The sequence below is a fragment of the Athene cunicularia genome (assembly GCF_003259725.1).
Source record: "Athene cunicularia isolate RWA chromosome 1 unlocalized genomic scaffold, athCun1 chr1_part2, whole genome shotgun sequence".
Lineage (NCBI taxonomy): Eukaryota > Metazoa > Chordata > Aves > Strigiformes > Strigidae > Athene > Athene cunicularia.
Genome location: NW_020799092.1, coordinates 9,420,517 through 9,483,139, shown reverse-complemented (window position 1 = coordinate 9,483,139; position 62,623 = coordinate 9,420,517). Strand labels below are relative to the sequence as shown.

The 62,623-nt window shown below is 37.9% G+C and overlaps 1 long non-coding RNA gene across 1 annotated transcript; it reads right to left on the bottom strand.

Annotated features, from left to right (window-relative positions):
* Positions 1 to 3,614: 3,614 nt before the first annotated feature.
* Positions 3,615 to 33,283, bottom strand: LOC113491409. The gene is made up of 3 exons (XR_003400396.1): positions 33,163 to 33,283; positions 7,241 to 7,246; positions 3,615 to 3,628 (listed from the first exon to the last, which is right to left on the bottom strand). It is a non-coding gene; the product is annotated as an uncharacterized LOC113491409 (long non-coding RNA).
* Between the last annotated feature and the right edge of the window lie 29,340 nt (positions 33,284 to 62,623).

Genomic DNA, 62,623 nt, shown 5'->3' with positions numbered 1-62,623 from the left:
GGGGGGGGGGGGGGGGGGGGGGGGGGGGGGGGGGGAAAGTATTTTCTTTGTTTGAAAACTGTAGCAGATGTCTGTGGCAATAAAAAGGCAATTATACTCGTATTATCATGAGAATTTCCAGCAGGAAATCTTGACAAACTCAAAGTTTACTTAACTGAGATAAATACACTAGATAAATAGCAAACTGAATTTAGTTTACTCTTGTACACAGGTGTACTACACATTTCCTCAAGCCATGATTCACAGCCATAACCTTTCCTAATCACAGGCACAGCAAGATATGTCAGGAGTAGGAATGGGCTCATATTATAAATACAGCTATAGATCCAAACTTTCTCCAAAGTCTTGGTGTGTTTGGATCTGATAAATAAGCTTGGTCTTATTTCTGTATCTCTAAAGGGGAGGAACCAAAGGGCCTAATTCGTTTTTCACCCTAGACATTTTATGCTGCTCTGAGGATGCAAGTTTTTGATTGAAAATATCTATAGGGTGTCCTCCACTGGCACAGAGCCCATGGCACAGCTAAGAATTGATTTCTTCCCCATCTAACAGCAACCTGGGAAGCAGCTACTCTCCAAGGCTGGTCTGATTTATACTGGGAGCAAGGTAGACCCTGGAAGCACTTAAAATCTGGAAGGCCCATAGATAGCATGAGTGCAGTAATATAAATAAGGGGTGATACTCTAGGAATTTGAAGAGTTCTCCTCTTGGAGTAAGGATGTCATGCAGTACTTCAAGAAAAATTCTCTGTTCAATATTTTTTTCCAGGCAGGCAAGCAAAACAATATGTAAAAGTCATCTATACTCTATTTTAGTAGTCACTTCAGCTAGAAATTCACTAGATATCTGATAACATACCAAATTCTTATTACAATTTTAAGTTTGTTGAATTAGTACTTTTCACCTCAGTGAGACAGTGATTAGTAGATCAAGGGTAGCCTTAGCTTGCAAAATCAAATTTGAAGGAGGTTATTTAGACTTTCCATTTTCTTTCTTATTGAACAGCAGCTCAGAAATGTGTATGTTGTTTACTGGTTATGCTGCTGTACTTGTGATACAGATTTACCCTCTGAATATATTGACAACAGAAAACCCATTGAGCATTGTTGAATTATTAAATAATAGTTTTATTATTATAATACTCAACTACAGTGAAATTAAATTAACTGCAGATGAATATCCAGTCTTCTCAGCTATCTTCTGATAGATCAAGTAGTATTCAAAAAGTATATTTTTGCTTATATGGAAAAAAATCCCACATTTTATGGTAACTTAGAAATTATAGCACTTTAATAAAATATGCAGACTGTTGGAGGACTTTTTTGGTCAACAGCTTTGAAATACATCATACTGTACCACTTTAAAACACTAAAAATAAATTGTTACTGACACAATAGACCATATTAGAAAGAACGGAACACTAAGACTGTTGTCCAACATTTTTTTTTTTTTTTTTGCTGTTCAATATGTATAAATGTATCTGTAACTCTGTTCTGTAGTTCTTCAGATGCTGCCAAACTGTGCAATGATTCTAAGCCTCCTCAGTATCTGCCCTCTTCTCAAGTGAGATTTTGGCTATTGGAAGAAACATAAATCAGAGCAAACTAAAGGTTCTTCTGTTTTATGGCAACTGCTCTCAGCACACTGTTCCTGTAATCAGGGGTTGCTAACCATAAATATCTTCCTTTTATATACCATTTTGCCTAGCTGCATGTCCTGTACCACCAACAAGGAAAAATATTAAAGGAGTGTTAGATTTCCCCTGCATGAGGAGAATTTCCAAATGGCCATTTAAGGCAGCATTTTGCTAATAGACAAAATAGGCCTGGAAGCAACCTTGAAGTCTGCTCAACATCCTGACCTGAGGTGGGGCCAGCTGAATATTGACTGTTGTTTGCCACATTCTGGCAAGAAGAGATGGTATAGCTATATTCCTGTGAGACTGAATCACTCTGAATCACACAAGCCTTAATATTTAGTTTAATTTATTTGGTAGATATTGCTCTCTTCTCAGATTGTGGCCATCTTTAAATTTCTGCACACAGTGGATCAGATAAACCTTCACTAAAGGTACTCGATATAGTCAGAATTCAACCGTGAAGGGCTGAAATAAAAAACAAATTTCAAATTAAGCTGTAAGAATATTCAGTGCATTCAGTCTTGCAGAGCTCTACACTGGAGTGTTTATTATAACAATTATGCTTACCAACTCAGGGAAAAAGAAGTTGCTTGTATAGCTGACGTATATGGAAGGAAAGCTAGGTAACTAAAGCAATACAAGCAATAATATATACATATTATATATTGCACTATATATATTGCACTACATATATGGTGCAATTTAAAAAAAAACAAAAAAACAAAAACATTAATAGACTGAAAAATGCATGTTAAACAGTAAATATAGTTTGGGAAATTGACATTTATTTATTGATGTTCTGTGTGTAATAAGTAGTATGTGATTAACTATTCATAGCCTCTTATTCACATAGATTTGCAAAAACAAACAGCAACAAAACCCAAACAGAACTTACAAGTATTACTCCCTCTCAACTTGTATATGCTTGCACACATTGTTTCTCTTGTTGTCATAACAGACTGGGTAAAAGTGTCAGTCCTGGGCCTGGTTGTCAAGGCTCACTTGAATAACTGAATTGCATATTCCACCCCTCTTATGGGGAAGAAGTTGCTCAACTCACCACAAACTATGTGGAGGGAAGACAAAGCAGAGACATAGAGAATATACTTCACACTTTCAAAAGGAATAAGCAAGAAGTGGGCACTAGGCAGAAAAAGAGACAAAAAAAAATTTATGCAAAGTCCTCAGTTTTACTGAAGCAGGAGAGATCGAGGTCACTATCAATACTGCAGTGAATAACAGTAGACTCTCTACCATGTTAAAACAGACAAACAAAACTGAACTGCACAAACAAAACCAAATAAACCAGAAACAACTCCCCCAAACCGCCAACCTTTCCACAGCACCTACTGCTGTGATTTGTGGAGGAAAACTCCCCTCCACTCCCCAGACTGTCAGTGCAATGTGAGATATGAAACAGTAACCAGAACTGTGATCCCCCGGGGGACACTAATGCCCCCTGCAGTCCTTCCTGCTGGAGTGTTCTTTAGCAGCAGGACTTCAGCTTTGTCCCCAGTTACAGTGCACATGCACTTACAGGGGCTGCTAATCCGTGTGACAGCAGCAAAGGAGTGAGAAAAGTATTTCACCTATGTACAGCTTTAAGGCCCTAAGCAAGTAAATGAAAATTGGCCCAACTCCTTAGCTACAGCATGAGTAGACATGGGATTTAAGCTGCTTCTCCCCTCCTCTGAGTGTCTGAGAGTATGTGATAACTGCCCAGGATCCCAGCCAAACACAGAACAACCTTACAGCTGCTCTAGAATTGTTTGGTTGCCTGCGAGATGCTGCTGCTGTGCAACCTGCAGAACAGCGTGGTTCTGGCATCCCCATGCCATGCTTGAGATGTGGATGTTGCAGATTCAGCTTTACAAGCTAACCATTGAGGAGTGGATTTATGGTATCTGTGCTCCACAAAAACATGTCATGGACCAAAATGTGACTTGGAATGTATGTCTGAGTTTACCCAGTGTTACAACAAAGGGGCATCTCCTCCCTGCTTCCTTAGCTTTGGAGCCCAGCTGTGCTCAGAACATGGGTGTGCAGGTGTATTGCCTAAAGATCAAAACATAGCCCTCTATTTGTCTTGGCATGAGGCAAAATAGAAGAAAAGCCAGGAAAATTGTCAGGGAACAGACTGTAAAAGAATGTTTAATTCTGTTTGCAAGTGACATAATCGGTACTAACTAAAAGCCTTCAAGTTGCAATTTCTCGTATGTTTCTGTTAATTAGTAAATGTATTATAACCTAATTTGATCTTTCAGAGAAGGTACCTTCTAAGAAAAAGATTATTTTCTCTGAAGTGATGAAACAGGCAGGAGGATACTCTCAGAGTTATTTTTACTTCTTTTTGCTGCTGAAACACAGTGCTCTTATTTTATGTCCATGGCATTTTTACTGGCCTTTTCCCTAGCCCTTTCCATTTTCTTCCTCCTTTCAGGAAAAGTTGTTCTCTGTTTCCCATCTGGTGGTCCTATTACTGTGAAAATAACACATGCAGAAGCCTATTAATTCTGCTCTATGAGAGTATGTGATGGACAGTATACCAGGAAAAGCAGGAGTTTTGAGCCACAGTGTAAGTGCTTATTCCCAGGTTCATGGAGCAGTACTGGCTGTGAAGCTTCCCTCTCTCCCCTTCCATCCTTATTGAGGCTGTGCCTGGCTGCGTGCTTTCATCTCACAGTTTATGGGACTTTGATAAATCAAGGCAACCAAGTTGGTGTCCATTCTTGTCTCATTCCCACACTAGTTTTCCCCTACAACTGCCTCAGCGAAGTCACCAGCTACCCAGGGTGTACCTTTGTGTACCTTAATCCCCATGTAATTCTTACCATACAATCCACTTCTGTTAATGTAGTTTCTTTGTGCGACTTCTTTACTTAAAAGTTTTTCAAGCCTCTTGTCTTCCTGAACTGTGTTAGTAGATGGCTGCTAAGGGAGAAAGATTGCTTTAGTATTTTAAAAATAATGTTTTGCTTTTGATCAAGCAGCTGTTTAAAATGTTTCCAGAGGTTCCATTTTATGTGCTGCCTTTTGGTGGAGACAAACCACTATCAGTAAGTGCTTTTTATGTATTGAAAAGCATATTTTTCCTTGTTTCTGACTTAAGTGATTCTATCTGCACTTAAAGCACACAAATACAAGCGTGTGCAGACACAAACAGCCTGAAGAAAAGCAAGAAGCAAAATAGTACATAAATGATTTACTGCATATCTATTTCACTAGGAGTAGATACTGGGTAACTTTTTATTTGTCATTCAAACATTTTTGAGTTCAGTTAGAGTACTCACAAATGTGAGGTTACTGAGGGATGGAAGCTTTTGCAGGTTTAGAGCTCCAGATTTGATTTAGTTCAAATTTTCTTGTGTAAAATCCTGCTTAATTTTTAAAAGTATGCAGCAACCTAAAATATCAGAAAAATAATTATGCCTAATAACATCATTCTTACTTAGTAATTTTGTTTTGGGGTTTTTTCCTTTTTATTTATTTATTTTTTTTTAAGCAGTATTGATTTATCTTATAAAAGGCTTCCTCTGATTTTAGACAGAACTGAAATCAAATCCCTCAGGCTTTAACTATGAAGCTGAGAAGCTTATTAGGATTTTTAACATTCCAAGTTGCTTTCTGAACAGATTGCACCAGCTAGTTGATGAAACTTGAGCTAATTACTCTAATGTTGACAAATGCACTAGCACAAAAAAAGTCACATTTGAAAAAAAAAAAAATATTGCACCTCTTCAAGAAATGCTAAGTAGGTTCAATGATTTGTAGGTGTAATAGGCATGTTTTTGCAGAGATTTCTTTAGGAAGAGAAGACAGGCAAAAAAAAACCCCAACACAAACCACTATTTATAAACAAAAATGTGTCATCTCTAATCATTTGAAAATTAATGTTAACGAAAAATGCTTAGGATTTTAGAAAATTGAAATAAATCAACTTGATAGTTGGTGGGGTGAGAAACTGCTTTCATGAAGTGGTCTTGCTATGTTGGGGGTTACTGACAATTTCTAAAGAGCCTCTCAGTCTGTAGCACCATACCCAGGAGAACCGGGACAGGATCACTGAGGGCAAACACTAGCTCCGCAGGTTTCTCCTCTGTGCCATGTTAGCTGGTATTGCATCGAGTTCCTTGAACCTTTGTTACCCAAGGTAGGTGAGCTTAGCCTACAAAGTAAAGAGTTGCTGTCACTGAAAGGCTCTCTGCACTTTAGAAGCACACAAGCTATCAGATCAATATATTTGGTTAAATCCAGCCTTAGAACAACTGTAGAGATAACTTAGAATAATTTAGAGATATCTGTAATTCCTGAAATAAGGATAAATTCAGGACTGTACTCATCAATTTTTTTTTTTATTTATTCTTGACTGTGTAGATGCACACTCATAAACGAAGGGGAAGAAATTAGTAAGGATATCATGCTATGATACACTTATTTTAAAGAAAAGCTTTGCAAAAAATGTATAAATTTGAAAATCTGAATATGTGTTGGAGGTAATCCAAACACCCTTAATCCTGCTCAAATTTTGCTTGTCAAAGAATAACCAAAAATGTTACAATGCTTGCTGATATTTCAGCTCATTACTCTTAAAGATTAAATGGAAGCAGTGTGGCTATGACGTGAAGGTTTCCTGCCATTTAAACTTACTATGCCTCAGAGAGAAATGTACCACCTTCTCTTTTTTTTTTTTTTTTTGCTATTCACTTAATAGTTTTGACCTTTTAGTCAATTGTCCTTATCCGTCATTACAGTACATGATCAATCATTTCATGACTTGTCATCTATAAAATATCAGCAAGGGGGAAAAATTTTGTGTTCTATTGCTTTACTTGAGGTTTTTTGTTTGTGGGGTTTTTTTGTGGGGGTTTTTTGTTTGTTTGCTTGTTTGTTTTTTGTCAAAGTATTTTCCTGTTTATTAGGAAGAAGAGTCAAAACATGCTTCAAGTTACACTGGTTTGATCAGCTTCATGGATTTCATGAGTGCAGGTGGAGAAGTTCACTGGAAGCTTATTGTTTTATTTATTAATTTTGGTATTTCTTAATGGTCAGTACTTTAAAATGCACCAAACAAGCCATGTTTGCATGTTACTCTCTTCTGATTTTTTGAGCGATAAACAGAGACAGAAGTAACCAATGACACTATAAACCTGTGCATAGATACACACCCATGTGTACACTTGTGCATGACAATGGTCTGTCTGAGGGTGGTGCTTCAGTTCAGACAGGGCTTCAGGTTTCTGGAGATTCAGATAATCTTCATTTCAACCAACATGTGCAAAGCAAAATTTTCAGGAACACTTGTGTTGCAGGAGCCGAAATAGCACTTACAAAGTCAAAGCATCACTTAACAGGACTTGTCTGCAACTTAAAGCCAGTATGGTGCAAAGATCATGAGCTAGCAGGAATGCTGTAACACAATGTGACACTGCAAACGTTTCAAATTGAGGCCTCAAACCAGTCTGCTGTTCTCAAAAAGGCCTTTCTGCTTTAGGTGTAGTGATATGTAAACATGTCTAATGTTTCTTTTTCCAGAAATGGCATGTAGGCTGCTCCCCCGAGAGGAGCACTCTGCTATGTTCCAGTGAACGGTACAGAAAAGACTGCTGGCTTGTCCACACTGTTGCTGGAGCACAGCACAATACTGTTTGTAATAAGGGTTAAGTGATTTAGGATTTAATGTACTTTTGGAAACCATGCTTTTTGCCTCTCTTGTCTTTATCTTCCTGATTATAGACCAGAGATAATAGCACTTTTTGACTTCCTGCGGGATATTGAGAAAATGAGTGCATGAAAGATTGAGAAAGCTGTAGCTACTGTATGGTGACCCAGTAATGGGGGCACCTAAAGTACCTTTAGGTAAACAACTTCAGCAAAAACATCCACTTGCATCCCTAAACTCAAAAAGATCAAGTGTATGTTTAAAAACTTCTTAAATGGTTTATGTGGTGTTGATTTTTTTTTTTTTTTTTTTTTTTTTTTTTTTTTTTGGTGGGATGGGGAGTTCTTTTGTGTCGTTATTTCAAGGAGGCAGAGTACTCATGCAAATGATTTGGAGACAGTGGGAGAACTTGGGGGAATACACATCAGAGTAAGAAGGAAGGAGACCAAGCATGTAACAAATTTCAGGCATGTACTATTTGTGTGATTATTTGGCATGTCTTCTTAACTGAAACAAGTTAGTCTCCTCAGTGCCTGTAAACACCAAGGACATAATTTATTAGCTGAACCTCTAAAGTGTTTTGGTTTTATTTGGGATAATAGGAGTTGTTCTATCAGTGGTTTTTCTGTGAATCTAACAGAGCTTGAAAAGGATAATATAAAAAAAGGTGAAGATAGAAACGTACTACTAAGGTTTGGGGCTTTTAAGGCAAGTTTTGTACAGCTATAGTTGTAATTCTTTAAAATATACATATGTCCCTTTGATGTTGTATTGAAGTAGAAGCCAGAGATAATACTAGCAACTTAATTGCTGTTCTCTGCTGAAGCCAATGAGCAGTAGAGAAAAGGGGGAGTGTACTTTGAAGAGCCTGGTATTACATGGAAAATTCGCACTTCAGTGAGAATGTACCATGTGCAGGAGGCTGCTGTTTAGATGAGCTTTAAATTCAAAAGAAGGGCAGGAGCCAGAAAGTTCCCCTACAGGTTTGTATCAGGATATCATTGAAGCTTGTGGGGATATTTATATCCTCAGCCAGTGCAACTGATAGAAAGAAGCAAAGTTTGAAGTTGATTCCAAATCAAAACTTTCATGGATGATGGATCTGTGTTTGCAGTTCTAGTCTGGTTTTGATCTCTAATACCTTGCTCTTCAATGGCTTTTCAGCAGTGTAGTTCAAAGACCTCTGTAGAAAGAGAGGGGAGAGCTGTATAATTAGCTTTATTTTGCAGAACAGAATCCAAGGCAGAGAGCAATGTCCCAGGGAGGTGGTTTGCACAAACTCCCCCAGCTCTGTAATGGGACAGGTAGGTCTGCAGCCCTCCCTTTCTACTCAGAAGCATAGAGTATTGCTAAAGTCATTGCCTCTTAATGAGGTTAGTTCTCTTCAGCTGATTATATCGTTAATAAGATTTATATTAAAAAGTCTAATGCATGTTGAACATGGGAAAGGATTAATATAATAAAAGTACAATGTCCATTGTCCACTGGTCAAAAGATCAAAACCATTTTTAAACTCTCCTTAATATTTGATTGTTCCTTCTCCAAGAAGGGTCACCCTTCATAGTGTTGTTCTAGCCATTTATTAATATTTTTGAACTCAGGTGCCTGATTCTCTGCACTGTATCACACTTTCTACTATTACTTACAATACTGCAACATGTTACCAAGTAAAAACATATTTCACAAGATGGGAGAACAGGACTCTTGTGTGGTTTTCACATGGCATGTCCCACTAGTTTGTGCAGTGGAAGGTCTGAAAAACCTGATGTTCTTCTGCTGGGAGTGAGGGAGTTCATCATTTTACAATCTCTGTGTTATTAAACAAAACTTGCTCTAGAAGACACTTTCTCACTCTCATGCTCCCTTTCCCAACTCCCAAAACCATTTAGACTTCATAGTGTTTGGCAGTTGGACATAGAAGCTAACAAATACCTGTTTACATACATCCATGTATTTGGCAACTTTCAGAAAAGTACATGATACTACATGAGTATTTGGGAATCTCATCCCTGGTGAAAAATGGAAGCTCCTTCTCATCCAGTGTTCAGCCCCTGGCAGTGGCCATAAATAACAAAGCACTTACTGATATGTCCCCTGTTTTGCCTTCCCAGCTGATTCAGGTCTGCATGAGCTTGACGTTGTGCATTGCTGTTTCAATATCCCCTGACTGATAATGAGAAAAGGTTTAGAAGGGTTAGACAAATTAATGTAAGGAGAAGAAAAAGAAAACAAACAGCCAAACCAGACCAAAACACCAAACCTAATGTCTTGTGCCAGTGAGCAGCTTGTTTTGTGGGAAAGCATGGAAAAATAAAAAAAATAAAGGAACGTGGTTTTTTAACACAACTTCATTCTCTTTTAGGTCAAACTGAGAAATTGTGAACAATCATTGCCTAGTCACTTTGTGTCTCTCAAGTTTATTGTCTTCTCTCTGCCACCTCTTCCTTTATGGAGAATCCTACTGAATCACTCCTTAAACAGAAGCTGTGCAACATTTGCTACTCCTTATTGCTTTCCTGCCATGTCTTTTTCTTCTAATTCTGTTATACCCTCCTTGAGAGAGGACACCAAAACTACACAGATGATTTGAGAATTGAATGCACAGTGGATTTATACAGTGTCGTGGCAATGTTTTCTGGTTTGTTCACTGTTCCTCTCCTATTCATTCTTAACACTGTCTGCTTGTTTGATCACTAGTAAGCTCTGAGGTGGCATATTTACAGAACTAGCTAAAATAGCTCCAAATCCTTTTCCTTAATGGTAATAGCATACAGTCACTGTGAGATGAGGGGATGGCTTATTTTTCACCATGAGCACTCGATTTAATTTTCTCTTTTATTACGTTTACGTGTTACTATTATGAAGTTCTTTCACAAATCTTTACAAACCTTTTGGGTTTGCTAGTTCTCAATTCAGTACTACCAGCAAGTCACATCTGTGATGAACACTATTTGTCATCTCTATTTACCCCCACCTCCAAATGTCATGTACATGGTAAGCAGCCAGACCTGCCATGTCAGTGGTGAGCTCCTGCCTTGTCCTCTCTTTCCTGTATGTAGCTGAACTTTAAGTCACAGTAGCACAGGGGGAAGAAAAGTTCAAACTGCAATTCAGTTGAAGTCTTAATCACAGAAAAGAGAGGGGGAAAAGATTAATTTAAGGCACTATGTTTTAACAGGAACTTACTGGAAAGGGAAAAGAGTAATATAACTGTTTGGAGTCCATCCTACCATCCTGCTGTGCATTTAATACTCTTTTTTAATACTATAATACTCTGAAACAACATATCTGTGCAGGACTTTAACTGGGCTTGGGCTTTGTCACTATCCCCTTAAAACCCTTGTGAACATCTCTCCTTCATCTAAAACTCTCAGTAATATGAGGTCTACCAGATTTGTGTGATTTTCGGGTGGAGGATTTTTTTGTGGTTGTTTGTTTGTTGTTGTTGTTGTTTTTGGTGGTTTTTTTAAGTGGCTTTGAAATTACTGCAGCTACTCAAACACCTAACTCTTCATTGGGATTTAATTTTAATCTAAAGATACTGATTTAGATACACTGCAGTTTCAGTGTTAAAATTAAAAGAATCTGCTCATGCAGATGAGTAATTGGAAGAGGGGGAAAAAAAAAAAACAGTGACAGAGAAAGATTTGAATGGTGCAGCTGAACTATGCCTGCTTGGCACAGGGAAAGGAGATAAAAATAATTCCTTTCCCTAATTAGCAATAACACAGTTCACTGTCACATGCAGGAAAACTTTAACTCCTTACTGGTACAAACTGTGCTGTCTGGTTTCTTTCTGGGTTTTCTCACCTATGTGTTAGAATTAGAACCACCCAACCACCTTTCACGGACAACAGCTGATACAGCTGTTTGATGTCATTACAGACTTTCTGGCCTTTGTTGTTTACTCTTGGTTTCTTTAGGACCACCTCTTCCAGCTCACTCAGTCTGTGAATAGGCATTGAAGAGTTAATTTGCATCTTAGCACAGCTGAAAGGATGGAAATGTCTAATGGGAGAATGGGAAACAATAATAATTTTATTTTCCTGATCAGTTACTTGTGCTTAGAAAGCAAAATTTACATCTCTAGTTAGGAAGGATTAGTTGTTTTTACTTTATGTTAGGTTGTTTTGTTTTCAGGCACCAGCAGAATGCTATAATGCTTGGTTTGCAAAACCTTCCAGAGAAAAGTATTTGTGTATATATATCCATTACAGGCACCTTTTTTTTTTAAAAATTAAAAAATAAATAAAAAACCCCCAACAAAACAATAGATCTTGAGCTTGAAAAGGTTTCTTTTGGGACCAATTTACAATTCTACTTGTTAATCTGTTTAAGTAATACATACAGGTGGTGGGAGAACTGTACAAAGATAATGGATAAACTAGTAAGGGAGGGGTCTTTTAAAAGACAGCCTTAACATTTGTATCTAATTGATATCGAAGTTATAAGTCAGCTAAGCCTTCTGTCCCTAGCCAAATGACTGAGCATAAGTGTATTTTTATATAGCTCTTTAATGTTAAGTGACAAGGAAAGGCAGCCACTTAAAAGTATTTGACATTCATAAGCATCCAAAAGACTTTCTGTCATCTTCTATTTATTCATTCACTAGACTAGAAAAAGCCATAGTGCTTTGTTTTTTCCCTTTCAGGGCAGCAGTCAATGCATCTGTGTCAAACCTTAGCTCTTCTCATCTGTGCTTCATAGTGTCCATATCCCTTGCTTCTCTTTCTCTTTACTGTCACCAATCAGCTTTTGTGTGCTCATTAACAGCAAGAAGTGCCGCATCTGGAATTTCCAACTCCCAGTCTGAAAGAATTAAAAGGACTGAGTGTGCTGCTGCCCCTCCTGAAGACAGTAGCACAGCTCTCTCAGCAGTAACAGAATCAGACTGAGTGCTAATCGAAAATTGTTTGAAAAAAAAAAAAAAAACAACTTTCAGTGCCTTATTTTATACATTTGTTTGAAGAATATTTGGGGTGCTTTTCGGGTATAACACTGGAGGCTTTTAATTCAAAATATATTGATAGTGTTCTTTGACACTTTGAATTTTAGCTGGTGTGCACTTGCTTTCTACATTCAGCTTTGCACGTAAAATGTATTTAGATTCCCTGTAACATTGAGAGTAGAGTATAGGAATGGGGTGTTTCAAAAATAAAGGAAACAGTCCTCTTTCTTAAAAATGTTTCATACAGTCAGTTCTGATGTTTAATTAAGTCTGTCCAAGAGTATTTAGGCAGCTGAGATATTAAGCTAATTATTTGGAAGAATTTGAAGATTTTGCCATAAGGAAATAAAAATGTGTTATTTTGAAATAGAGAGTTTAAACAACAACAAAAAAAAAAAGCTTGGAGGGAAAACAACAGAAAACATTCTGATGTGTTCTAAATAGTGTAACTGGCACACTAAACAGAACTACCCTTTGAGCTGTTACCCATAACCAAACAAAAAGGCTTCTGCATGTCATTATGTTTTGGCCCTTTTTCAGTTCATCTGAAAAACTTAAGCTTTTGAACTCCTACCTGTCTGTCTGCCCCTGCTGATAACTACTGAATACATTGTTCAATTTTAACCATGTTGCAGAGACGAACAGTTCTAAGGACACTTTTTGTCCCTTCAAGTTTCAAGAAAGTGGACAGAGTCCCACAAGTGTCCCTCTCATGGAGAGACTGAAGCGGAAACTTTATTAGCCCCTAGAGAATTAATACCTGAAAGTGTTGGAGGAATGAGTCAACCACAAGAAAAAGACTGAACATCTCTTTGTGCCTTACTAGATGAAAGAACCCAAACACAGTACACAAGACCACACAAAATGGAGCTACACAAGGTCTGCCCTGTGCTGCTGCTCTTGTGAGGGGTATTTTAGCATTTGGGATTTTTTCTTTTTATTAAAGGGATAAATATTTCAATAGTTTTCTAACTGGCACAAGGGAAGGGAGGCCAAATGTCATCTGTTCCCTAGTGTGAGTTTTTTTCTTCTGTCAGAAAAAGAGAAAATTGAAGTTGTGTCAGATTCCTTAGTATCTGCGGAAAACTGTGCTGCTGTCCCATTTTTCTTGCTGTCTCTTTCTACAGGTTTCTGTAACAGAAATCTTCTCTTTTTCTTTGGAAGAGAAAGAAAGCATAGCCAGAGCTGTTCACCTGCAGGATTGCACAAGCAGGCAAATAATACAGGTGATGCTGATCAAGGATGCAGAGGACAGGGAAATACAAGTAATCTACGTGTATCTCCTGTCGTACTAACAGTTGCAGAGTCTCAGTAATTGCTGTGCAATAATGCACCTAAGTGCCTCACTCCTGAGGTACACAGGAGCTAATGCTTTGAGAGAAAGACAAGGAAAACCGATAAATGTTCTTCCAGCTCATGCAATAGAAGTGGAAAAAATTCCTAAGTATAATGATGCTTCCTTTACAATGACTCATGTTAGTGTTTCAATGGTGAGGTTAATATTACAAGCAACTTACTAAGGTCTGGAGTCACACTAAGCTCTGCATTTGAGTGTTTGCAGTGTGTGAGACAACCCCATTTGTAAGCATACAAGGCATAATATAGCAACACGCATCAGGTTAGTTAATACCCACATAAACAAATAATGTGAGCAGAGTTTGCTTATGTAGCATCACTGTGCATGCTTGCAGTTAAATTCTGCCTTGTATATTTGATTTCAGCCTCAATCTAAACATACTGCTTTAGCCCTGGGAAAAACAGGAGCTTAACAATGGAAGTGATACTGGTGGCACGGCTGCAGTTGCAAATGATGCCATTTTAATACTTAGCTGATATTCAGGAGCTTTCAGTCTTGGGTTGAAGAGATCTGATTGAAAATCAGACACAGGCATATATGGAGAATTCCAGGTTCTCCAGTTGCCTTGAAGTTAAGTGGAGTGGGCACTTGATTATTATGAAGGCTAGAATTGGATTGAAGAATCATACTTAAAGGTGTAATAGAGCTCAGAAAGTGTCAGACCTTGGAAGTACCTAGCCCTTGATTGTAGCAGCTGGAAGTGATTTAACAAGTACTTGAGGTGACAGAATCAAATGCTTTATGTGATGAATGGGCTGTTTCAATATAGCAAATGATTTTGCTCTTTAAAAATCAGAATTAAACAGTTTGTTTTTTTGTGAGGAGTGAGATCACGGAGCAATGAAGTATACATGTGCACGTGCCCAGAGATATAGCATTTCATGTTAATCTTGTCTTTTCTAATAATATGTTCACTTATTTTTTAATTTACTGCTATGCACTGGTCCTTCTCCTCAAGTGGGCTGAGACTATGTGTGTATTTTATGCATGATGGTGTCCTAAGAAGCTGAAATATCTTGACCCATGTAGATCCAGCTCTTTTCGTTAGTGACCTATAGAAAATATGTTTGCTAAATAATGTTTTCAGCCAAATTCAAGAGGCAAATAATTTCAAATATCGGTCACATAATGATATTTGGCAATTGGATATCTGGATGAACGTATACAGAGCTGGATGCAGAGCTGGGAGGAGATTCCTCACCTTAATGCAAGGGAGTTTTGTCCAAGTAGTGCCCCATCTTGGATTCAGTCATATGGCTTGCTTAATATTGTTGCAACTGTAATTCAGGCATCCTGTCTTAAAAGAAGTTCCACTCCACTTGACACTTCCACAACGCAGCAGGCTGATTTGTTCTTACATTCACTGTGGCCAAAACTTCAGTGCTTATCTTCCCTATTACAGACAGAGACAATTCCACACACCCAAACCGTCCTTAAAAATGAAGTCAGACCTGAACGTGATTCAATAGCTATTCAGTGAGCAGAACAGTTAGTTATAATGTTAAACTCTCTTGCTTTTTTTTTTTATAGGAAAGGAAAAGTGCAGAGAGGAAATTTAATGTTCATTTTTGGTCTTTGTACTAATCAGAATGACTTGGGTTCTTACTGCTCCGCTGTTCCTGAGGCTCAGTTTTGAATGCACTGAGTAATGGACACAGCCAGTCTCAAGGGAAAAACATAAGAGAAACTGCATTTTAAGATCAATGCTTTAACATAACAACTCGAGGAACACCTTAGGATGTCAAGGATGACTTTATATTGAAGTGGAACCACACATAAATGATTTGTTCATAACCAATTGTGATTTGTGATCCAACGTGGGATCTAAGAGGTTTTCAGAAGGCTGGGGGTTCTCGTAGGGCACATGAGTAATTGCTTTAGGACTAACCAGTTGGCAGTAAACTATCTTCATGTCTTCTTTTGCTTCCCCTGGTCAGCTATGAGATAGATGCTGAAGTTTGAGCAGACTGAGCTTCAGCATCTGGACAGATCCAGCCTGGGCTCACAAATGCCTGCTGCTTCTCTCTTACATCTTTCGGTACTGTATTACTGCTGACCTTAGCATCACTGAGCAGTGATCACAGAGCAGAGACAGCAAATCTCTACAGATTCTACGTTTTCAGTCAGTACTGAAATGCCTCCAATTTGACTCTTCCCCAAATCAAGAAACTATATTCTTTAAATCAGGCAATATCTCTTGATCCCTGGTCTATCATGCTTAAAACTCTTAAGTGTTTTCTGCTCTTGTACATGACACAGCACAGCCATTCATGAAGTGGCAAAAGTCTGGCACATCAGGTTGTTTGGTAGGGCAAGACCTTCAGTCCTATACTGGGTCACCCCTTCACACAGCATCTTCCTCTTTCTCCAAAAGAAGCTGCCACCACAGCTTCACTTTTGTTATTTGGTTTCACATCCCAAACATGCTTGGTATGTAAAGGAAGGCTATACATTTACATGCAGAAAGCCAACACAGTTCCCAAAACTGGAGATTTAAATACAGCAGAGTATCTCCTAAGCAGTGAGATATCATAGAATAATCAAGGATATAAGGAATTTCAACAAGTCCAACCCCCTCCTCAGAGAAGAGTGAACTTCAGCATCAGGTCAAAGTTAGATTCAGGTATATGAAAAGATTGGGCCACACTGATGCTAGGAAACTGTTCAGTTTAAGTTAATGAAATGCTATTAGTGGTGGTATATTCATAGCTGCTACCTTTCAGTATCTGAAAAACATATGTTATTACACTTCCCCCCGAACTAAAAAACAGATTTGAAACGAACATTTTTTTCTTCAGAGATATTTGCATAATTGCACAGAGTATGAGTGTTAATGAAGAGCTAGTAATAAAACTGGATGAATTAGCATGACTGAGTGACTTAACGCAATCCTGTTGATCATAGAGTTAGGGATGGCTTGCATTTTGCCAGACCTTTTTTTTTTTTTGGTAATATCTTGCAATTGCACATTTTAATTTGAACTTTCATTAATTACAGCTTTATTTCATGAACATGAAACTTCATTGACTTAAGTGTTTACATCAGTAGAACACCTATTCTAAAATATGTGCACCTGACAAAATTGTTAATGAACTCCTCACCACCACCACCCCCAACATAAGTACATTTTGAAGTCACTCTGGTTAAGGGAAGCTACTTTTTACTTTTTTTTTTTTAATACTTAAGATGCTTTTTTTGTATGCTTCTAACTTGCAGGCTAAATTCGTTTTCCTTTTAAAATTAGAAATAGCAAAGCATGTAATTTCCTTCAATAACAATATTATCTCTCTTCTATCCCCTTGTCTCCCAGTACTGTTTGTTACTGGTCTGCAGCTGAGTTGGTTACCTCACCTCTCATACAGTCAGGTAGGTGAGGCATGCAAGGACTTGTAAGAACAGCTGAGAAAGATGAGTTGTAGCTAAGCCAAATTACTTTCTGTTGAAGAAGAGACACTTGTGGGGTTTGTACTTCTCACTCTATTAGGGGAGTAATCACTGGAAGGTTCTAAGTGCCAGATTCAGGTAGACATAATGTCTTAATCTCAGCATGAATATAGCTCCCAAATAATTGGGCACCTATGGCATGGTTCTTAGGTACACTTAAACCCCAGTGTTTTGAGTGGAGCTTGATCATGTGGCCCATAATCTCACCAAAAGTCAATGTTGTGTCCCTTTGCCTGCTTAAACATGACTGAAAATATCACAAAGCACCACTGTGTATTTTTAGATTATGAAATAACTTGGATTCCTCCCCATACTCCTTTTGGACACTCTCAAAAAACTTACCCTTAAGCTAATAATGGCAACTGAGACAGGGAGAAAGAAGATTTTATATGTTTGACAGAGAAATACTAGATTCAATATCAAGTTTGTATGAAGGACATCTTTGCTCAGAAACTTTGCCTATGTTATTTCAGTCAGAAATAAGGGGTTTGGATAAAGTTTTCTCACTCTATGAGATTCCTTATATTGTCCCATTTATAGGACTGGAATACTGAGATTATCAGTCCCTGAAGCTAACTGCTAAATATTCAAGCACAAAGAAAAATGCTGAAACTTAACAGTGAAAGCATTCCTTCCCTGTTCCTATTCTGCCTACAAAGATGGATCAGGCAAGGAGATATGTATGAGCTTTGGCTTTTATTAAATTAAGCAACAACGATAATTTAATACTGAATATATATATATATATATATATATAGTATCATATATAGTAAGTATCTATAAATATTTAATTATTTAGTAGAACAAAAGACAGAGATTTTGGCAAACAATGTGACCCAGTATGGGATTTCATTAAAAAATATAGAAGATAAGCTTATAGCTCATGGGTGATTTGAAGTGAAAACATTTGTAGGTGTATAGGAAGAAAATTGGGATTGTACTCCAGAGTTTAACAACCAGAAATATGTACATTATGGTATATACAGACTGTGAGATTAATGCTGTCAGAAAGTCAAATGCAAGGGTGAAGCCAGTTTGAGGTAAAGTTGAAATAAAGTTGGCAGGCCATACTTTTTTTTTTTTTTTTTTGACAGAAAAATAAATAATACATTTTGTATGGTTAATGCACTGTAAAATAGCCAAGTCCATACTGAATACCAGGAATTAAGAGATTCCCTTCTGCCTAGTCAAGTGTATCTGAGCCCTCATAAAGTGTTATTTGTAGAACCAGATGAGCCAAGCTGGTTTAGGAATACTCTTTTCTCTAAGAAAAAACGTGAAGGGCATCCCAGTTCAAAGCAGAACACTCTCATTTAGAGCTCTGCTAATCAACAACACAGTCAGAATTCTGCCCCAAAACAGACACAGTGCTCTCTAAACTGAAAACCAGGACTTCCCCAGTATTTTCTTCTCGACTTTGGAGCCAAACTTCATGTCTTTTCTCACCTGTTCAAGTTTCTGCTGATAAATTACCATAATATTACAATTCTTGAAGATGCTTGTTTCAAACAAATATGGAAAGAACAAAATAGAGAGAAAGAGAACAGGGTTTAAGTTTAGGAATTCATCCATGGAGCATAGGTCTGTTTTGATAATGGAAAACCTAGGAGTCACTTTTAACTCCCTGTGAATCTGTGCCTATCTTGAGGTTATAACATCTCTGCAAAATAATTTTGATTGTTAATGTACATATATCCTCATAGATTTTTTAACTACTACTGCTTTTACTACAGATTATTATTTACCTCAATACTTTATTCTCAGTTCAGTCTTTTTCCTACCATTTCAATTTATCATTTAAATTTTGACTTGTGTCTTTAAATGTATATAAGTGGTAAGAAGTCACTGCAAACAATCAAGAAAATTCCTAAAATTGCCCTCTCTTGAAAAGATTTGCCCAGCAAAATTTCAAGGCCACTAAGCAAAGTCACAGTGGCATTTCTATGGGTGCTCCTTCCCATTAAGGACCAGGAATTTTGCCTATCATGTTCTTGGCCTGGCATTGTTCCCCCTCCCACAATGGACACTTCCACTGAAATCTTACAGACATCATGCTAGCCAAAGAAAGCTTACAGAAACAGACAGTGACATTTTACAATGCTATTTGCTTGAGATCGGGTCAGATGGTAAAACATCATTGATATATTTAGGACAAAACAACAACAAAAAAAGAAGGCTTTTGGTATGGGAATAAGATAGGACATAATTGGCAACAATTGAAAATGCTAAATTTTAGAAGAAGGAACAGGCCATGAATGATTAACAGATTTGGCAGCTAGGTTCATACATTAATTTCCTCACAGCTTCATGAAATTCGGTCTGAGAGTTTCAGTTCAGGCACATCTATGGAGAACTATTCATCTGAAAGAAAGACACTACAAGACCCTCTAAATTCCTCTGTGTGTGAAAAACTCTTCTAAGAAGAGATGAAACTACTTAGAGCTTCTGCTTGAAAGAATTTCAGTCTCTTCCCTCTGAATCTAGTCTTTCCAGTTGTTTTCCATAGGCTAAATTATAGCCCTTCACCTTAGGACTGGCAGGGTTGCTGTATACCAGCCAGTTGTCTCCTGCAGCTAAGTGTATCTAGTGTGGGAGTGGCATGGAGAGAAATGTTGGTACTCTAAAGCCTGGTGCCCCCAGGAATACCTGGAGAGATGAGTTAAGAGCAGCTCTGGTTATCTGTGCAAAAAATGCATGCTATTTTTGCTCATGCTTGCTGCTTTGATCTTGTTTATCGGCCTGCAAATGAAGCACATGTAGCTAGGCTCCTCCAATGCTTACCTCTCCTATTGCATTTCCTGGTATTTGCCTTAAACTAGTTGCCTCTTGCTGTTTAGGAAATTACCTGTGTCTAGTTAACTTATACAGGGACAGCCATGTTTTATGGCATCTTCACTTCTGCCTTTCCATTTGAGAATTCAGCAGCCATCATATTTGGTTTCCCCCTTTAACAAACCCAACATTGATCTTGCAAATCGTGCACACAGCACTTTCAGACAAGATAGATAATGACTTGAACTGCGGCAAATGGGACTATATGACATCACACTTTTGTGAGCAGACAAATCTGTAATTTTATTTAGTTTGACAGGTATAAAGGGCATTTCAAAAATTGATGATATCTACTGTGATTTTAAGAAGGTCTGGGATATGACTGGAAAATCTTCACCCAACCTATTGTTCCCTAGGGAACAAACTCTTCAATAGAAAAATGCAATATCACTTATTTGGGGCATTAAAACACACCTTTAGCCTTTTTTATTGTTGTGGAAAATATATAATATCCCCCTGTGAAGACTCCAAGTGTGAAAGCGAGATGCTAGAGCTGAATCTCTGTCAAATCTGAGGAGCTGGGTCTGTGGCTAAACTTTGCAGATCAATGTGAAAGAAAAAGCTGAACATGAAAAACATCTGAACTGTTTAATGAAAATGTGGATCTGTGCTGATTTTGCAGATCTATCTCTTATTGTGAAAGCCCCATCGCCAGCTGGGTATAAGATTCATAAGCATTTTCTGAAGTTTCCATTAATAATTCTAGTAAAACCAGCTGTGACAGACTTGTGGTGCAGCATCAGTCAAGGTCAATATGCGTAAGCACCTAACTGCAGAGTCCCACCTTTGGGAGTGGGATGCACAGACCTCAGCCGGATCCTTAACCTCACAGAGGAAGGTTTTTGGCAGCACCTGGATTATCATGGCTGTCCAGCTGCACTGGGGGAAAGTCTGATGAAAGGAAATGTTGAAATACAAGCTCATTTCCCTGAAGCTTGGATGCCTCTCTAAACCCAGCTGTGGGGCTGGAATTCACAATGCCACTTCTGCACTTAGCTGTCAATATAACCTCTTCACGTGTGGATGTCACACACAATTATTTTATTTTTTTTTTTTTTTAAGGCATAACTGGCATGGCTGCCCACCATTTACACAGGGGAGTCATCCTTGGATAACTTGCACAGGCAGAACTTCGTTATAGGGAGGGCCAGGCCAGCTGCTGCCCTCATCCCTCAGTACCCTTATTAGCTAGCCATAGACATCTCTGCTCCTCTCTCCAGAGCTGTACCTCTGGGAAGGAGGACAAAGCAAAAACAAGGAGAGGGAATGGTCCTTGGCTGAGGGATGAGGGACTCCTAAGGACTGTCCTGGGACATTCAGGGGTTTTACACTTAGGGTAGGATTTGAGGTTGATCTTGATACAGAAAAATAATTACTTGTTTTGAGATTTATTTACCTATTTACTTATAGAAAACTGCTTAGAAACTTATTTACTTATTTATAGCAAGTTACAGTATTTTTTAAAATATTGTTAAGAAACCTGCTTGCCCAGACTGTTTTGTGGAATTTTACCAAGGACTACTGTTCATCAAAACAAAACAGTTCACTGTGAAAATATACCAAGAATTACAATGTTCAGCAAAACATTATACTTTTGTCCTTAAGAAACAGGTGGATCTAACTAGTTGGAATTTTGCTAATGAGTAAAGATAGCCATATACGAATGTGTGAATGGTAGAAGTTCTATTGGTTCTCTTGGATAAGATAGAAAGTAAACCATCTGAAAAACACTCCTGTTATTCAAGAAATTGGCCAAGAGAATCTGTGCATGCTCCAGGAAAAAACAAAAAAACAACAACAACAAAAAACCCCCAACAAAACAACAAAGTGAGAAAGACTACGAGCCTTTCTCCCCAAAACCCCTGAAGACGACCACCAGGAGGCAACGCACAGATGCAAAGATGACATAAACTGCTGACACCAGCCTTTTGAACTAACCCAGCCTTACTCATGCATGTGTATGTTTGTATTATGTAACCCAAGGAATATGGATATCCACACTCTATCAGTTTTTGGTAAAATGTGTGGTGAGTGTGCAAGCTTTGTGTAGAGATCCTCTTGCACCCTGGCGCTGGAGTAAACATACCTGCTTTATAACTCTATTCAAGTTGTAGAGTCTTTTTTCTGTGAATCAATCTCGGCCTTGGTCTTTAATCCTATCGCTGAACCATGCAAGTACTTTGCATTTTGCCCAGCCCAGAAATGCTAGGACCCAGTCCTCTGCTGAAAAATGAAGAAGTTTCATTTCTCACTCCATCTGCATGACAAGACAGTTTTCTGAAGAGTAATACTGAGACAATCTCTCAATGAATTAGGTGTGGTTTGCATGTTTCACCCTAGCTTTGTGAGACTTTTGTCATAGGAAGGTGATTTACCCTGCAAGTTGCCTCTGATGCCAAAGGAAAATATTTCTGCATAGTCCAAAGAAAATGAATTTGAAAATATTTTCTAATGAGTCATAAACCATTAAAACATGTGATCTGCCATACTGATAAAATTCTAGATGTGTCTCCGTGGCTGAAATTACAATATTTTAAGCTCTGGTTTCTAGTCTAATTTTTAAGAAGGCAATCTATTGTAAATATTTTTGTTAACTCCTCCCTCCTGGCTTTTGATGTTAACTATGTGCCCAGTCCTGCTCTCACTAAGATGAATGGAAATATTTTACTGATTATCTCGGTGAGGATGGAGTTATGTGGAGATATGGCTTCTTGTTATGTCCTGATGGAACATAATGATTTTGATAATTGTCATAGTATAAAAAAGTCTGTGTAGTATGAATGTTAATGAACTGATAAACTTCCTATAGAAGAGATGCTTCTTGTCTATACAATGCACCCTGAGGTCCTCATACAGAAGGAAATTAGGCTTGGTTTCACAGCATTTTGAGTTTTGTCCCATAGGGCTCTTCCTTCAATTTCTCCTTTTGGTTTATGCAGTAGGGAAATTCCGTAGGTGGGTCAGGCCCAGATCCTTAAACATATTGCATTGAAGAGCACAGCCATTTAGCAGTCAATCCTCATCTGAACAGCCTGGAAGAAAAGCAAAAGGAGAGCAAGTGTTGCCTTTCTGCTGCAAAAGAACAGTCGGTGCTGCCAGAGTCCTGGCGCAACACGTTTCCAACAGAAGGGTGTGATTCAGTTGCTGACAGAAACAATCTTGACAAGTAAGCTCTAAATCTGCCTGTGTGTATGACAGGGATTGAAATATCAATCCTTGAAGAGATAGATGGACGTGTATTTTATTGGCCCAGTGCTTATTGTTACATTTTAGAATTGCTTTTAACTTTAACTGAAGAAAAACAAATCACAAAACACTGTGAAGAATATGATGTCTTTAAGAAACATCAGCTTCAAAAAAAATGTTTATTATTCTCTGCAGCTTCACTCTTCATTATTTTGTAAGCTCTGAAGGAGGAGCAGCTTTGAATGCAAAATCATATAGTACTTACTGTATAGTTTGAAACATTCTCAGTCACTTGGTAATTGTAAAAGGACAAAGAACAGATTGGAAGTGGAAAATCCCATTTGACTACAACCAGATTTTTTTTAGTGACTGTTAATTTTGGATATGAGAAAAAGACTATATATCTTAAAAATAAGAATCTTTTTCTGCCCTTTAAGAAAATATAAATCCCAGTTAAGGGGGAAAAAAAGACAACTTTACCTGTTGTTCCCAAGGGAGTCTATAAAATGTATAATGAAAATCAAACCCACAAAATATTCTTAAACATTTGTAGTGTCCCTTCTTGGGAAAATAACCTATTGTGCTAATACTAACAATGAATAATCATATTAAGATCCGCAATAATTCACATTCTCCGTGTCCTTATTCTGTTAAAAGCCTCATGTGGTGGTTTCAGTCCTGCCGGGACCGGATACCACGTTGCCGTTGTCCCTCCCCTACTCTCGGACACAAGTAGGGCACAAACCCCGAGTTAAAATAAGAAGAAATTTAATACAACAGTATAATAAGCAATCTGAACAACAACAGTAGCAATGATAACAACAATAAACAATAATAACAGTAAACAAGACAAAAGATATACAGATGCTCCCCACTACCAAAGCCACAAAGGGAAAAGTTCCTGTGCTCCTGCACCCGGACCTGACGCCAGCATGCTATGAATAACCCGCCTGGAGATCCTTTCCCCCTCTCTGCTGGGGAAACTTAACCCTATCCTAGCTGAACCAGGACACCTCATGATTCCAGTAAGAATTTTTATTTGGAAGGTAATTTATGCACAGTCTGAATTATTTTACTGACCAAGTCTTAGGTATCATAGATGGGTGGAAGAACAGAGAAAAAAATTGCCTTATATGGGTATGAATAAGCTAGCATTTTCTAGCATTTGTGTGCATTATGTACACTCTATTTCAGACACTGAATTAAAGACACTAGCTAATAAACTAGACAATACAAGATCTTTAAATATGTTTCCTCAAATATTACAGTAAGCTTTGTAAAGAATTTTGTTTTCTTTCTAAATTAGCAGATGCCTGAATTATTTTTCTCCTCTACTTCATTTCTTCATTACTTTTATAATTATTATTATTTTTAAGCAAACCTGATCTCCTACATAAAAGTTCAAGCCAAAATATTCTGATTTAAAATTAGATATCCATGGTTTTTGTAAGTGAAGTTCATGGCCAATGGCTAAATCCTGATCAGCAGCCACATTACTGGTCTTTGTTGAGGAGCGATTATTTTACTAACTCATTGGTGTTGGAGCAGGGTAGTCCTTGTGCTGTACAAGCATGTAACTGATGGGCTTAACTTACAAAATAAGCTTCTGAACACTGTTTTGGATCTTGGTTTTTGTTTCTTTTAAGAAAAGAAACAAACCCAAACATTACAGGGATGGTATGCATGCCTTTGGCCACCACTCAGCCCAGCCTATTTTATTGCCTGAATAAAATTACTTTGGTTTTCCAGAGTATTCCTGGAAGGAATACTGGAAACTTCTGGAAACTTCTAGCAAAGAATCTTAAACTCCCTCACAGCTTGTCAAGTGACATACTGTGACAATAGTACTTTTTGCTTCTGTACCTCATCTTTCCAAGTGTTAATGAAATGTTCTCCATGAGAAACTCATAGTTGACAGACTTACAATGAAAAGATTTCAACATGTCTGTAGTGAAGCATGATTTTTTTTTTAAGTATACAGACAATTTGATCTAAAATAAGACAAACAGCTGTCCTACTTGCCTTATTTTCCCCATCACTTCCTTGGTTCCGAAAATGTGAACTAATTACTTTTCAGATTTACAAGTTATTTTGCAAGTCAACAGTCCCAGCAACTTCCTAATTCTATATGAAACAGGCTGTTTCTGATCGTAGCAGAGAAATTAACACAGTAAAAATGTGTGGATCTAAAATATAATGGATCTAGACACGTTTCCCCCTGATGCCCTTGATGCAAAACCATGCTTCTGATTTCTTTTCTCTGAATGAAATAAGCCCCTTGTGATAATTCTCCATCTTTGAGTCATTAAAGTCACTATCTGGCAGAGACCAACACATATGCTTAATTTTGCACCATGCACAGTGTTATGGTAATCATGGGGACACTTGCTCAAAACTTCATAGGCATTGGGCCACAAAGGAAAGATTCTTAAAACAATTAAGGATGAAGAAACATGACATACTGCCAGGGAAAGAGGAACAAATAGACATGAGTCAAACTCCTTAACAGTTTGGAGTCTGATACGCCTTACTTAATTGAAAAGAAAGGAAAACAGAAGTTCTGGCTTTCATTGAGGTTGGTGAGGACAGTGAAAGTTACTTTGCAGAACACTTTTCCAACCTGCCTTCTGCAAAGCTCTATTAGTCTCTTTGGAGCACCTGTCTGTTGTGAAAATAATTCATTTTGTCATGCCCAGTAACACACTTGTAGTCATTTTATGAAAGCTTATATAGCAGTTTCACCTCTAGCTTTACCCTCTGTTATACTACATCACAAACTCATTTAAATAGTGATATTAATGTTTTTAGAGATCACTACAAATGGTTGGCAGCATCATTGCAGTTAATGTCTCATGGGAGCTATACAAGGGAATTTTATCAGCTTGAGCCTGAGGTATTTGATGAAGTAATAACAAACTAGCTTTGAATTGTCTTTCATTACCCTTTATCTCTCCTAGAGAGAATATAATCTTATTCAAATTATAATGGCCTCTGTTATCAATGTGGTTTACTATTTATTTACTTGCACATGGACATGCAAATGTACATGCATTCTCCTCTTTTTACTGTACCTGTAATGAAATTCCTTCACTATCAGAATCATGCATGATCACAAATTACAAACTAGTTACTCAGAAGTGTAATTTCCTTAGCATTAAAAGCATTAAAAATAAAATTAAAATCCAACTTTTTTTTAGGAAAAATGAAAGTGCCTTGATAAGGAGTAAAATCCAATCATTAGACTTTAAATGTACCTTCATTTATCTTTAAGACAAACATGATATATTCTTCAGAAATAGATAGGCTGTCTCACATTTGGGCAGAGAAAGAGACAGGAAGAAAAGTTTAAGTAGTGCTACAGGGGGAGGGAAGTCCTGGGACCAGAGCAAAGAAAGAGATCCTAATGGCAGAACTTTGGCTCTCCCTGACTAAATCACCTAAACTTTTCTGAGGCCAGGCTTATATCAGCCGAACAGGTAGGAATGCAAAACATGGTTCTAGGTTATTAATTACTTGGTAGTTGTTGAACACTCAGTAAATAAAATGAGTATGTAAGTGCAGAATGAAGGCATGACTGTGAAGACATACAGGGAAAATATTTTTTTGTTAAATGACTTGGCAGCAAAACAGCTGGATATATGCTGGTATACATCTGCTCTGTTTAGCTTAAGCGTATACTGAGAAAAGAACCCAAAGCCTACAACCTTCCTCCAGTGGCTGTAACAGCTGAAAATCAGACATCAGATATCGAAACATTCTGTTACTTATTCTTCTTTCAAAATGCTACTAGGGTAAAAGGCAGGTGGACTGTTAGGATTGCTTTTTTCTCTATTATCAGTTCATCTCATTCATGTGCCGAGTCAGGGTCTTTTTCCCTTTTTTGCTAGTGTTAAGGGATCTACATTCTTCCCTTTCAGTCACAGGCCACACAACAGCCTGAAAACTGGCTCTCTGTGCTGATCTTGACTGACAGATTAGCTTTTTCTTCACCAGTTTGCCATAAGGCCATTGATTCTGATTGATTTCTAGTCAGTGTTTACTTACTGTCACTGTAATTAAAACCAGGCAAGGGGAAGTGATTATTTAAGCCTGTCTTATCAGACCAGCACTCAGAGTGAGGACAAACACTGCTGCAAACAACAGATATTTTTTACCATATAGTCTTCAGGCTTATGTCACAGCAAGTGTTAAATATTATTTCTATTCATTCTTTTCAACAGAACTAGATAGAAACCAGACATGTAACTATAAACAATACCCAATAATATTTATAGCAGTATCTATATTAAGCTTTCTTTGTAACATGAATAATTTGTTGTTGCAATGTATCTGAAACAACCAGGTGTACATAAATACTGCATAGACAATAGGGATATTAAATCCTGAACAGATAAAAAGCTTACAGAGCAAAGTGGAACCAGAATTTAAGAAAAATATGCATATGTTTAAGTAGATTTAAAATAAGAAATGCAGTTCAAAGTTTGCTGAGTGACAGAGAAGCAAAGATGCTCAACAGAAAGTATAGAAACATCAAATGTGTAAAAGCTGATAAAGCCAGATTTTTACCTAACATTCAAACTGGAAATAATCTGGAATTGAGAGGTAGAGCTCATAAATTTTAACCATCTTGATGGGAGATGATTTTTTAAAAATGTTTCTTAATGAATTATAAAATAGTTGTTTGTAAATGGAACCTAAAGTGAAGCTGGTTACCAGACTACCTTAAAGGATAATTCTTTTCAGCTGTGAAAGTAGATCAAATTCATCAAAATAGTGTTTGCCAGATCAGTAGGTCAAATATGACTAGGGATGCCTAGGTTAAAGGCTGAGTAAAAGAAGAAAGGAATGGTGATTTTCCACAGCCAACAAAATAAGCACACTCAAAGGAGATCTTTCACAAAGCTTGTGACAATCTGTCACTTTTCCCCCACTGATTTGGTAGGAAGGATAGGTAGGACAGATACTGGCCAGTGTTTTTTGTAGAGGGAAGCAAATTCTAGAGGATGAGAACTTCCTCCAGAATGCCTGAGATGCTGGAGGTCTGTACTGGATGTCAATACAAAAAGGGATTGGGACCTGTGGGGGTTAGAATTTTTGGAACCAGGGTTAAACACAGGTCTTGAGTGGTGCAGAATAACCCAAAGTGTTTCCATTTAGGACATTAAACAAAAACCTGAAATCCTGCCTGTTGCTTGTATTACATAAAATTTTCTTAATACTTGCAGAACAGGGATTTTAACCTTTCCAAAGCAATCCTGTGTGCAATTCTATTTAATCACCCCTCTACTCTTAATTGGATCTGACACTGTAATTCCTATCCTCTTCTAAATTGTTGGGAATTGTTTCTGTGTGTTGTAAAGTAGCCTCAGTGTTATACTTGCCCGTGAAATGACCTTTATAAGTCTTGTGCAAAGACAATAAAACAACTTAGTAAATGTACTAAATATTACGTGTTGTCAAAGTATAATCAATTTTTCTAATATCAAGTGACAACTTTTAAAATTTATCCTCAAAGCATGGAGAGGAGTTCAAAGACAGAATTTAGTTTGCTTGATTGCTTCACTTATTTACAGGATTACAGTCCTCACTGATTTTCAGTATTCAGACATACTTTGTGAGAAAGGTAATGTAAAAAATGTATACATTTAAGATCAAGAGAGGCTCAAATCACAATTTGGAATTACTTTGTTCTTTTGTGTTGCATAAAGTTTGGATTGTGAGCCATACATTTTTGGGTTAAGCCCTTAGTATAACCAGTAACAGTTTGGAAGAAGTATTGCCTGCTTTGTAGATATAAAGAACTTTAACTTTTACTTAACAGGAGTAATATTCCTAATTTGATGCTCATGTTTGTAGTTCCAGCATTTTTAAACAGCTGGCAGTGGGCAAGAAGCAGACTAACCTACCCCCTGGAACTTATATTCTCTTCAGGCAGAAAAAATCCAAGTCTGTTGACCTTTCAAGATTACCTAGAGGCTTATGAATATACTCAGAACTTTTGATGGTTAAAGAATATAGGATTTTGTCTTTTAGCCTCTCTTGGCATTTGTGAATTCTGAATATTGTGTGCACTCTTTAACAAAATGTTTACCTACTTACACATTTAACAAGAAATATCTCTCATAAATCATGAGAGAAAGCAAATAACCCTCCATGTAACCATAACATGAATGGATTCCAGTCAGTATGTCCCCAGACCAGCATCTTTCAATAAACTTTTTCTCCTAGTTCATCCTTCTAAAACACCAAGGGCATTTTTGTATTTGTTTCCAAATGTTTGTCCCTCCAGACTTCCTTCCGTACCAAAAGCAGGTGTGGTCCCTCTTTATTACATAGTGATGATCACTTATCTCAGTTGATAGGTGAAGAACAAAAAGCATTGCAACTTCTGGTAGATAAACTCATTCAAAGATCAGTCTGAGCCCCATTAGGGGCTAATGGAATGAGAGGAATTTACACTATCCCAAGAATCATCTACCTGGCAGACCACTCAGATACTAAACCTACATATCTAGAGACATTAGACTTAACAATTAGGAACACAGTAAAAAAGATGGTTACACCTTCCCCCAAGTACAGCTGATGCCGTGCTCTACTCCAGTACAAAAGATGGAGGATTAGGTCTAACTCGCCTCGCCGGCCTAATCCCCAGCGTACAAGCAAGAAGTATCCATAGAATCGCACAGTCCTCCGATGAGACCATCCGGGAAATAGTCAGTAATGAGAACATTGAGAAAGAGTTAAAAAACCTGTGGATTGCAGCAGGTGGAGATAAGGAAAAGGTCCTGTCCGTATGGGACCCCGGAACAGTTATAACGGTTGCTAAAGGATTAATACGTGAGGAGGACTCAGAATGGGAGAGACCCACACCAAGGAGAGTCTTTCCAAAACCCTGCAATTGGCATAATCAGGAATTCAAAAATTGGACCAAACTGTTATCCCAGGGCCGAGGCATAGAAAACTTTGAAAAGAACAATATTAGTAACTCTTGGATTGAACATTACAGGGGCATTCCTCACAGAAAGCTAATCACTCCCCTCCAATTAAGAGCAAATGTATACCCTACCCGAGAATTCCTAGCAAGAGGCAGGCAATCGACATATAATAAATCTTGCCGTCATTGTCATGCCAAAAATGAAACCTGCGCCCACATAATTGGCCTATGTCCTATTGTACAAGATGCCAGAATTAAAAGGCACAATAAAATTTGTAATGTATTAATTGAGGAGGGTAAAAAGAAAAATTGGATTGCTTACCAGGAACCATTGATCAGAGATAGCCAAAATGAATTGTATAAACCAGACTTAATATTTCTAAAAGATGACACAGCAGTGGTGGTAGATGTAACAATCAGATATGAAAGTAAAATTGAAACATTGCAGGAAGCTGCATCACAAAAAGTAAATAACTATAAACACTTAAAAGACCAAATTCAAGAACTAACAAATGCATCCAAAATTAAATTTATGGGCTTTCCCCTGGGTTCTCGTGGAAAATGGTACGAAGGCAACTATTCAGTGCTCACAGACATGGGCATTTCCAAATCCAGACAAAAGAGAATTGCGAGGAGATTATGTAATATGGCCCTATTCTCCTCAGTAGACATACTTCATATCTTTGTGAGTAAATCTCACTCAAAATCTGTAAATAGTTAACAATCACACCTTCGGTTCTGTTAAATCACCTCTATTCGGTTCTGTTAAAATCACCTCTATCTTTAAGCACTTTATGTAACTTCTAACTTGATTGTAATACACACTCATGTCTCAAGTTGGATAGTAGGATGGGAATCTCGCAACATTACAAGCAGTGTCTGCCAGTTGAAATTCGACCCTCACAATTGGCCTAAACCTTTACTGAGTCAAAACCTACCGATTTTGACATAGGTGGACGGGCCACCTTTACTTAACCCGGAAAAGAAACATATATTTATATGTGTTTGATAAATAGCCCTAACAACAGGTTTGGAGTAAGGTTCATAATGTACATCCAGGATTTAACTGAACTGACTGCTATCTCTAACCCTATTTACCTATTGGCTCTGTCGGTAGGTCTGTCCATGACAGATGTATTTCACAGTATTACAAAGGTTCCTAACGACTGTGGCAATATTGTTATTGTTGAGCAATGCAATACAGAAATACATCAGGATAAAGAACAAAAGTAAAGACTAATCTGTGAAGGTCAAAAATCAGTTCAGATATGAATCTGTCTGGAATGTGGAGGATTATATAAGCAAGAATTTAGTTTGGATTTTTACAGAGACAACATCCAGTCAGGAAATTCTGCTGTTCGTGAGGACATGCATTTTCCAAATTTTATGATGAACAATATGAAAGGATTTTGTCTGACATAAGTAGACTGTTTCCAGTGAGGTACTGGGAACTTCTTCCCCATAAGTGAGTGGGGACTGGTTTTGCTAATTAGAGACTAGCAAAAATCCCTCAATTCAATGGGCATCATGTTGTCAACAAATTAAAATAGCTGATCATTTTGAGGATTGACTAAAATTTCAGTCCTTTTCTTCCAAACATAACTGCCTCCCAGCATCTCTCCTAATAAACTTTTATTTCTAATTTTTTTTTTTTTTAAGATCTATCACTATGTATCTAATGCAGACAGTGAGCTCTTTCTCAAAAGAGTACCCAGGGGCACTGGGATTCAGCACTGAATCAAGGTTCTCAGCAAAAGTAGGTCAATAATTTGATATTATTTCATTTTTTCCCTCTGCATCTGGTCATCTGACAACACTGAACCTCCTCTACTTCCTCTGCTTACCAGTTGTTTGATCTCTGTAATACCTAGCCTGTGACAACTTAATAATGTTATCCGTTGAATTAGCAGTTCAGTTCTAGCTCATGATATGAAGAATGCAAAGAAAATTGGTTTTGCCTCAGCTAATCTGGAATCTTCATGGCCGATGTGCATGCTCTGTTTCCCCTTCATGTGAATTTGGTTCTCCATGACTAACCTCATTAGGTGAGGGTTATGGGAACTCCACTTCTTCTTCCACATATCTGAACCAAATGTCTCTGTAAGCCCAAATGTACACAAGGTCTGTTATACTTCTCTCCCATTTATCTTATCCAGCTCATCACCTTAGGTGATATCTCTGGTAGGAGGAAATAACTCACCTGGGGATGGCTACTGTCCTCATACTGCCTCTGGCACCATCGAAATCCCACACCTGAATGGTAGCTGCAGCCTTCACTTTGAGCCTGCCTGACAATAACATAAACAGATATTATTTACAGATGATCATCACAGAATCATAGAATGGTTTGGATTGGAAGGGACCTTAAAGACCCTCTAGTTCCACCCCCCCTGCCATAGGCAAGGACACCTTCCACTAGAGCAGGTTGCTGAAAGCCCTGTCCAACCTGCCCTTGAACAATTCCAGGGAGGGCCCAGCCACAACTCTATGGGCAACCTGTTGCAGTGTCTCACCACCCTTACAGTAAAGAATTTCTACCTTATATCGAATCTAATTTTACCCTCTTTCAGTTTAAAACTGTCATGTCTCATCCTATCCCTACACTCCCTGATAAGAGTCCCTCCCCATCTTTCCTGTAGCCCCCTTTAAGTACTGGAAGGCCGCTATAAGGTCTCCCCAGAGCCTTCCCTTCTTCAACTCTCTCAGCCTGTCTTCATAGGGAAGGTGCTCCAGCTCCCTGATCATCTTCATGGCCTCCTCTGGACCTGCTGAGCAAGTCCATGTCTTTCTTATGTTGGGGGCCCCAGAGCTGGACACAGTGCTGCAGATGGGGTCTCACAAAAGCAGAGTAGAGGGGGAGAATCCCCTCCCTTGACCTGCTGGCTATGCTTCTCTTGATGCAGCCCAGGGTACAGTTGGCTTTCTGGGCTGCAAGCACACATTGCTGGCTCATAGTCAGTTCTCCATCAACTAATACCATGTACTCCGCAGAGCTGCTCTCAATCGACTCATCACCCAGCCTGTATTTGGGCTTGGGATTGTCTTGACCCATGTGCAGGACCTTGCACTTGGCCTTGTTGAACTGCATGAGGTTTGCACTGGCCCACCTCTCAAGCCTGTCCAGGTCCCTCTGGATGGCATCCCTTCCCTCCAGTGTGTCAACTTGACCTGGTTCAGCTAGGAGAGGGTTAAGTTTGCCCAGCAGAGAGAGAGGGGAAAGGGATCTCCAGCCGGGTTATTCATACCATGCTGAGGTCAGGTCCAGGGGCGGGAACTTTTTTTTCCTTGGTGGCTTTTGGTGATAGGAAGCACATGGCGGGTTTGTTCCGTGACCATTGTGGTATTTCTCTGTATATCTTTTGTCTTATTCACTGTTATTGCTGTTTATTGTGGTTATCATTGCTACTGTTGTTGTTCAGTTTGTTTATCACACTGCTGTATTAAATTTCTTCTTATTTTAACCCAGGTTTGTGCCTCACTGCCAGCCTGACTGGCTGAGGGTGGGGGAGGGGCAACGGCAACATGGTCTCTGGTCCCGGCAGGGATTAAACTACGCAACTGCACCACACAACTTGGTGTTGTCAATGAATTTGCTGATGGTGCTCTCAATCCCACCGTCCATGTCCCTGACAAAGACATTAAAGAGCGCCGATCCCAACACTGACCCCTGAGGAACACCACTCATCACTGCTCTCCATCCAGACATCGAGCTGTTGACTTCAACCCTTTGAGTGCAAACTTTGAGCCAATTCCTTATCCACTGAGTGGTCCATCCATCAAATCTACGTATTTCCAATTTAGAGGCAAGGATGTTGTGCAGAACAGTGTCAAAAGCTTTGCACAAGTCCAGAAGTATTATCATACATGACATTATAGAATTAAGCAGTACTCATTCATTAGTATAAGTAACTAATTCTGTCGCTACATATCCAATGTCAGCAGCAAATTGTTTGTTACAGCAAGACTCAGTGGTGAAATCAATGCTGAATCCCAGCTGAGTATCTCTCAGGAAATTGGCTATTTCATATCAAGTGTCTCATTTTCTCTTACTGCACTGAAATGAACCCACAAAAACCTAAAGATTGCTTGAGGATGCAACATGATTGGGATAGCTTCCAGCAGGTGTTTCATATCAAATCTTCAATATTCTGCCACTTTCTGTGCCCACCTAATTCCAATAAAGTCAATGCTATGGGGCATTTGCTAAGAAATGCAATGTCTGTGCAGTGTCTGCAGATCTAACTTATGTTAACTATGTGGTTTAAGCATGTAACAAAGCCAGGCATCAGATCTCTGCTCAGACTGTGTCACATTTAAAAATGGGAATTACTTTATTATTTTTAAATACTTCCAATGTCTGAGCTCAGTTTCTGCTGTAAGCTAGAGTGTGTTCTTTCTTGCTCAAAAGGAAGAGAGTTGTAAGAGTATCTGTTTTGTCATTCACCTCAAACATTTCCTACAGAGAAGGGTCACTTCAGTGTACTTCTGTGAAGCGAATTAAAGGGTCAGTAAGACAATTGTACTTGAATTTATAAATTCACACCAGAAATTTTCTAGTCACCCCTGCTAGAGTTTCTGGAATATTTGAATGGGTCTTGGAATACATCAGAATCACAACACTAGGCTCAGAATTCAGTAGTACAGACCACAAACATATAACACAGCTCTTCCTGTATGTGTCCAGGGCCACTGTTGCTTATTTTAATAAATAAATATTTTGCGCTCTTTTCCCTTCAGGTTCCATTCACCTAGGGAGAGAGCATGAGGTAGATATATCTTCTTTTTACTCCTCATCAACAACAAAACTGGATGTTACACAAGACATCATTTTGTCAGCAGAACTTTTATTTCTTGTGTTGCTAGTGGTCACTATTAATATTTAGGAATAATAATCCCTAATATTTAGGAATTTACTTTGCAAATTAAGTAGAATTTTGCATGTCCTCCAGACAAACTGTTTCATTAAAGGACAAGCATGTGTGCTAACCACCAAGCTCTACTATGCTTACCTGAGTTGAGATGTATTTGGCAAACTCTACTGCTTTGTAACTACAGTTGGCAAGCCTAACAATTGCCAAGCATGTTTACTGTAGAGAGTATTTACAACTTCCCCCATATCAAAACAGAAAGATCATTGTATGATCTGATCTAATCACCAAGCATAGCACAGATACAGAGCTTCCATCAGGAATTTCTACATTAAGTCTATAGTTGCCGTGTATCTATATAAAGTCAGTATTTCCCACATTTAGGCAGAACTCTTCAGTAAGATACAGAAAGTTTGAGAAATATTTTACAATATGATTTAATAAATATTGCATGATGAAAAATTAAGTCTCAATGAGAGAGCAGATAGAGCTAGTGTTATTGGGTAATGTTCAAAGCCCTAAAATAATATCACTTTCCTCTCCTCAACAAGGAAGAAAAGAGCAGACTCTGCAGCCTCTGGGGTGCCCAAAGTCAAGAGGATCTCCCACATGATGCTAAATGACAGAGATGCCTTTTTGCCTTTGACCACTAGAATTTGTAAACTCCTTCCTATCTCTACTGCCTGTGCAAATAGGTACTGGAAACACTGATTTTCACTGGAAAATCTAATGTACATTAAAAAAAAAATTAAAAACAAATTAAAAAAAAGTAATATTATTAGTGTATGAAATACCTGAATTTGTTTGTTATTAAAAGAGCCATATATTCAGTTTGTTACTAATTTTAATACTAACTTCAATACACACTTCATTGAAATCTTTGGTTTTCCAGTGCTCCTGGAGAGTAGTAGTGCATGACAGAGTTTAGTGCTGAACTCTTCAGGATCCTCAGGCTTTAAAGATAGTGTATTCAAGATGCTCTGTTTCCTCACCCAGGATCCCACCAAAAGACACTAAAACAAGAATTCCTGCATAGAGAGCTGTTTTCAGATTAAGGCCTTTTCCATTAATCTATCTAAAGGTCTGGAGAAGACTCGGAAGACAAACGTGGAGTAGTAAAAGAGTAATTTATTTTTTTGTTAATGTTATTATTAGATAGAACACAACAGCACGGGCTTTATTGATCACAGCCCATCCTGTAGCAAGCTATCAGCCTAGCAGTTGTATAATGGAGATGGTCTTGCATGCAAATTAAAATCATTTCATGACACCGAGAAAAACAATGAGAACCATTGTTTCCAGATAATTTATACAGCATCAAAGCATTCTTTTTCTTTTTTTATGAATTGAATTCACAGGAGATCTGTGAAAGTTGCCTGTCAGGTCAAAGGCTAGTGCTTTATCCACTTAATCATTCATCCCTGCTTGATTAATAGACTTTTTAAACAGAATCATATATTAATAATGTAGGCTTTAACTGCGCATCTCGATCAAAGAGCGGATTTTAGAAGTTGATTGGTTTGTATCCTCTAGGCCTGTGATAAATGTCTAGAGATTTCTTGTAATCATTTTTTTCTTGTCATTTTTTCATTCTGATATTCATTTCTCTCTTCAACATTGTCACATGAATATTTAAAACAAGAAATATAATCAGTTCAGTGCTTTTTCTCCAGTGCCAGGATCATAAAGAGAATAACTGTCATTCAGTACAAAATCTCTTTATTACAATATTTAAGCACTGTCTATTTTACCTTGCTTGTTGGGAAACATGAGCTGAAAATCTTATATGCATCGATAGGATTATGAATTGAAAGTTACTCTTCAGATTTAGGGTTAAGTGGGATTAAGGAGAAGAAAACTCAAAGATAAAAAGAATATGGAGTTAATAATTAGAGGGGTTTAGAAAATGTGCAGAAAAACCATTATTGTTGGAAAGTGCAGTCTCATCCACTGATGAGACTGAAAAGTTTTCTGGGAAGAGGTCAGTGTTTAGAAAATTCAGATCTATTCAGTTGAATTAACTCAAAATGAACTTTTTTTGTTTGCTTTGAGACTACTTCTTATTTCCAAATCTTATTTTCTTAAGAAGTCAAAATCTGAGGTGGGATGACTTCAACTGAAAGGAAATACTGTAACTGAGCTAAATATTTTTTAAAACTTTTAATGAACACTTCCATTTCTTTCGTTTTTTGTTACAGCTTGGAACAAAAGCAGTACTCTGGGTGAAAGAATAATCCCAGTACCAAGCTTCCTGTAACATTCCTTTTAGTAACAGTTACATACTTATTTAGGATGTAAAATTCCATATCTTAACAAATGCCTAAACAAAAAAAGGATTACTTTCCTGATGCCCCGATCTTCAAAGATCAAGGAAGGTTACCTGATATTACTCATATGTGAATAATCGTCTCTCATTTCTAATTCATAGTGTATGTCTCTGCTGCCAGTTCTGCACTTGTTGCATCTATAAAAGTTCCAGTGATACCAAAAGTATTTCCAAATAATTGTCTCTCATTTAAGGCATGGATTTACAGAGATTTTCATGCTTTGCTTTGCACATTGTTTTTTTCTGATCCAGCCCTGCCAGCCACATGCACTGTGCTGCCGATGAGCCAACTGTCCAGCTCCATCCTCAGCGTGAGATCACAGAGCAGTATGAAATGGGACCTCACATCTGACTATACCACAGTATATGAGATATGTGATGCAGAAAGGATCCTTGTTGCATGGTTTCTGCCTCTACGCAATTCCTAGGAGGGAATTTAAAGCTATTCAAAGCCCAAAACTGGCCATTAATGAAGACACTAAAAAATAAAATATTTGATAGTGCCTTGGTTTGGAATAGAAACTGGATTCTACAGAATTGTATGGGTGTGCTCTCCAGCAGCAATATTTCTCTTCATTCTCTTCTACATTGCTGAGAACTTGGAAATCCATGTACTTACCAGACTGAATTGCATCCTAGAGGATCCCCTTACACAGCTATAAATCTTGTTATCTCCAGAAAACATCTCCAACTTGAATTTAGCATAATTAAACAAGGAGATTTTGATCCAGTTACTTTGTGTTGTTGCAGGTGTCACAGTGTCACTGATTTCAGTAGGAGAGAGAAGTTGCCATCACCCTACATGGTCTCCTTTCCTCATTCCCTCTGTCTGCAAGTAGTAGTTGCTGGCTGGCCAGAGTAAGTTATGAGATGTTTGACTGTGTATGGAAAGACGTAAGTCTCTAAAGCATGTAGACAAGTTCTGCATAGCTGAGAAGCAAGGGAGTCCCTCTCAAGAGTGGGATAAGAGCCCCTCCAAGTGAACCTCGACCACGAGACAATGCAGATGGGCAATAAGGTACTCCAGACTGAGACAGTGTCATGGAGTAGATCTTAGAAGTGCTAAAAGACTCATCTAAATATTGTCACTGTCTTTTTATTCCTGTAGCGTGGTGCTTCCTCCTGTGCAGAAATTGCAGATGGAGAACATTCCTTTTCTTCAAAGAATGCATGTGGTGATGGCAACTATGGATTGCTTGATAGTTGATACTAATATAGCCTGTGGATGAACTGTACCCTCTGAATTGTCCCAGTCTTGCCATAATGGCTTCTGCTGTTCACATGCTGTTGATGGGGAGAACAGACCAAAAACTGGTCCTTGAGGTCATTGGCTCAAGTGGGAGGGTTTAAGAACTGTGTGATTTGTTTTAAAAGTCCTCTTCACAGGTCAGAAAGATTCAGTGTGGGTGTGTGTAGATATATGAAAATAATAATACGTAGTAATGCTGAGATTCACAGCCCATCAGGAAGCACAGGAGCAAATTTACTGTGGCTTAATCAGAACCTGTGTATATATACATTGATATTAACAACAATTTATACTGTGAAAGTTTTACCACCATGAATCTGGGTTGACTACATTGCTTCCCAGATTCTTTTTTCATTTTAATTCATCAAACATAATGTTGCAGGGATGCAGTTATCCCACTTAATAATGGTAGCTTGTAAACATCATTATGTTCACAAAGTTATTCATTCCTTTTCTATGTCCATCCACAGTTTTCTACTACAATCCTTCATCTGAACCCTTCAGAGTTCAGCTTGTTTAATTGTTTCTGAGGTTTTTGTTACTTTAATGAGTTGGTTTGTGCTTAATGAAAACTAAATTTGTAGGATGAAAAACCAGCTATCCTAATCTTTATTTAACAGTCATGGTTGCAACAGTAAGGTTATATATTTTTCAACAATTCCATTGCTTTGTAAAGAATAGATTTCCAAATGCAGAAGTAATTTTAATTTTTGACCAGGTTTTCTTTCCTCCTCTTCTGCTCTTCCATTTCTTTTGGCTGTTTCTCTACTGTGGAAAATGGATTTTTCACCTGTCCTCATGCAAATAAATTGTTTTTATTTTCACCTTCAATGAATATTTCCTCCAGTCTTATGCCACACCAAGGACTGCCCTTTCTGTCCCATGCTGGCTTCTCTTCTCATAATATCTCAGGAAGCACAGTCTGTCTGTTCCATGAGATCCTTTTGTCCCATTAAATTCATCTTCCTCCCCCTAAGCTAGCTGCTTGCCAGCTGTGCTGCAAGAAACACATAAGCCATTAAGATGGATGGTATTGGCATCTTCCGCTTTCTTAGGGATTACAGCAACCCTACTTTTCAATGATCCATAGTTAGCTTTGGTTTCTCTACTGATGCAATCCTGTGCGACTGAGAGTGCCACAGGCAGAGACTATGGAGAGCTGAGTCTTGAATGCCAAGGGGGCCAAAACAAACCTTATCCCTGGTCCTGTATGTGCTTCTGCCAGAGGAAAAACAGGAAAATATGAAGGAAAGTCACATGAGTCCTATCAAGTCTACAAAGTGTGCAGTAATAGTGAGAAGGGAGCCTGGGGCAGGGTGTGAGAGACAGCACACAAAACACTGGCTACTGCCCTTTTGGGCTTCTTGGCTACTAGTGCTGCTGAAGTTGCTCCTAATCTAGCAGCGTTAGTTTTTCTTTCAGATACTGCTAGAAGCAATAGAGTTGACACGTTAACTTTCTTTGTGGAACAGCGCTCACTGACAAACAACAATTTCTGCTGAAACTGTGTATGGTGGGTGACCCACTGTAGCATATTAACAAGCAAAATCCAAGGTGATATCACAGTTAGATTCTTTTTTCAGTTGCACTTTTTGTCACATATGGTGAGGAGTTAGAAAAACCCCATGTGTCTGAGTGCATGCTAATGTGTGTGAGATAGAAAGATCTCCATTTTGGAAGAAATATTTCAATTTTGTTTCTTGTCTGACAATAACACAAAGGAAAATAGCCTTCACATGACTCTATCAAGCCATTAGGGGATTACCCACGCACTACCTTTGGAAGACAGAACAGAGAGTGTTCTCTGTTCATCCCAAAGAGGTGAGAGATATTTCTAGTCAGTAACTGTTACAGTGTCAGGACAGCATCTCCCAGATACTAGGATTGAGAATTAAGATAAATTTTAAGACCATGTCAATACATAAGCCTTTCTTTCTTTAAACTTCACTGTAAAAGAAGTTTAAATTTTATTGATTAAAGGAATAAAAAGAAAATTTCATTTTTTCAAATATTTGAAAATTCCTGAGACCTTTTGGTGAAATTACCTTTGCGGGTTTTTTTTTTTCCCCAGTGATGTAATGGCAGGAACATGAGCAGATGATGTGGGTGGCAGAAATGCTTCCACCTCCCTTGATCACAGAAAAAAGACTCTACAACTTGAATAGAGTTATAAAGCAGGTATGTTTACTCCAGCGCCAGGGTGCAAGAGGATCTCTACACAAAGCTTGCACACCCACCGCACATTTTACCAAAAACTGATAGAGTGTGGATATCCATATTCCTTGGGTTACATAACACAAACATATACATGCATGAGTAAGGCTGGGTTAGTTCAAAAGGCTGGTGTCAGCAGTTTATGTCATCTTTGCATCTGTGCGTTGCCTCCTGGTGGTCGTCTTCAGGGGTCTTTGGGAGGAAGGCTCATAGTCTTTCTCACTTTGGTTTTGTTTTTTTGTTTTTTCCTGGAGCATGCACAGATTCTCTTGGCCAATTTCTTGAATAACAGGAGTGTTTTTCAGATGGTTTACATTCTATCTTATCTAAAAGAACCAATAGAACTTCTACCATTCATATATGGCTATCTTTACTCATTAGCAAAATTCCAACTAGTTAGAGCCACCTGTTACTCAAGGACAAAAGTATAATGTTTTGCTGAACATTGTAATTCTTGGTATATTTTCACAGTGAACTGCTTTGTTTTGATGAACAGTAGTCCTTGGTAAAATTCCACAAAACAGTCTGGGCAAGCAGGATTCTTAGCAATACTTAAAAAATAATTTAACTTGCTATAAATAAGTGCTAAGCAGTTTTCTATAAGTAAATAAATCTCAAAGCCACTAATCATTTCTCTATATCACCCTGACTATGAGTCATATGGCAAAACTGCTGTTGTTCTGGACCTTAAAGTAAAACCCATTAAAAAAAAATCCATGTAGAGCCCCTGGGGACCTTTCTTTATATCAGGCAAATGCTTGCCAAGCCTGAGATGTTGAAATGCTGGGGTTTCAACCCCAAGCCCCAAATTAAGGTTGACATATGGTGATTCCCACAGCCCTTCACAAAGGGGGGTGAGTTACCTCTAAGCTTCCCTCCAGGGTGGTGCCGGCCTTGCAGGGAGAGCCATTAGGTAAATGAGCCCCAGGTGTCCCACATGAAGTAAGCAAAGGTCAGGTGTCCCACTTGGGGATAAAAGCTGGGACCCCTTGCAGGAAGGGGCAGTGTCTGTCTGTGAGGTGGATGTACTTTTCAGAGTTTCCTGTTGGGGAAGGACCTCCTGCCTCCCTGGGACTGGGCTCCAGTCAGGTCTGGCTTTTGTAAATGTGGGCTGTGTAGAGATTCAGTATGTGGCTTCCTTGGTCTTATGTGTTTGCTTTGTTGACTGGGTTGTCTCCTGTCCCTTCTATGGGAAGCTGCATTTCACCTTTTGTTCCACCCATTGTTGGTTGTGTGGTGTCATTGTTGGGGTCAGTGGGATTGATGTCAATTATGTATAATCTGACTTGTTTGTACCCTCAGTGCTCACCCATGTACTGACCCTTTTGTATCAAATACAATTTGGTTGTTGGTTCATCTTTATGCTGGCTGTGTCCTTTATGCTAGGCTTAATAATTAGCAAAACAGATGTTTAAAAAAAATAGGGGTTCAAAAGTCAGTTTTTCAACTAGTGTGGCTTTAATAAGGAACACCTTGTCCCCACAAAAGATTTCAGGGTGTCTCAATGCAATGTAAAACAAAGTTCCACCAGCTCATTTTTCACTGGTACCTCAAAAATTGAATCTGCTTTGTATACAATGTATATACTTCAACTAAACCTATTGTTTCTTATTCTAAATTGTGAAGATGCTAACCTTCATGTTTATTCTGTAACCTTATCCACACTAAGCCTCTCAACCTAAGACACAGCATAGAGGCATTGAAGGGAGATGAGAAATTAGTATTCTTATCTTTTTGTTTCATGTTAGATTTGTCTGTTCCCCTTCTTTCTACATCTAGATGACAAAAATATTGGTTTATCATTTTTTAATATGCTCAAAGCCAGAGGTTATTGTCTATATTGCAAATGGCCTATGCATTCAATAGTAAGAAACTAATCTGGGTTTATCTAGAATGTTTCTAAACCACCACTGTATTATTGACATAGTAGCTCTACATTCATTTGAGTGTTGGGCTGTATACATGATGCTAACCTGGTTTGTAACTTAAAAAAAAATACAGGAAAAGCTGTCTGATTTTATAAAGGAGTTTAAAAAGTTTAGATAGCTTAAAAAATGAGTTAGAAGGATTTTGAAGCCTGTCAGAGTTCCTTAATGGAAGTCATTGCTATTTAGATGGAAAGGTATAACATGAGTTTAGCTATTAGGGATATTCCAAGGCCTTTGGAGTAGAAAGCAAAAGCTGTAATAAGAAAGTTGTCAGAGGTCAAGGTGCTGCTAATAGAACATTCCCTGTATTAAGAAAAATAAGATTTAATGAGCTATGAATGTTCCTCAGAAAAAACTGCCTGGTCATAAAGAGAAGCTCGAAGGACTTCTGCTTTTCACTGGAATTAAGAGAGTTCAAATTCAAACAGTGTTAGGCTATGCAAAGTCTGTGTACTGAATTCCAGTAACCCTCCCTCTCTTTATAGAAAGGCTGTATTTTCAAGATTTGATTTTGGCAAGAAGAGAGGAATTCTATAAACTGTGTGAAACAATGCAGTTATAGATTTTTTTTTTTTCAGTGAAAACAAGTGGGTTTAATATTTTAAACAGAATGGGTGTGTGCCTGCAAAACGTGATAATATTTCTGAAGAGCTGAGCAGATATAACAAAGCAAGTGGTACTTTATTTCCCAGATGAGCTATGAATCATCTTCAGTTACAGTGCTTCTGTTGGCAGGAGAGGAGCAAAGTGGAGGTTCAGTGAGCTCCTCCCCAGTGGCAGGACTGTCAGCTGCTGTTTTGCTGGTTCTGTGATGGAAAGGATTTTCAGAGGACATATGAGAGCTGGTGCCTCATCCAGAGTGAAGTCAGCAGGATGGCTCCTGTGCACTTAAAAGATCAATATGTTGACACATTGAAGAAGCAGACTGCTGGGTTTTTTTTCTAAAAATGGCATAAGATGAACCCTTGAAGAAACAGAGTAACATAAAAGTTTTGTATAGCCTTGCTACAGGTGGTAATTTTTTTCATCATTACAGTAGCACTCCTAAATAATAAACTGCAAGGATGTGGCCAAGTGAGAAAGGTTTGCTTTGGATCTTCTTTATTAAAGATTATCATAATTACATAGGTGTCATTAGATTGATGCATATCCTTTGGGAGTCAGTTTGTGTCTTAGAAGTCAAAAAAACACCATTTCAAGGGTATTTTATGCCGTATATATTTTCCATCAAAACCACTATGTCCACCTGTAAAGCCTTAGTTACTGAGAGTATAATTCTGCAAAGATACATAAGTGACCTATACCATATACTTATTACTGACATGCGCCATATTTTTTTTACATTATCTACTATACATTTTAGGTCTGATGCCTTGTTCTTTGGTACCTGTTGAGAAATTAAGAACCACTCTATTCAAGGAGATATCAGTCCAGTTCCTGACTCTATTGAGTCTAAGATGTAGAATACTTCTGTTTTGCTATTAATATTAATAATAGTAATGTTACAGGTCCCAAAGCTGAATTTTGCCCATAGTAGTGGGTGTTTATTTCAGAAAGATCTCACACATTGTTAATTATGCAGTCGTCAGAGAATTTCAGTTTGTTCTGACAAATTGAAACTTTGTAATCATCACTGGATCTTGGGTAATGGTCTGAATTACAAGATTATATTTAAAATTAAAATTTTAAAAATGCAGGATTAAAATTACTGTACAAAGGAGAGATGAGTTACATTCCTAAAGCATATCTGCAAACAGATATGTATACACATTACTCCATGTGTACACTTATGATTCTTCTATTTCTTTTTCACTTTGTGCATCAATATATCCATCAATCACTTTCTCTACCATGTCTCCATTTGGAAAGTGACTTTATGCCTCAAAATCTGACTGTTTTCCTCTGCTGTGTGTCTTTCACTAACAAAGAGTGAATCAAGGTCACCTTTTTAGAGTTCAACAATTCATTAAATATTCCAGTGGTTCAAATATCTGCAGCTGCATCTTCCACTACCCCTTATTTTCCATTTATGTATTAAAAAATACAACACTTACTGAAGTTTTAATGTAGGTGACTGTGATTCATATCTTAAATGCCATGTGAAATCTATATGTATAGTTATATATATATATATACACCCTTAATATCTAGCTACATAGAAATACAAATTAAAACATCGTGTGGTAGTTATATTATTTTCATGAGAAACCACCAGCATCAAAACCATGACTTTGTCTTCACAGTGTTTCATCTCTGTGAAACTCAGTTTTATGTGCTGACAGTAGGTAATTAATATTAGTCTTCTATATGCTGGGATCAAATTAATCCATGGATATCTATTGGAAAGACTCCACCTCTTGAGTTAACACAAACTTACATACATTTTTTTGTTGATCTTGCAGAGGTATTTTTACAAAAGTCTGTCAAGAAAAAATACATCTATGAGTATTCAAAATTACCTTAATTCAATGCATCAGTGATGTGGAAGAAAAGTAAAATCAGTATTAATGAGAACAATATTTTTTAAAATCATAATAAGTTGCTGTATTCAGTGTTAGAATTGTAAAATATGATGTATTCTTAAGTGCTGTAGAGTACCAGGAAAGTTACCTAATTTCCATCAGAATTCACCCAGCGTTCTTTGTCTTCACATTTTGACCCTTAAAGTGTCTCTTATATTGAAGGAAATGTCTTTTTTCAACTATTACCCCAAGGTTCAGTATACAATTCATTTTACATGGCTGATAACAGGGAGGAAAAGAAAATAGGACGTTTCATCCCCAAGTCATTCAAAAGATCATCAACCTATGAATTTAGGGGTTAACTACAGATGATGTTGGATATGAGGCCTCATGTTTGGGGAAGGGAGCATAAGCTAAGAACAGTGTCAAATATGAGTAGGAATGGAGCAGTTACAAAACTGATAGATACTTTCACCTACATAACAGGGAGCTCTTGAGTAATTTGAGTAAGAGCAGAGAACATTGTAGTAATTTTTTTATATGCATATTAGTGGTTTTGCATCAAGACAAAAAATGGGATTTGATCAGGAGATTTTGGATGGCCAGCAAACTTTCACCTTAGAACAGCCAGAACTGAGGCAGAAGAGCAGCTATGCAAAACTCTGGAAGCTGAGAAAATCAAAGGCAGGTGGTTAGAGTTTTAGCTCACTGAAATGAGAGAACATGAGTTCTCTATCTTTTGTGATAGGTCGTAAACTGTCTGTTCATCAAATTCAGCAAACTGTAATATGAACTATTGCATATTGTGTAATGCTAACAGCAAATGCTTAATTGAACTTGATAGTGTGTAAAAAAAAAAAAAAAGTGACAGGAAAGGAGGGGGGGGGGCAACAAGAGAAGAAGCATCTGTATGCCAGAAGATGTGGAGGATTGCAGATGCATAATTGAATAAAACAGGAGGAGGATGTTCACGACCATGAATCTCATTATGCAAAGAGATTACTGGGCCTAGACTGATAAGAACTCTGTGAACTCAGAGGATCATCACATTCCAAGCTGCACCATGAGGAGGACCTACGGCCTTCCTCCCAGAAGACCACCCCCCACGATTTGAAGACCCCTGACCGTGGTTTTAACTTCTGCGCAAGCGTAAAGGACTGATAAGCTAATTACCATACAAAGCGGGAGTAGGCGGGTTCAAGTCATGCATATGTACAGATGTATAATGACTATGTCATACTTTGTAGTATAAGATTGAAACAGAGTGCCCTGGAGGGTGCAGTCCGTTGTTGGAGCAGGAGACTCTCTGGCCGCCCAGCGCTGTTTTGCTTGTTGCCGCTTGCGAAATAAAGAAATTGGGAACTCTGACTCAGTCAATTTTAAGAAGTCAGTTTATAACATCTTTTAGCCTAGAAATGGACTGAAAGTTTCTTTAGGATGAAATTTAGGAGAAATGGCAACATATAAGCTAAAAATAACTGTGATAAAAATAAACCTTGCTTACTGAATACCATGAGGAAGCAAGTTATCTTACCAGTGTTCCACTTAATTTAAAAATTAATATGTATTAGGTGAGAGGAGATCCTGTTGTGAAGTATGAGAGAGATTACAGACAATTAAGATGAAATGGCTATTGGGAAATCCCATCTGATTTAAAATGAACTTTCTTTGTTCATACTGTGAAAAAAGAACATTTTTTTCAAGTAGTTAATGAAAAATTAGCAAAAGTTAAATATATTTCCATTAAACTTCTGCCCTGTTTTTTCTTAAGGTCCAGTAATTTGAAGTATGTGATGCATTTCTAGTCTTTTTCACCTTTGTGTTTTGATTTCTCCATCTCCAGTGATATTTATGTGCACAGAAAAACTGCACAAAGAAAATCAGCCAGCCATCAAGATATTTTTCTTTCTTAAAGCCCATGTTCCTTAACTCATGTGGTTACTGGCAAATGCAGATAAAACCTCCATTAAGCCTTTTTTTAAAAAAAAAAAAAAAAAAAAGTTATACCTATCAGGCTAAAGTATTTAGCTAAATTCTCAGTATTGAATACTTGGCAAGTAAGGTGGTCCATCTACTGAAAATAAGGTGCTGCTGTTTGGCATGGGGAACAAAAGGAAGAGATTAAAGCTACTACAATAGCATTTTGTTTGCTTGGTTTTTTACCTCTGGAAATTCAATAATTAGGGATAAGTAGATGGCTGTTGTCTTTACCATGACCTCCAAACATCCAGAGATGCACAAAACTGAGTGGCACAGGCAGCTTACAGTGCTTCCTCTTAAAATGAGTAAATGGCCAATATTTTAGCCCTGGAGAGGAAAGCTGAGGTTGGCTTGAGGCCCTTTCCATGGTGTAAGTGAACTGAGTTGCCCTATAATCAGTGGAGTCCAGCCAATTTATTCCAGCTACAAATCTAATGCTATGTGGAATAATTCAGTTCCTAATTTTTCTTAATTCCTTGCATGAAGGGCCAAGATAAAGCTTTAGCTTATTTTTTTCTGAAACATCAAAACATAACCAGTATTTCTAACATATTATAGATGCTTTAATTAAGGAAAGTATATGATGCTTTTGAATGTTAGGTTTTTAAGCATAATAGTAAAGATGCTGACTAGGTATTACCTAGTAGGTAATTGTATGACCTTAATTCACAGAGGACCAGTTTTTTACAACAAACACCAGAAAACCAATAACTTTTAAGTAGGAATGAGGATTGGGCTATGACAGGAGTGCTAAGGTTTTTGAATAAAAAGCTTTGTAAGACATGCCAATTACTATTAGGGTATTATTTTGCTGTTTGAAGTTTTGCTACATACAACATGGGACAAAAATTTTGAAAAATAGCATCTGTTGCCATAAATCTTGCAGATTCCTGTAAGAGATGCTACTATAAAAAACGAGAAGCTTACTTTACAAAGTCATTGCATCAAGCAAAAAAATAAGTTCTTTATGACATTCAATCACTTGTTTCCATTTCATATGCCAGAACAAGAAGCAGAGATGACTGATAATTTCTATAATCATCCTTAATAATTTCAAAAGGCAGAGGAACAGATAATATATGTATTCTTGTGCTAAGATGCTCTTCCTCCCTTGTTTTTTAAATTTGGCCATTGTGCTCTGTCTATTGCAGATAATCTGTCAGGTCAACAATATCAATAGTTTTTATTACAGAAAGCAGATATTATCAGCACCCTATCTGTCCATTTAATTAAAAATGCGGTACTGCTGTTAAGCTTAAGAGAAATTTGAGGAAGGAAAAAAACAATACATTTCAGAGTTTTTAAAGAGGCCTAGCATTTCCAAGAGGAGAAAGGTGACAATTTCTTTAGGAAGTCATATACAAGCTAAGCATATGATTTATGGCAAATTATAATAATAGTTTAATGGCTATTACGTTCTAGTGGGAGGTGACTGCAAATCAGTGTAGCTCAATTCATTCTTTATTCAGATTTCTTACTTCATTCAGATTTGTCTCTTATCAGCCTCCTATAAAGGCTTTTCATGACAGCTGGGGTTTGCAGGGTGTTATAAAGAGTGGGCAAGAGGGGGCCAGCCAGACTTCAGACCTTGGGAATAGAGATTCAAGAAAGAGACAGAAATGAGCATCTCTCTCACTCCTTGATTTTGACCAGCTCCCATCCCAATGGGTGCCAACATCCAACTGCCTGGTTGTGTTTGCTGCTCTTCTCCACAGTGCCTTGCTTCACTAAATTGGCCATGGCCCCAGTGCTACAATTAGTTCTGTTAGTGCCTGGTTTATGCTCATGAAGTTGTCCTGCTAGACTTCTTGCAACATGACTTTTAGTCTTGTTGAATAAGCTTGTTTTTATGGGTTTTAAGTTCTTCTCTTCCCTTTATCTATGTTGAATGCTCTGTCCTGGTGTCATAACTACTGTATATTTTTTTAATTTAATTTTCTTTCTGTGTGTGTGTCTTAGGGCCTATGTGCATTTTGTGAACACAGGTGGGCTCTCTCTCCAACTCAGAAGGAAGTGTTTTATTAGAGAAACATGCTTGTCATGCTGTGCAGAATTATGTTGTGGCTGTGTTCTGCTGAACAGAAGCCCCAAAGGGCACAGTGGCATAATTAGGTGACTTAAGATCTAATGTGAATTTAGATCCAAAAAGAATACCTTCTGGTGGATTTTAGCTTAGATGATCAACACCCCCAGATAAATATCTAGGAGTAAAAGAACCAGTTGAGCTGCTGGGCAGGGTTGATTGACTGTGCTAAGAAATGTATATAAACTAAACCCAAAGAAAATTATATTATAAACAAGGGGAATGGAGCTGTAGAAGAAGCTTCAGCTGGATGGGAGGCAAAAAAAAAAAAACCTAAATGAAGTGGTGTTATGATAGTGTGATCAATTACCATACAGGATTTTTTCATCTATTTTCAAATAAGAGAAAATACTCAATGACATAGCAGTATCACTGGGCTACAATGAAGACTTTCAGTAGTTTGATAGGTTGAATTAAACCCCATCACACAACACTTTGTTAGGTTTAGGTTAGTGTTTTGCCAATTATTAGGCCTAGCATAAAGGACACAGCCAGCATAAAGATGAACCAATAACCAAATTGTATTTGATACAAAAGGGTCAGTACATGGGTGAGCACTGGGGGTACAAACAAGTCAGTCAGATTGTACATAATTGACATCAATCCCACTGACCCCAACAACAACACCCCACAACCAACAATGGGTGGAATAAATGGTGAAATGCAGCTTCCCATAGAAGGGACAGGAGACAACCCAGTCAAACCAAATACATAAGACCAAGGAAGCCACATACTGAATCTCTACACAGCCCACATTTACAAAAGCCAGACCTGACTGGAGCCCAGTCCCAGGGAGGCAGGAGGTCCTTCCCCAACAGGAAACTCTGCAAAGTGCATCCACCCCACAGACAGACACTGCCCCTTCCTGCAAGGGGTCCCAGCTTTTATCCCCAAGTGGGACACCTGACCTTTGTTTACTTCATGTGGGACACCTGGGGCTCATTTACCTAATGGCTCTGTCTGCAAGGCCGGCACCACCCTGGAGGGAAGCTTAGAGGTAACTCACCTCCCTTTGTGAAGGGCTGTGGGAATCACCATATGTCAACCTTAATTTGGGGCTTGGGGTTGAAACCCCAGCATTTTAGTTAGGTTATGTTTGACTGTTCTAGAAGGATTGCTGGCAATTTCTGAGGTTGGTGGCTGTGTTGGATTTGAGTGAGTGGTGGTGTTTTTTGGTAGTGGGGGAGTGGGCTACAGTGGTGGCCCCTGTGAGAATCTTATCAAAGCTCTCCCTTCTCTAAGTCAGACCTGCCTCTGGCCAAGACTCAGCCAATTAGAGATTGTGGCTTTGAGTGTGTTTCAAATACTGGTGAAGTAACTTGAAAACATCCAAATATTTAGAGCACACCATAATTTTTTTCATCAACTCAGGGACATAAAGTGAAAAGTTTTCACCTGCTTTTACACTTAAGGCTATGGGGTAGGTGAGAGGAATGATTTTGGGTATGCCATTTTGGTCTGCGCAGTGCTGGGTTTGACAATGTCTGCAGGCTCAAATGTGAGCTGGAAGCAAGCTAAACTGTCCAGAGGGAAACTCCTGCTAAAGCACATATGAACCAACAGTATATATGCCATATTTGTTAGTAGCTGGATGTGTTTACAGTGAAATGGTGGTTAAGATATGCTGTATGATACTATTTCACCAAGTTATATTTCTTTTTTATGTGAACAAATACAGAGTATTGGGAAAATGTAGATTAAATCCTGGACCTGCTGAGTTTTATGGGAGTTTGGCTTTTATCTTTATAGAGGTTAGGATATTTCTCATTTTTGTTGTGCAAGATATCCTTTGTTTTAGTTATGTGTGGTTCTGTGCAGTGACAGCTTTGAAAAAGAGGTAAGATGAACAATGTTTGGGGGTTTTTTGCCTTGGTCTCTGTCTGGAATCAACTCGTGAGTCAAAGCTCTTCCTCTGATTGGCATTAGTGTTGTGCTGGGACTGCAAACAGAAGGAATTTCACTGTATGGTATCTGGTAACTTCAGATCCAGAAGACTGAATATGGTCATCTAGGCTGTGCACTGCTGATTCCCCCCACAGTGGGAGGGGACCAGCCAGAAGGGTGGGTACCACTGCTCAGAGAGGCAAAAGCGGGAGTGCATCAGCAGTCATGCAGAAACATTATTTTCAGACATTTAGAAAAAGCCATATTATAGCACTACAATAAACAGGTTAAACCATTTCTAGTTCTCAGCAAACGGACAGGTACAGTTATTCCCCCAGGCCTTCACTATTAGTTTGTCTCTTAAAGGCAAGCATTCCATTCCATTGGTGCATGACCCCAGGGAGGGATTCAGCCAATTTTATAGGGAGGTCTAAGAGCAGAAAGAGCAAAAAGATGTCTTAGGTATTGCTTCACGAATAATCTTACTGGAACCCTAAAGTGGGGTTTAAGTGGAACTCAAGCATGCTACCAGGTGATTGCAGTCTACATTAAAGAAACAATCTCTTTTCTATACCTTATTTATGCAGGTATTTACATTCTGAAAGTCCCACCACCCCATCATGTTTTTATAGCACTTATTCACAAGTACAATTTTCGTTATGTAGCTGTTGCCAACATCAAATGCTCCAAAAGCGTCAGAAGAAATTCTGCATTGTCTAGCAAAGCCACGAGGCAGTAGTTTTATCATTTCTGTTAAAAAAAAAAAAAAAAAAAAAAAAGCCCCAGCAATATATTTATTATCAATAGTAATGATAGCTCAGCTACCATAGACATGTTTGCTATGGTAGGTATTTGTGTTCATCTTTCCTCAGTTTTTATTAGTTGAAATAATATAGCTAAGCATTAGCTATACTGTACCTTTTCTATGGCTACTTTATGTGTGCCTCTTGCAAACTGCATTAACACAGAGTTCTTTTAAGACCACAAAAGCAAAGAAAATTCAGTTCACTCTATCCATAACTCATTTTGTTACACTGAGGTACGGGCAGAGTTTTCAGAACAGTGTGTGATCCTGCATGCCATATGCATTGTTTGATATCCAAGCACCAATGAGTGGTTTTTACACCTGGTGAAGAAACGTAAAGCAAAGCAGTGTCAGTTCCTGTGTTTATTCTGGAAAAAAAAAAAATAATTACAGAAATAAAATTATTTGTTGCTTGACATCACTATGGACAGATAATGTTGCTCTGCTTTTTGTTCGTAGTCTTGCGTATCTATGTGGCTGCCGACTAGAAACAGAAAGAACATCAGCCATTCCTTTCAGTGGCTTGGAATTTACATGATTTTTAAGTGATCATAGTCATTTTAAATGCAGCTTGATCAAAATACTGCTATTAATTTACAGTCTCAAAACAGAGCCTGAACTCATCTGGCATGTCTTTGAAGGAAGCAAACTGGGAAAAAAAGCCAGTGTTTCCAGTGCTAACAGCAGAAATGGGACTAATTAGTGAAATAATGACACTAGTTCTGTTGTGCTAGTAAAATCTACTTCAGATTTAATATCGCAGGACAAGAGCAGAAAAATTCCAAACAATCTGCATGTCTCAGGCAAAATATTTTCAGATACTTGAGAATAAATATGTATTCGTATCTTCTCATTTAAGTGTCCTCTCATCTTCAATATCTTTCACATTAAAATACGTATGTTCCTTCTGATATTTATCAGATTGAATTCCAGTTACAAAATATTGGTCTTCAACAGCAGCTGAGGAACACTTAACTCTCCTTGTGCAGAGGCACGGATCTGGTAATAGTCTCTGGCAGGTTTCTATCCCCTTTTCTGATCCTCTAGTCACCCTCCACCGGTGTCAGCTCTCCACCACCCATGGAAGCAGACAGCAGGTTGTTCAGGTTTACCCTAGCAGCTAGTGTGCATAAGAGGCTTTTCTGGCAGCAAGAATACAAGGACAATTTTCTTACATTTCCCATCGGCTAGAAGAGCTCCATATCAAAAACTAAAACTTATTCATTGTTGGGGTTTGGATTTGGGTTTTGGGTTTTTTTTGATAGTCAACTTTCAAATAGCATATTTTATATATAACTAGATTCTGTCTTGTGAGGGACTTGTCAAAGGCTCTGTGAAAGCCAAACTGATTATTTCAGTGCATACCTTTGCTGCCATCCTGCTGATACGTTCATTCTGAAAGATTTGAGGGACATGACTTTCTTGTAGAGAATTGTATGGAATACTTGTTATCAATCTTAATATCTTTTCCAAGGGTTTTTCTTTGTAATTCTCATTCTTTTGTCTAGTTTGGCTGATGCTAAATGACTATTTGCTGTTCCTAAATTCTCACCTAAAACAACTTAATCTACTGGAAATTAAAATATTGAATTTCTAAGTCTAAGATAACTATTGAAAATACTTAGTTCTGTCCTTGGGAAGCTGTCAAAAATAAAAGATGCAGAGATAGTAATTGTGGTACTAAGGTAAATGAAATATGGCTGAATCAACTACTTTTTTTTTTTTTTTCCTGACCTTGCCCTGTCAATAATGCTATTTGTTTTCAATGTTGTTAGGACTTTATAATCTAGTTTTGTAAAACAGGAAATTACAGCCATCTTCTTTCTGAAAGCTTTTTTTTTGAGCCTTTTTAATGAAAATGGCTGTATCATTGATAAATCATGTTTGTACTTTTGTCTTCCATTAAATACATGCATCAGAATGCTGACTGAATATAACTTACTAGCATTTTCAACATTAGCATAGGTGTATCTAACTACCAAATAAAATGGGTTCTGGGTTAGATTCACGTAATCCTTAGCTTAAACTTCTTTGTATAAAAAGACCAGATATAAGATGATCTTTTGTGAATGAAGTATAAATGGAGAAAAGGTAGGCCAGTACTAGTGTCCAGACAGGGACACTCTGAGTCTGGAACCAAGGTCTAAGCAAACCACACACATGTCCACTGGTGTGGCATGGAGGGGGACCTTGGGGGCATGGCACTGGGTGAGTGGGATTACGTGTTGATGTAGTGCGTTGAAGGAGAGACCATGAGACCTCATCCATGTTGATTTCTTCATCATTACACTTTGCAAATAGCTGGGCACTCTTCCAACTCAGTACTTGGAGTATGTTCCAACTCAAGAATGCAAAAGGAAAGTCCTTGTGTCAGACTGGAGTATGGATTTCATTTTCCCAGTTCATTCTCCTCCTCATGCAAAATTCAGTTACTTTAGCTTCATGCAGTTTAAATTAATTTCCTTCCATTAGTATAAATAATGTCAGGGAGATATTAAACCATACATCTGTATCTTTGCAGCTCGGGGATATCTAAGGTAGCAGTTCTCAGAGCATCTGAATGCATTCTGCAAAGGGACTTTTTTATGTGGTTATCCCAAATTGTCCTTGAAGACACCTCCAGGATCTTTCAGCTGAACCAGAACTGGCATGAATAATCAGTGTGGATGGATGCAGAGAGGGAGAGAGGAAAAGGAAATACTGGGATAAATCTGCTGAAGAATTAGGGCTCAAAGGTTCCTGCCACCAAGGAACTGTAAGAGCTGCTCTGGTCTAAAGCACAATAACATGCCTGCTGTTTTACTCCTTACTATTAGTTCACACCAGAAGTTACTGCAACACCTCTTTGAGAGTCACTGAGTTGATAAGGCTAGTCATCTCAAGATAACTCATGTTACAAGCACAGGACATGGCAGTATTTCTTGGCAGAACTACCATTTTATGGATCTCCTGTTCTGAAGTCTGATCCACTAACTTGCCATCCATGGATAAAATTCTAGAAATTCTTCTCCTTTGGATTTAGTCGCTCTCATTATTAATTCTTTTACAATTTTTTATGATCAAATCCATCTTTTGATCCTGCTTCAAGATTCATATTCAAAATCATATTTTATATACTGAGACAATATTTTTATTAACTTAATACAACCTTCATGACTTATAAGACTATAAAATAATTTGTTTGTTATAACATCTCTTAAGAACTGTCAGATCATACTATGCCTAGATAAATGAATACCTAGAGACATAGATTGCCTAATGCATGGGGCCTAATTTTCTGATCTTACAAATTATTTCATATTTTCATGAAGTGCAGATCTAATTCATATTTTGAGGGGGAGTGTACGGATGAGTGACTTTCATGAACCATGGGCAATTTGGTAACCACAACTAAACCTAGTGCTAACTTCTCCAAAGCTCATGGGCTTTAGATTGAATTCCATATTAGCAAAGCAAATCTAGTTGTGAAATGTAGAAACAGATTTGGAAATAGTCTCTTTCACTCTGATACCTGGGTTTGCATTAAAAATTATGTCTAGAATAAATAAGGAACGAAGAAAGGTGAACAAAGGTGACAAACACCAGTGAATATATAGAAATATAACATGTTTAGATTAAGTTATAGATAGTGTGTGTGTCTGTCTCTTTGAATCAGGTGGTGTATGGGTTTTAGATCAGAACTGAAGTATATCTTGGGTTTGTGGGGTTTTTAAATCATTACCTACCTGAAGCCATCAACTATCATTGATCTCAACAGAGGTAGTAATTCATCTCAGTTCATCTTACTACTTGTGGTAGTTGTGAAGAAATTCTGAATGTGTCTTGAAAATAACTAATATACTCTTGTCAGCCTGAGTCTTCTCACACAAAAATGAAAATCATTATAATGCAGTGCTAACTTTATGACTAAGAAATGCAAGCAGAGTAACTACCCCTAGTTCTTTCACCTGTAGCGCCAGAACAATCACAGCCTTGCCGTTTGCTTTCCAGTGGGGATGGCGTAGGATCATAGCATAACAGTAGACACCTATATCATTACATGCCTGGATCTTTTAATTGCTTTAATCCACTTTCTGATGAAACATAGATGTCTCTCAAGAAGTCAATAGAGTTGGACAGAGATGAATTTGTTCTGAAATATTTATAAGAAATACTTGTGTACTGGGTACTATAGTGTGAATCTAAATGAGCCATGCACTGAATTTAGAGAAGGTGGTGCATAGCCATATCAAAAGAGAAGTTGAAGATGTAAAGTTCTTTATGTTTTGTCTCAGACCCCTAGTTACTGTAGCCACAGGATATTTGTCATACATTAGAATACCTATTACATTCATGTACTCTTCATATCTGAGAAAATAGACCAGTTTCAATGTATTTTTATTATTCTATATATGCTGTGTTAGGAAATAACCATTCTCTGCAACACTTCCAGAGTATTTGCTCAATAGACATTGAGCTGTAGGGGTTACTGAAAACATTGTTGAAACATAAATCAGACAAGAGCAGAGAGATTTGTGATGGCCTTGGGACAAAAAGTTTAGAGGATAAATAATATTTTCATAGGTGTGGCCCTTTGATGTTGTCTGTATTAGAGGATGAAATACTTGGACTTTGTTCTCAGGTTTGATTTCTCACTCCATAAGTTTTTCAGATGAGTATGTGCAATCTTCCCCTCTAGATCAGATACATGCAACAAAGATTAAAAAGATTTGGATTGAAGATGCAAAAGAAATAGCATGGGTTTGGTCTAAAACTATTGCTTAGTTACAAAGTAGTTAGTAATTTCTGTGCATGTTCTTTCTATGTTGAATTATTTGACGGAAACATGACTGAAAGACATCAAAGAAAGTTTGAGAATTCCTTATCTGTTGCATATCAGTGCACATTATACCTTAATGTGGCATCAGATAAAAGTTTCAATACCCTCTCAGGTGAATGGAAAAGGGAAATGAATGCATGTATTCCCTTAGATCATATTGCTGTATGTATCTATTAAGTTTATCTAGACAGTTTTCAAAAGGCATGATGACTCCTTGGTTATGTCTTCAGTTGTTCACTAATGATTATGGTCAGATCAATTCATTTTAATAGTTTTGTACTGTTGCATAGAAAAGTTTCAGTTTTCCTAAATTAAGTTTCAGTTGAGCACCATGAATAAAGACCATGAAACATGAATCTCCATGTCTCATGACATGGAAGTAAGGCTTGTTTTAAAATTTTTAAAAGCAGGCAGGTGATAAAAGATCTTAGAATATATTTACACCACCCCATATATAATTAGAAATTCCAAGCTAGAATGGTCTGGTCTGTCTGTATCAGGAAATGCATTACTGTACAAAGATATTAAGTCAGGTCCTGGAAGTAGTATCATGAGTGAATTTACAAGCAGAGGAACAGAGAGGGTTGTCCTTTCCCTGACCTCTTAACACTGTCTGGTGGTTTTCTCATTGCTACTCACATAATACAGTAACAGACGTGTTTCTGTGCGCAGCCACAAACCTATTCCATGCAACTGGCACAATGTCTTGTTCTACTTGTATGCAGGTTGACAGGAAACCATTCTCAAATTAGCCTCATCTCACAGCAAAGCAAAATAGCATGCTGCTGTCCCAGTTAATGCTGCCTGTTCCAGAGATCATTCGTTCAAAGTATTTTGAGGTTCTACCTCTGTTTCTGCACAGTCCTCCACTGCATGCTATAGGTACCCTTAACATTCTCTTGTGTGGATTTAGGCTCTTAAATCACAGTATAGCATCTGAAAAATGTATTCAAGACAAGCAGGTCTTTGTGAAGTAACATGATTTATTTTTTATTATTATTGTTATTTCTGTTGACCACAAAATCAAAATTTCTGGAAAAATTAATGACCAGTCCCATCACCTTCCTTCTTGAAGGCTTTACTGAAGAAGGCTTTGTTCCCCCTCCCCCACCCCCAAAGTCCCCTCACATCCACATGTAGATCCTCATAAATTCATAATTATCTCAGATTTACTTTAAAGCTAAGCATGCGTATTGTACTTCCTTGAACAGGATCTCCAAGGCGCTGATCTTCCATCACTTGGTATTTTCTGTATAATTTTCCATATTTATGCCAGTCTGAATGGAGCAGAGCTATGAAAGGAGCAAGGTTTTCCTGTTTATTTTCTGAGTGATGAATTGAAATTTCTGATAATTTAAAAAGCCCTGCATCAGTCGACAGATCTTAATGAACTTGTACAAGTCACAGGAAACTGCAAAAAGTTGTCCTTTAGCACTTGACCAATTTTGGGGCCAGGGTAGGTTGAATCCTATCTAGTAGTTCCTATGAAAGCCAGGGAAGACTGAGCATAATTTAGGCCAGGGTTGACAAAGTAAGTCTATGAAGTTTGATTTTAAAATCCCACAATGACTGACTCTCTTAGGAGCATATAATATTATTGTAGATAACTAGATAAAGCATTTCCAACAAATTTGGTTTTTGAACTATGCTGAGAAATAGAGGCAATATTTCAAATATGAGAATGTTTTTTGAATACTACTTAATTCTAATCCATCAGTATAGTTCTCTTTCAATTTGTGTGATTTCTTCTTGCATTCTGTCATCCACAATCACAATATTTAGCTAAAAAGAGCAAGGGCAAAAGGACAGGTCTGAGCTCAACTTGGTTTCAGCATTTAAAAAGCTCTAAATCATCCAGCTATTCTGAGCCTTAGTGACAGACCAAACCAAATCTTCATACCTTGACGTATTTGGGAATGTTGGGAAGTCCAGATCATGTGTGTTGAGGTATCAAAGACTTGCATAGGGTACTGCTTCTTTTATTTTTTTCATTAATTATATAAAATATCCCACAATATTTTTAAAACTCTCTTTCACTGAGCCCTGGTTTTGAGTTCAGCAAATTCATTAAGGAGAGTTGAGTCAAATCACTTGGAATGTCCGAAAAGAATAGTCACCCAAAATACAAGTAATTAGATGATATTTTATATGTCATTAATTAATTACCCTGGGAACTATATCTGAAATTAAACTCATGAATAGTTCAGAAAAATTGTGTCCTGTTGCCAGCCTTCTATGTAAAATTGTGTCCTGTTGCCAGCCTTCTATGTGACTTCTTTGCAGCCTTACAAATCATACATCAAAATCTCAATGCAAAGTAGCCTGTACAACTTTAAAAGCAAACAAGTTAAAAGTGTACTTTCACTGTAATTGCTTATTTTCAGGCAGAAATGAGTGTTCTGTGTGTGTCCAAAGGACAGCCATAACTATTATCAGTCTTCACATATCTCCATGGAAAAGATCGGGCAAAGCTCAGCAAGTGAGCCACTATTTTTTTGGATGAGGAATAGTCTCATAGTCTGCAGATTCCCTGGTACATTCCACAAAAGCAGAACTCTGTGTCTTGGGTCCCATTCTGATTCCTGCTTGAGTCAGTGCACTCTAAAACCTGAAAGCCAGGAGGTTTGCACAGGGTGAGCTATTCATCCCCTCTCCCGTGTTACTGTGTTTCATGAAATTGCTGTGTTTTCAAAGGCTGTTTTACCACACTTTTTATTTGCACAGCTGAAACTATTCCAGTTTTGCAGATGGATTTATAAAGTTTTTCAAATGTAGTAGGTCTATAGGATAAAAGATGTTTCGTTAATGTAGCAATAAATATAACACAGAAATACTGTTAACAATGGCTGTCCAAGTTAATGATTATAGAAGCTTTACTGACTGGGAGTTAAGTGCTCAGAGTTGAGCTCTGAGGTTTCTCACACTTTTCCATGCACGTCAGCCCCTAGGAATAGAGTCTTACAGCATTTATTTTCAGCTTCTGCGTGGTGGTTAACTGAAGTGCTGAGTTCTGCAGGTCCTCTTGTGATAGTAGGAGCTAATGAAGCTGCTCTATTTTAAAGAGCTTCTTAATCTATGTTAATACAGTGAAGATTATTATAGAAGCAATAATAATCATAGAGAAATTGATAATGACTAGAAATCAATGTCTGGCTTGTTAATTATAAAGCTTTTACTATAAAAAGAAATCATTTAGCAACTGCAATTAACCAGTTAGGAAGAATTTTTATTAGAAACTCCATTTAATGGGTCTTGTGGTTTTTGATGTACTGGCTGAACCATCGCTATTTTTATTCTAAATCCCTCCTCTATTTTGATGGTCGGGATGTAAAACCAGGTGAAGATTAAAACTTCCATATTTTTGCCTTAACAAAACAAAACATCTTTGTTTTCATGCACAGACATTCACCAAGACACATGGTGCATGCACTCTCCTTCTCCTGCTTTGCAAGGGTACATGCTGACACATCCCACTTTCTCAGGATGACAACTCCGATTCACTGATTCCCAGGTCAGGATTAAGGTGAAACAAAACCAGGGATTCTTCACAAAATTCTACTTTTATTTGTTCACAACAGATATTGGTATGAAACTGTCAGTAAGCCTTGCAGCCTCTGCAACAAGGAGAAAACTTCATCACATACATCAACAAACCTCCCAATGTACACTGACTAGCAGCAGATCTTATAACATGCCCTGACAAACCTTACCTTATACACAGGGATACAGGGATAGAGAATGGGACAGAAAAGGAAAGAAAAAGAGAAGAAGAGAGTGGAAAATGCAAAAAAGAAAGATTTCACCAGTACTGGTTCCAATGTTGGTCGAGCCAGCCTAGGGGTCCAGTTCTGGAGGGGCATTGCAACCTGAGGCTTTGACTTGTGTCTTTTTACAATTACTTGCTCCTCATCTGGATGGGCACTTGGACTCATTGGGCTAATTAGGCATCATGCATGATCTATGCTTCCAGAATTCTTTTGCTTTGGTGCATGTGTAATTTATACCTTCAGATTCTTCTAGAAATGGGTTGGTAGGCTTAGGGGGTCACTGGGGTGTTACTCCCCTCTCCCTGCAGGTATGAGCACTATGTGACCCTTCTTCTTGGTGCATGTGTTGTGAAAATGGCTTCTCTATTGGCTCTTTATGGAGTTGCTCAAGATAGGGAGGTTCAGCCCCAGAAAAGTGTGATCCCACCTCCATGGGACCTCCTCCTCTTACCATGTCTTCCTGCCATTGGCTGCACAACCCCAGTGTGCTCACAGAGACTGTCTTCTTTAACAAAGTTCTTTATCAGATGTTTGAGATATAACTGTCACATGTGCACAGAGATCACGTACAACAGGTGTGCTTTTTCTTCCTGAGGAGATAGGGTCTAGTGTCACTGACGACCCAACAGAATGGCTTCCAGAGGCAGCCAAGATCTCCAACCTCCCAGAAAATAATTCAAATAAAGGAAATGGAGGCTATTGTAGAGCCAGTTTATGTAAAGGTGTTTAAAGGAATCTCTGAGATTTATTTTTTTCCTCACTTTTTGGTAAAGTAAGAATAGGCTGTTGTTATTCTTCAGTTCCAAAGAAAGGCTGAGTGCCTGAAAGCTTTTTTTTTTTTTTTTTCCAGCTATGCTATTTGGTCTAAAAAAATATATTCTCTGTCTCTTAAGTTTTGTCTTTAAAAATATATGACTGGTTCTGCTACAAACTCAAAACGCTCATCAGATATACTTGATTCCTGTAATTGTACACATTGTTTTAATCACATCTAAGTCCCTTTTCCAAACTTCTTTGAGTTCGTTTATATTGTTTATGCTGCAAAATTTCAGCTTTGACATGGCGTTTACATAAAATGATGAAACACAGAACTCTTGCTTTTCGTTTGGCTCTTCAGGTTTCTTAAAATCTCCAAACTAACAAAACTGGACCGGTAGTAGCCTTGTTGAGCTGAAAATGCCTAAATGGGTCACAAGGAAATTGACCTCCTGTAGCATTGTTTGCACCATTTGGAATTATGACTATTCTTTCTCCCCCAACCACGCATCTTGGGTTAGTTAGGAGCTGGAACCAAGCTCGCCTAAAGTTTTAGTTCGCTCCAAAATGATCTGCGAGATCTTGATGGGAGCTACAATTGAAATGCCTGACATTCAAGGCTTGGAAGCCTGATCTCTCTAACAAACAGCAGTGCTCCTCCTGAACAGAGGCTGAATGTATCCTACCATAAACATTGCCAAATTGGATACTATACTTGATAGATAGCATGCCCACAAAACATCCAGTTCCTATTATAGCTGCAAAGTTTTCGACTTCAGAGTCTTCACTTGAACTTCTGACTGCATCTCACAGTGGCAATAAAAGATGCTTTTGCTTTGCTTCTGCAGAGCTGAGATGGGGTACAACTTTTGCTTTCTGACTGAAGCTATTCATGCAACCTTGTTATCTGTATAACTTGAAGTTTAAAGAGTTGATTTGACTGCACATCTTTGGGTTGTGCTTGGGTTCTGCTTGCAAATCTACTGAATTTTGTAGCCTACTTCCCTGTCTAACTTCAAGGTTTAGAAATACCCTGGGTATGATTACATAAACTAGCAAATCCTGGACTTCTATTGTAATCCTCCAGGGCTTCCTGCTTAACAGTGTAAGAGTCACATTGCAGCACCTAAAAATAAAAACAATCTGCAACATGGAGCAAAGGTCTAGTCATAAAAGCCCACCTATTTAATCTAAAATTTCCATGTGTTTTATGACTCTTTTTTTTTTTTTTTTTTTTTTTTTTGGGATTCTTGTAAGGAATTGGTGTAAGTGTCAAAACTTAGTTTTTCTAATAGAGAAATGGATGAGAGAATCTATGAGATTTCCACAGAAAAAGAAATTGCAATACGTGTGTAAGAGTCTGGTTAAGAAAGATAATGCTAAAGGAGTTCTTGCTTATCTACTGAAGCTGTGAAAAATGTTTGTGATGAAACAAGAAGCTACATGAAACATTTCTAGGTCTTCTTTTTCATCTGTAACATGA